The sequence below is a fragment of the Strongylocentrotus purpuratus genome, unplaced genomic scaffold (assembly GCF_000002235.5).
Source record: "Strongylocentrotus purpuratus isolate Spur 01 unplaced genomic scaffold, Spur_5.0 spur5_scaffold_4, whole genome shotgun sequence".
Lineage (NCBI taxonomy): Eukaryota > Metazoa > Echinodermata > Echinoidea > Camarodonta > Strongylocentrotidae > Strongylocentrotus > Strongylocentrotus purpuratus.
In genome coordinates, this window is record NW_022145610.1 from 18,478,687 (window position 1) to 18,546,999 (window position 68,313).

At 38.8% G+C, this 68,313-nt stretch overlaps 3 protein-coding genes, 1 long non-coding RNA gene and 1 other non-coding gene across 5 annotated transcripts; 2 read left to right on the forward strand and 3 right to left on the reverse strand.

Annotated features, from left to right (window-relative positions):
* Positions 1 to 9,212: 9,212 nt before the first annotated feature.
* Positions 9,213 to 10,055, reverse strand: LOC115929267. The gene is made up of 2 exons (XR_004066409.1): positions 9,514 to 10,055; positions 9,213 to 9,476 (listed from the first exon to the last, which is right to left on the reverse strand). It is a non-coding gene; the product is annotated as an uncharacterized LOC115929267 (long non-coding RNA).
* Positions 10,056 to 11,078: 1,023 nt separating this feature from the next.
* On the reverse strand, positions 11,079 to 13,505 carry LOC115929228 (histamine N-methyltransferase-like). The gene is made up of 3 exons (XM_030997810.1): positions 13,261 to 13,505; positions 12,128 to 12,466; positions 11,079 to 11,809 (listed from the first exon to the last, which is right to left on the reverse strand). The coding sequence occupies exons 1-3, from the start codon at positions 13,487 to 13,489 to the stop codon at positions 11,355 to 11,357; spliced, it is 1,023 nt and encodes a 340-aa protein (XP_030853670.1). The 5' UTR covers positions 13,490 to 13,505; the 3' UTR covers positions 11,079 to 11,354.
* A 2,771-nt stretch (positions 13,506 to 16,276) lies between these two features.
* TRNAE-UUC lies at positions 16,277 to 16,348 on the forward strand. Its single transcript has one exon. It is a non-coding gene; the product is annotated as a tRNA-Glu (tRNA).
* A 3,724-nt stretch (positions 16,349 to 20,072) lies between these two features.
* On the forward strand, positions 20,073 to 33,255 carry LOC588758. The gene is made up of 7 exons (XM_030997452.1): positions 20,073 to 20,195; positions 21,089 to 21,287; positions 27,397 to 27,540; positions 28,080 to 28,148; positions 28,734 to 28,928; positions 30,176 to 30,322; positions 31,344 to 33,255. Exons 2-7 carry the CDS (start codon positions 21,108 to 21,110, stop codon positions 31,503 to 31,505), a joined length of 897 nt encoding a protein of 298 aa, XP_030853312.1. The 5' UTR covers positions 20,073 to 20,195; positions 21,089 to 21,107; the 3' UTR covers positions 31,506 to 33,255.
* A 3,832-nt stretch (positions 33,256 to 37,087) lies between these two features.
* LOC100891560 (MAM and LDL-receptor class A domain-containing protein 1) lies at positions 37,088 to 59,135 on the reverse strand. Its single transcript, XM_030997063.1, has 21 exons — positions 59,040 to 59,135; positions 55,990 to 56,136; positions 55,089 to 55,351; positions 54,256 to 54,472; positions 52,973 to 53,131; positions 51,802 to 51,905; positions 50,182 to 50,346; positions 49,217 to 49,337; positions 48,489 to 48,602; positions 47,631 to 47,774; positions 45,786 to 46,048; positions 44,791 to 45,007; positions 44,032 to 44,193; positions 43,298 to 43,398; positions 42,323 to 42,487; positions 41,170 to 41,305; positions 40,227 to 40,358; positions 39,426 to 39,437; positions 38,055 to 38,160; positions 37,560 to 37,614; positions 37,088 to 37,183 (listed from the first exon to the last, which is right to left on the reverse strand). Exons 3-21 carry the CDS (start codon positions 55,275 to 55,277, stop codon positions 37,136 to 37,138), a joined length of 2,610 nt encoding a protein of 869 aa, XP_030852923.1. The 5' UTR covers positions 55,278 to 55,351; positions 55,990 to 56,136; positions 59,040 to 59,135; the 3' UTR covers positions 37,088 to 37,135.
* Between the last annotated feature and the right edge of the window lie 9,178 nt (positions 59,136 to 68,313).

The following is a 68,313-nucleotide window of genomic DNA, read 5'->3' on the forward strand; positions in this document are numbered from 1 at the left end:
CAAAGTCAGTGTAACAAAAGAATATCAACTACAACTACAACAACAAATACATGTCATATACGGTCAATAAAATATATAGTTTCGAGATTTGTAGGTAAAAATGTACTGGATTATATAGTTTTGAAAAGTTACAGGTACACTGACTAGTTTTCAAATCTTCATTATATCATATAAGGGCCTTTTTAAACGGAGTCTTTTTTTACATTAATTATCGCTTTTGTAAATGATTTTGACGGGCAGAGTGTTTTTTTAAGTGCTGCAAATTGTCGTCATCAAAGTCATCGAGTATATCATTGACCTCATTTTAATTGAATTTTCTATTTAAAAAATGTATTTGTTATCATTAAAAGGAGAGATGGGTAAAACATTTATTTCTAAATAATATTTGTTTATGTAAATTTCTACGCATGCGTTACACGTATTACACCACAATATCATAAACACTTTCGGATTAATTTCTAAGGGAGTGGTGAAAATGCCCTAGTCATAGTCTGCAGGCCAAGACCCTAATTTGACACGTTACCGCAACTCATAAAGCCATGAGCAGAGCCTATGTCTGTCAGTCTCCGACTGTGTCCGGAGCAGCTAGTACAGAGGCTGGCCAGAATGTTGTCAGCCTAGTCTTATAGTGCGGACACTACGACGCACAGCGACTGATAGGGGTTCGTGCCTGCAAACGACATTAGTCACGTGTCTATGTCTTCTTCCGACTCAGAATCAACCTGTTCTCAAAATAACCACCTAGCTGTCATTCATAACAGAGGAATCTGTCATCGGTTGTTGGTGTTGAAGATATGACTTATCATGTGGAGTCATTAGGGAGTAGGCGCAGTGCCAAAGTAATAGAGTCACGCATTGAATACGTCCCGACATCGATGAAGTGTATCTAAATAAGCTGAGGACAATAAATATTTTGTGTAATCATTTCATCCTCAAAAAAACTTAGGGACATGCTGGGGTACAAAACATAAATGTAATTCCACCTGCACCGAGCCTCCCTTCTCCGACCGAATAAACGTCTTGTCTGAACGCCAGTAGGTCAGAAAAGTAAGATATTCGTTTTATAAAAGGTCATTTTCACGTAGAGATGAATTTACCTGGTATAATAACTGATGCAGAGTCGTTTTCAAACAGTGTCAAATGCAAACCTTTTTGTCTGACTGGCTCTTTTTAAAATTTGTATTAATGACATAACACTCACTTTAATTTGCTACATGGCTCTTTCCATGTCACTTTTTTATTCTTCACATGATAAATATTCTAAAACTATCTGTTCTTTTTTGTGACAGTTTTCCCACTCATCAGTATTCTCCCTTTCCCTTTTCTTTCTGGATATTTACAGGGTCAATGGTCTGTTTTTTCAGTCTGTCTGTCTGTCCTTCTCTTACAAAACAGATTTACAGCGTGAGTCCTAAATGAATAGATGGAGAATGTGTGTCGAAAATAATTATATAAATTCATGAAAAGGATTAATTAAAAAAAGAGAAAAATAACGAGAGATGGAGAGAAAGAGAGAGAGAGAGAGAGAGTGATAGAGAGCGAGAGAGAGAGAGAGAGAGAGAGAGAGGGGGGAGAGCTAAAGGTTGAAAACATTAGGAAATCTCATGACTACTCAATAATCCATGCCAATTAGATTTGGCAGTACTAAAGACAGGCAGGATATTCGATGTGACATTGCTTTAAGTTTTTAAGTCAATTGTAAATTATACTCTACCCGATATGTTTCGCGCATGTATCTCCTACTTTGGTGGCATTTGCACTTTATAATCATTTTATCCGTCAGCAATCAAATAAACAGATGATTTTTATTGTCATGACTGTACCAAACCCACTCTAGAAACCGCTGGTCTATTATACAAACATTTTGATTTGTATAAAATCTGATTTCCAAAATGAAGAGTAAAAGTCATTTGCGCATGGGCAAATTTTCGAAAGGAGAGCTGACGCCCAATGCCAGAATACCAACCATCTTATTATTCGTAATCAAAATACACAAGGGAAGATAAACGAACAATTCGTGCACCTTGGTGCCTGGATATGAGCATATTCGAATATATCGTTCTCCGGAATAATCCCGTTTTTTAAGTTTGCGAGTGAACGAAGTGAGCGAGCCAAAAAAAAAAGTTGTTAAGTTAAAAATATAATTTTGTTCCCTTAACACCATGTAAGATGTAACATTATATATTCAGATACATCGCTGCCGAATATGTACTGTCGTAAAATTATATTTAGCCTGTAACATTTTTGCCACTATAGAAGAAATTCTAATTATGTTCTTTTCTCTCGTCACGCGTTTGCTACTTTTTGCTCCGATCCGCTATTGACTACTCTCTCTCTCTAAAAAAAAAGTAAGTGATCACGGACGTCACTGCTCTGGAGAGTGAAAATGTAGTGAAAATAGAGTGAACATTCACTCTTTTCTTCTTAGAGAGCACTCAAAAATCAGTCGATATTCACTACTATAAACAAGTGATCCCTGACGTCACTCCCAAGAAAATGAAAATAGAGTGAAAATTCACTTTGTTTTTTAGAGAGAGTAGATTGTGTGTCCAATCACACCAACGTGTGTGTCAGAATGACTTTTCTAACTCAATAAACCGTGACACTGGGGCCCCTCCTCTCAACATTATTTTATTTCTTCCCGATTTTCCATAACTTTAAAAAAAAATGCGAAGCTATTTCTAGTTTTGATAATTACATTTGTTTATATATGGACGAATTAAATTAATGTGATATGATGAAGAAAATCCGTTGGACAATCTTAAATGTCAGTCTCGTAAATTTTGACGCATAATGCAATATCTATTTCTGAAACCACGAGAAGTAACATTAATACCTCCCATCGAATGCGGTAACTATAGATTCGTACTTTGTTTGATGGGGGAAAAGGGGAATTGAATATATTACGCATAATCAACAAACTTAATAAAAGGTCTCACGAAACTATCAGTGTGACATTTTGGAAAGAAACTCAGCACATTGTTTTTTTTTAGATAAGAAAGTTACATAAAAGACGAATAAGGAAAGATTCAGTGCTACGCTTTTAAAATCCTCTGTGACCTGCTCACTACTTTTCCAATTGCAGCATCCTTTCTTGTCATTTCATTTACACATTTTTTTTGGTGATAGTAATACATGTATGTACAGCGCCATGAGCGTCAGAGCCTGGCGGATACCGGCGCTATATAAATATCCATATTATTATTATTATTATTATTTTTCATCCCTCATTATTTGTAGCGTCAACATCAAGAACTAAAACTTGTTTGTTGTTATTCTGTCAATCCGCATGTCCATAATATCTGTAAAGCGCTTATGCCTGGATTACATTTGCCCCCGCCCCCCTCCCCCACTCAGTGTTATTTAGGGTACGCATAAGCTCGTTCCTTCTTTTTGAAAGCACCCCCTATCTGAGGACTGCCAACATTTCCGAACCCCCCTTTCGCGGGCTTTTTGCGGGCTTTTCCTGCCTTGGAGACCCCCCTAATTCAGGAAAAATGCTCAATGTACCCCCTAAATTCGGAATAACTCCTCAGAAGTCCAAAAAGATAAATCTCCGGGTGAAAAGTCAAATAAACCCCTTTTTTTTTACAATTCTCGGGCCGGACTTTGTCGCACGAAAAGTACCCCTTTACCGGACATTTTGGCAACACGCATGCGGTCATTCCGACCCCTGAGTGGGGGGCCGGGCATTTGCCCCGGGCGCCGTACCATTAATTAGTCTACGATTTTTCGTAGACATCGTAGGAGGCTACGGGCTACGATGTTTGTGTTTACATTATCTACGAGCATCGTGCCATTTATTGTATTGGCCCTCGGGGGCAGGCCGGGGCACATCCGTACAGAGGCTGCTCGGAGATTGTACGGAAATCGTGCAATTTGCATGCATTAGCCGTGCAGTCTCCGCAGCCTCCGCACGGAAATCATACGGAGCCCGTGCAGCTTCCGTGCAAAGGTTACGCGGAGAAGGCGCGGTGACCGTACAGCAACCTTGCGATAGCTGTGCAATTGCCGTGCGAATGCCCCATGAGTCTACAATCTCCGTACGATTTTCTTTGCCCCCCATGTTCACCGAAAAATCGTACGTTTGCTGCACAATCAGTGCGAGGCCTCCGGGCGATGCCCGTGCGGGGATTGTGCAATGCCACCTACGACATGTATACGGGCTACGGGCTTACGATTTTTTCAAATTTGTTTAACTTCTCGCGAAACAAAATCGTAAAGGCTGCGGAGCCCGTGAATCCGTACGAAAATCTCACGGCCGCCTCCTGCCACTGCACAGAGGCCGCACGGAAAAGGGGATACGAGCAGGATACGGGCTCCGTAGACTAATCGCAGGCCAAATGTAATCCAGGCATTAGAGACTGTATTTCGTATTAATCGCCTATGTAAATCCACATTATTATTTTTATTCTTAACTTTTCGATTAATTATTATTATTGTTATTATCCTATTGTAGATTTTACCATCATCTGGCGGAATGATAATCCAAAGCTCTTTGGAAGCACATGGAAACATTGTTGAATATGTGATGTACCATAACCGAGTAGGATTTGCAATATCATTAAAAAATGAATACGGTGTATAAAACGAACTATAGCCCCAAATGTCATAATCCTCATCAGTCTCCCAGTCCTGAAAAGGAAGTGAAAAGCCTTTAAAATTACCCTCATGATTAAATTTATGCTTGGGCTCGAGGCCAAGGAATGGTTATGAATAAAGGTGCCCCTTTATAGTCATTATACATTATTTCACAGGAACCCCTAATAATATTACACCCCTCCCCACTCCCCAACTCCCCTAAGGCTATTATACATTCACCCGCCGTTTCCCTTATTCGATTTTGTCTGCCCGTCTAATAAGTAATTTTAGCCATAGTTGTATCGACGCCGGTGTAATCTGTAGAGTGGCTGCAGTAGGATAAATAAAAAGACAAAATAATGGCAACAATAACAAAGATGATTGAAAAAACGGTGGCAGAAAGTGCAGATTTAAAAAGTTTGTTAGCTAGGCAGGAAGCATCGCCCCTTACCTAAGAATATTGAATTGCTCCAATTTGTTCTACTTGAAATCATAGTCTTCTGAGTCGGAAGACCTCAGCGAAGCTTCAAAGATAGGAAGGGTCGCTCGACCTCTCAGGCTCTCACATCAATATGGCATTTATCGACATGACTGTATGTAATATCCACCCGAAGGCAATTCAAGAAACATCAATTAGGTGGTACAGATTTTTAAAATAATGAAAAAAGAACAGATTAAGCAGTAGGACTATATTATGTTTGTGATTAATAGAAACAGGCCTGTTCAACAAAGTGCATTTATAGTGAACGAAGTCGCCCATCGAAAATAAGAATTTAAAAGATAGACGTCGAAGACAGTTTCATTTTGTTTTTTATGCATTTCCACTGCATGGGTCTGTACAGTCCTGAGAGATCTTGGTCTTGTTCTTCAACGGGAAGGTGTGGCCTTTCGGTCTAGATCAAGAGAGGTTGCTGAAAGGGTAACGGGTTATTAAGAGACATGACATGCATGCATCAACACAGGGGAAACTACAACCTGGTCCATGCATGCAGGACGATGCTGACATTTTGGCGATCTCTCTCTCTTTTTTCCACAGGAAAAGGGAGAGGAGAAATGGGAAAAAGGAATGACCTTTTGCACTGGCAAAGAATAATAGGATAAGAGGACATATAGTGGACATATGGCCACCACGTGAGTGTCTCTCTTTTGACACGTTAAGAATCTTTCGCATGTGGTAAATGTATAGGTTGTCCTCACGGTTTCACACACTGCAAATAATTTATATACTATACATGGACCTGCAAACTGTGAAGTGTACCATCGACTTAACACACTAAAATGGTTTGCCTCAGTTTTTATTCAGAAAACTAATTGCATTATGACATGTGTTAGGTCCATGGCTGTGCGCCATAATGCTCCTGCGACAATAATATTGCTTCTCGGTCCTATACTAACCGAATTCCTAACTTAAACCCTGGACCCAATTAACGCTATACCTAACCATGGACCTAACCCTGACCATGGACCTAACCTGAATCCCAATTGCAATCCTAACCCTAACCCCATACAAACCAAAATAAAGCCTGATAAAATTTGTCACAGAAGCAAGTGTCAGCTCACGCTTAAAATCCTTTGGGCTAAGATACAATCAAAGACAAAACGAGCTATTTCTCAAAACGGGGTTCGATCTGCAGGAGCGATGGCTTCGTGGTTCTGGTACATCAGAACCGAGTGATCAGACGCGGATCCAGGATTTCTTAGGGGGGACCCCACTTCTTCTTTTTTTGGTCCCCCCCCCCCCAAAAAAAAAAATCGCAATGACTCAACCAGCCGCTGAATAAGCGGGGGGGGGTAGGAGGGCACTTTTTTGGTCTCGCGTACGCGCCTGCTCGTCTGAATACAGTTTTCTCCCTCCCGCGCGAAGCGCGGAAGCTTTTACGTTTCATTAAATCATTAGAGAAAGAAGACGATTCGTTGTACCGTTTTTTCTCTTAATCCTCGTCTAAATTCAGTTGCCCCACCTCCTGCGCGAAGCGCGGATGCTTTTACGTTTCATTAAATCATTAGAGAGAGAAGACGATTCGTTGTACCGTTTTTTACTTTTAATCCTCGTCTAAATTCTTTTCCCCCCCCCTCCTTTGCGCGCGAAGCGCGGATCCTTTTACGTTTCATTAAATCATTAGAGAGAGAAGACGATTCGTTGTACCGTTCTCGACTCTTAATCCTCGTCTGAATTCAGTTTCCCCCCCCCCCTCCCATCCTCGCGCGCGAAGTGCAGAAGCGTTTTACGTTTCATTAAATCATTAGAGAAAGAAGACGATTCGTTGTACCGTTCTCGACTTTTAATCCTTATCTAAATTCAGTTACCCCACCTCCTGCGCGAAGCGCGGAAGCTTTTACCTTTCATTAAATTATTAGAGAAAGAAGATGATTCGTTGTACCGTTTTCGACCCTTAATCCTTGTCTGAATTCAGTTTTCCCTTCCCCCTCCCGCGCAAAGCGCGGATACTTTTACGTTTCATTAAATCATTAGAGAGAGAAGACGATTCGTTGTACCGTTCTCGAGTCTTAATCCTCGTCTGAATTCAGTTTCCCCCCCCCCTCCCATCCTCGCGTCTTCTCTTTATTTAGCGGGGCGGGGGGAGGCAAGGGCATTTTGTCTCACCCCCACCCAGATACACAACTTGTTGGCGGAAAAATTGCGACTAATATCCCCTTCTTTCTATTTCCTTCCTTCTCTCTTATTTTGTTGGTTGGGGGAGGGGGTAGGCGACAGCCTGGGAGGCGAGGCTCTTTCGCCCCCCCCCCGATCACTTCTTCCTCCTTTTCTTTTCTTCCTCTTCTTTTTTTTCCCTTTCTCTCCTCTCTCCCTTCTTTTCCTTCTCTCTCTCTCTCTCTTTTTCCCTCCTTTTTTTCCCTTCTTTTTTTTTTTCCTTCTTTTTTTCCCTTCTTTTTTTTTCCTCCTTTTTTTTTTCCTTTTTTTTACCCCTCCTTTTTTTTTCCTTCTTTTTTTTTTCCCAGGGGAGGGGGGGGGGGCCGGGCCCCCCGGGCCCCACCTGGATCCGCCACTGCGCGTGATCACAGGTTCAAACCGAAGTCAGTGAGAGCTAGTAATAATATCCGTTAAGATAATCAATCTTCGGATGAGGCAAATGTTGCTTCTTTCTTGCACATCAAGTAAAATTGATACTTGCGCCCCAAAATTTCAGGGATTCTTTGCGTGAGTTTGGGGCTGCATTACTCTGAACAAGAATTGCCTTTGCACGCGAACAATACGGTCAAGCCATGAAAACTACATGGGCTGCTAACACCTCTCGAACAAGGTTTTGTAAATTCCAGACAGTATGTTATGTAACTATACCGGTTTAGAAAGGTCGTAAGTTCATTCTGAATCTATCTGTAGTCCACGTTTCCGTCGTTTGCGATATGCTTTCCCATTTCTGTATAATATACTTGTTAGAGTATTATGGGTATTTCGTAAAATTCCTTATCGTTTATAAAAATCGTTTTTCAGACAGAGATTCTATCAAAAAAGGAAAGAAGACAGATAAAAAAGAAAACGAGAAAGAGAAGGATAAAAATAAAGATATGGAATCGGAAGAAAGTAAATTTATGTTTTAGAAAGAAGAAAGGAATTAAAAAGAGACAAAACTTCATAAAAAGATACAGAAATATAATATCATTAAGGAGAATGAGGAAAGAGAACGGTAATAAGAAATATATAGTTCAAGAAGAAAGAAGAGAAAGAGGAAGAGATAGAGAGAAATATACGTGAGTGAGATGTGAGAGATATAGTGAGATAGATAGACCTACCAAGGAGAGGGAGGGGGGGGGTTCGTGATTATGTTATGAAATCACAGATCCCAGAAAGCGAATCGAATGAACTTGTGACCTTCTTGCAGTCACTATCATGGTTGGGTCACTTTGAAACCCAGCAGCACCCCGTCCCACTCAAGTTCAATTCACAGGTAGGAGGGTTTAATGCCACATCTTTCTTGCATGCCCAAGTTCGACACATGGAGAGAATTATCAAATAATCTGCCCCAACCCAGTGTCACAGACATGACCGCGAGACGGCAAATGTAAAGCACGATAGGGTGAATTTTAAATGCCCTTTGTAGCAGTGTAAAACGCGATTGATATTATTCGAGTAATTATTGTCTGATGATTATGTGTATGACGTAGAAAAGTAGGTGTTAAAATACAAGCATCATTATTGCGAGGTCGTCAATATGTTCTAAAAAATTTGGGCAGTACTTTGCGAGAGAGCGGATCGACGGAACGGGGGGAGGGGGGGGGTGAGAGGTAGCTGGCCTATTAACACTGGAGAAAAATGTGGGGTATTAACCAAAAAGATAAAGCATTTCAATATACCATTGAGTAAAATTTAAGCAGAATGTACCATTCTGCACAGAATTCATGTAGAAATACAGACACATACAAGTATAGATACAAGCTTTGACCGAAAATCCAGACATTTACTTGACGGTTTGCTTTTTAATTATGGTTCTGATCAAGATATTTTGGCAGGGGAAAACGTGCCCCTGTTCCCCGCCTAGCTGTTAACGTCCTTGGTTTAGAAATGTATTATTTTTGGAACATCAAGGTTCGACGGTTAAGTATATCGAATCACATGTTTTCAATAATCATGGCGCTGGATTGATCAAGAAAATCAGATTTCATCAGTGGCGTTTTGTGTGGATTTTGTATCAATTTATTGTAAATCTTCAATAAAGGAACATAGTATAAACATAAAAGAATTGCACAATCACAGACATATTATAATAAGAAAGTCCAGATCATGGCTCATAAATGCCGAAGCAGGACATACAATACAAAACGTATAAAACATAGAGATGTTATGAAATATGATTGCCTAGATATTTAACAGTAGTTATTGTGTTCATGCCAACTAGTTTCGTTTCAGATTAAGTGTAAGCCACTAATGCATGCACCTTATATCCCCGTCACACCTCCACGCTGACCCTTAACCGATCGCTAGTTAGCCATTCGGGATGTTTTATTTTAATTAAAGTTTTTATTGATCAAAATCAAGGACTAATCACAATGAAAAAGATATGCTGACGATATCTCAGGCAGGTGGCAATGTCTGTTGTCTGTCTTCTCAAAGTAAATGGATCAGTGTGTTATGACAAATTTTCAGTTTATAGATTCGTGAGCTAAGCTCGAATTCGCATAATGGAATTGCCTGAGGAACACAACTGTACCCCTCCCCCCCCCCTCCCAAATTTGTACCTGAGCAGGGTAGGGTACCATCCTACAACTAAAACATTTTCACAAATGAGGGCGATCTTCCACCAAATTTTGCAGTCTCCGTCTTTGACCCCTTATAGTTTTTAGTTTGGCTCAACTATACGCCAACTGACCTATATACATGTACGTGTATGAACAATAATTATGTACAATAGTGGCGGATCCAGGTAGGGGCCGAATCGGCCGCGAACCCCACCTTTTGGCAGCCCATTAACAAAAAGGGAGGGAGAGAGAGCGACGGAAGAAAGAGAAAAAATGGGCAAAAGGGAGGAAGAAAGAGAGAGAGAGACAGAGAGAGAGAGAGAGTGCGAGAGGGGAAAAAAGGGGGGAGGTAGGGAGAAAAAGTGATATGATATTAGAGAGAAAGAGAGATTAATTCTAACGAAATGAAATGATACGTGCTGCGTGAATTTCTATCGCTAGTGACGGCCATTTTGAAGGTTCTACATTGTTAAAAACTTGAGGGCGTCCGTGGGGGGGGGGGGGCTCTTCCCCTGCAACTCAAAAATGATCTATGGCGGGCCCTAGACACCCCTATTCGCCAGACAACCCTTTTTTTACTATGTTATAATTGTCCTTAAGAGAGAGTCTGTGAGTGTGTGATGGTTGATTTCCAACGAAATAAACAAAATTATAGGAGCAGTACAAATTTCAAGGAATGGCTTATAATTTCTATAGCTCAAGACGGCTATCTTGAATATTCTGAATTGTTAAAACTCGAGGCAATCCGGGGGTTCCGCCCATGGACCCCACACAATGGCCTCCCCCCCCCCCCCCCCCCCCGCCTCGTCTTTTGGAAAATCCCGGATCCGCCGCCGCACAATATATACATAGTCAATCTTTATCCAGGGAGTCTAATTTGAGCATAATTAGTAAATCACCATTTGCATGTTTATTATTTCACTTAGTTCTCCAGTGAGCTGCCGACCCACATACATGTTGTATTTCTAACAAGGTACATGTACATGACAGAAACACATTATTTAATTGGTGGTAACACGTTCACTAAGCCCATACACAAGGAAGGAAATGAGTAGATAAGACGTAATGCAATCGTCTTTACTTTTCAGTTCATTATGAATACTAAACATAAACTTAACATTTCTCTAATTACTCTTCCTTTCTCGAAAGGCCTATATTTCACAATTACGCATTGTCGTGACAATTTGATAGAATTACACAATACTGATACTATTAATTTCCTTTCAAATCTTTTAAATATAATTTTTGTGAGAATAAGACCAATAGAATATGTTATATACCTCACTTAAGTAATCCAGCAATCTGATTGGTCGAAATTGCATTCATAAACTTTAACTGTTCCCGAAAAATAGAATATGCTGTTTATGTTTTCACTTTAGTGTGGTACAGTGAGTACCCAGGCCTAGCTCCCCCATGCAGTCAAATTAAGAAATGTCACGTGTAAATTTTTTCAGGTATAGCCCTTCTGATCGACAACACTTGCAGACGCTTCGTTCTCTCGTCATTCAATATTATTGTACTCGCTTTTTGCCTGGTAGAACTATCCTTTGACAAACCCTTTTGTGCTGTACAGTCAGTCACATTTTCATAGCACTTTTCTGTAAAGCTCCATCTGTATCCTGGCGAAACACAATGACTGATTGCGCGTCCCTGATAAAAAGCAACTTCTTCTGCGTCTTATACTCCCCTCCGACAACCCCTTCTCTTGCCTCGTCCGTTGTCTCATCAGGAACAGACGATGGGCAGATGGCTCGCAGGAACCCTAGAACCTTGTCACATATCTCGGGTGGTGCATTGTCCCTGAATCGAACAGTGTTGGTTAAGAAATCCAGGACTTTATTCCCATCCTCGGACTCCGGATTGAAACAAGAGCTCGCCTCGGTGCGGGTATTGACTGTGTGCGAGGTGTAGGCGAGTCCGAGTTGTTCGAGAGCTTTCGTGATGTCTTTGCTGGATAACTTCGTGGTGGATGGCGTTTTCTGTCCCACGAGGAAAGGAAAGTTATCCAACATTCGGTATAAAATGTGATCATCTGCCAAAAGTGCAAAAAACAGAAACAAAAACAAAAACAAATGACTCATCTCGAGACGTAATATATAGTTATCATATATTATGTTCATCATGGCCCAAATAATATAGATATAACAGAATTTAAGAAAGTTATATCCATTTCAAACGGTGAAAGATTCATAATAGAGCCCCCAGTAAATGTGCAACGGCCATTGCCGATTGGACTTTCGTTTTAACTATTGTCTTTACCGACAAATCCACTGGATGGAGAAAGAAAGCTTGGCGCAAAAGAAACTTTACCAATGGCTCCCTCCCAATAGGTCACATGACCATAACTCACCCGTCATCATAATGATGAGCATTGCTCCTCCTTCTTCAAGCATCTCATACATATCCCAAATGGTACCATTCAAATCATCCGAATAATACAAGCTCTGGATCGCGTGGATGAAGTGAAATTTTGGGCGCGAATCGCCGGTTGACGCCTTTTTTGTTTCCGCGCAAAATTCCTGGATGGTCGTCTGCTTAAACTGAGTTTTGACCCCTTGAAGGTTGGCCTCTTTCTCTTGGAGGAGAGCTGTATACCTGGTGATTGCTTCTGTTGAAGGTTCGATGACAGTGTTAGTGATGGACGGAAACCTGGATGATAGCCGCTCTAGAAGACAGACATCAATCTCACCTGAAAGACAACAACGGTTTAGGAGAAGCGAACTACATAGGAGGCATCCAATTTTCATGCGAAGGAATTAAACGTGCAGAAATCCAGATGTATCAAAATAAGGATAACAAAAATAGCATGAAAAAGGCGTGTAAACATCCAGTAACATTTAGAGTGGGAAAATAAAAATCCGTTCATTTTAAATCTGAGTACATCTGTTTGTCAATTAGAGGATTTTTTCGGAATGATTCGAAGCAATAATTGCAGGCGAATCTTAGAGAAGGTGTCGGGTGGGGACCGCCCGTTAAAAACGGAATGCATTTTATCAGACCTGCTTGTCAGACAATTTTGAAAAACCTGCATGTGGCATCATGTGCCCCGTACAAAATCTTGCACCGTCTGGAAGATCTAGTTTATTATCAAATGCCCCATCTTCTTCTTACGAACCCCTATTATCTAGAGACAAAATACTTTAGTATTTCTATTTTATTTATTGTGGGTTTTTTTTTCTTCTTCTGTTTGTTTGGGTGTTTTGTTTTAGGTGTGCTTTTGCTATTGTAATAATTCATTTTCTTTTAGTTTTTTTCAATTGATCATAAATATTGTATGATTCAAATAGTCTTATTTTTAAAAGATATAATTATTTTTTTTATTTGATATTAGACATGTATGTACAATTTTTAATTGTTGTATTATTATACTTATGTTTTTATACTGTCATTGTATTATGAAGGGCTTTCTTGAAAAGCAGATCCACCGGCTTCCAGTGGAACTGTTAAAAGAAATCATGAATAAATAAATAAATAAATAAATACCTCCTCCACTCCCAATCCCGAGGATCCTGAACTCCTCAGCTCCTTGAAAGGATCCATGGAGCTTGTCCACTGCTGTCGGAATGAAGACATCGTCTGCCCATTTCTGATAAGTCTTGAGTTTTTGGCCAGAGAATCCCGCGTAAACTCGGTAAGCCTCCGCGTAGTAATCAAGATCAGATACCAAGGGTTTCATCTCAAGGGTTCTCATCTTCTCTCCAGACATCTCCATGGCAACAACTTGGTGAACTTAGAGACGGCAGCTGATTGATGAAAGAGATTTTACAGCAAGTGGAAATGAAATGAAATCGAAGTATTCAGTGCATTGATTTGTAACAAACGTAAACATAGAGGATTAAAGAACGTTAAAGAGATATGAATCAGAGGGGTGGAGGCATACTAATGATGTCAATAAAACAGAGAGAGAGAGAGAAAGAGGGGGGGGGGGGCGCGAAGGATCAGGATCAAAGTTGTTTAACTGAACGAGATTTTGGCGGCCGAATTTGTATTTGGTCGAGTTTACGGTTAACTCCGCCTCACGTAAAAAGACATCACAAGAATCGTATACAATAATTATGTCGACTATAGATCTACCTATACATGCTATATACTTACATTTTTATTTTTGCCGACTGCTCTTTGGTGTTTCGTAATCCTTGATGTAAGTCAGTCAACAGTGCATAAAACAGCTGTAATGCACTATATAGCATATCTGTGTGTGTACATGAATGCTATACCGTCTCCCCACTGCGGATGTTTTCTGAAAGCCAGCATGATCAAAGGTTAAATCGTGTTGTAAAAGTAAATAAAAGGTACATTATCTGCAATGGTTAGTCTGGCTTACAGACGAGCTATTATACCACTGCCATTGGCAAGATGGTGTCTATATTGTATAGTGACCCAAACATTGTGGAGCGTGTGTGCAGCGCTTTGTAACTGCAAGGAAAAGGCGCTATATCAAATATCTTGTGGATTGGATTGGATTGTAGGCCCGTATAAGTGCTATCTGAATTCTATTTCCCTCTATCATAATTATTATTATATCCTGCATCAAAAATTTGTTGGCTTTTGATTGGTTGAGAGCTCGTCACATGACCAGAAATATTTGACCTATTTTTAGAAAGTACTATATGAGAGTACTATTTTGGTTTACTATTTGGGAGTTGAAAAAAAATGTGAATTTTTTTTTTTAATTGAATCAATTTTTTTTTTCAAATCTTAATTTAATGAAAATAAAATATTTTAAATCTTCTTAGATAAAAATTGACATTTTTTTTGTTCTAAATTTTTTTTCCCAAAAAGTTTTTTTTTTTTTTTTTTTTTTTTTTTAAATAAATTTTTGATGCAGGATATAAAACAAATATACCATGCCTTCTATTCGAGGTACTGGTTAAACTATGGGCCTCGGTGACTCCAAAAGTACCATTTGCTTCGGGGCTGCGCCCCTCAGCAAATAGTACTATTGGAGTCACCTCTTGCGCATAGTTTTAACCAGAACCTCTCAAGGCACTGTATATTTGTATATTACATCATGATATTTTTGGTTAAGTAAAATGCTAAAATATGACATAATTGTAATGCTATTTTAAATTAAATATTTACAGATGATCAGGCCTAGATCCGCATATGGGCTGTTTACAAAAAAAAGAAGTTTAAAGGTACTATGTCCCATTTGCAGGCCAAAAAATGAAAAAGTTAAATTCCAACTGCATTTGAAAGATAATACTAATTTAGAACTTCCCTAAAAAAGGTGGGGCTTGAAAATGTCTTCAAGTGAGAAAATAATGACTATTTGTTGTCAAATCGACTTTAGGGCTATAGAGCCCAAAAGTAATAGTCTTGATTTTCAGACAATTTTACCGAATGGTCATATGTTTTATGCTGCGCAAAGATTCAATCAGTTTAATCTTGGCAATCACAAGAAGTGGGTTATTGATGTAGACAAATACCCATGTACCCTTTACAACTCTTTTCATGTATGTTATTACTAAAGAAGAAAAAAAAGCCAGTCAGTCACTTAAGTGTCTGACAGTGAAGTCTAGCAAATAAACGGGTTTCCTTGCATAATTTGAATATGAGGACACTGCTAATGTTTAAATTTCACAGATAGGACATACATGACATATTCATAATTCCTGCAAAGTTCTACAGCATTTGAGGTTGGCTGCAAAAGGGACATAGTACCTTTAAGACGGATTAGTGTTCTTGTTGTTTTTGTATGTTTTTTGTTTTTTTTAGAAATGAATTTTATTAAAAGCACAATCATGATATTTGTGTAGTAAAATGCGACAGTATGAACATTATGAATGATTTTCTTTTAGAGGGGTATGGGAGGGCAGTGGCGGATCCAGGGGGCCCGGGGGCCCGCCCCCCCCCCCCCCCCTTGAGAAAAAAAATCATGTAAAATCACGCGATTTTTACTTTTTTGGGGGGTTGGGCCCCCCAAAATAGGGGGGGGGGTGCAAATTTTAAAATTTTCGAGGACCAAAAAAAAAAAAAAATGTGCTCACTCCCCCCCCCCCCCCCCCCCCCCCCCCCCCCCCCCCCCCCCCCCCCCCCCCCCCACTGAGCGACTTTTCGGTTGAGTTGTTTTTTCTTGGGACTCAAAAAAAAAAAAAAAAAAAAAAGTGTCCGCTTATTTACACAGTATTTAGCGCCGAATCAACACCCCCCTCCCCAGGCGCAAGGGGGAGGGGGGTGTTGATTCGGCGCTAAATACTGTCTCGCGAATTTGGAAGAACAAAAATTAGTGCTCCTCCGGCTTGATAGGCTAATTTGTATGTGCATATTTGAGCTCAGTCTATTACACTTCCATACGCTAATGATATATTCCGGGAGAGAAGAGTATATAATTGCACATCTATCACAAAAATCCTACATTTTGATAAATGATGCAATATGAAACAAGGCACAACGGTTGCTCTAGTATGGATCCGCGTCATAGCTCGATCAGTAGGGTATATTCAACACCCTTCTTTATTAAATAAAGTTGGATGTTGAGCCCCTCTCGACATGGTAATCCCGTGTGGTCTAGTGGTTAGGATTCGTGGTTTTCACCCACGCGGCCCGGGTTCGATTCCCGGCACGGGAGACCTTCATTATTTTGGGGTCCCACAGTATAAAATCAGCCTGATAAATATTGTACTATATTAATGTGCCTACATAATAATGTGCATGTCCTGAATAAAGTAACGGCCTTCATATGAATTATTTAGACATAGGCTCATCAGTACCAACATTTTTTTCTAATATGATACACATGTACTTTGTTCCATTGGTTTTGGTGGTACAGTGCCGGGGTACAGTGTAGGTTGAAAATCAACCGTCCTTAATTATTGTTCTCTCTTTCACTATTTTTGTTTATCTCTGCCTTTGATTTGATTTGATTGATTTATTTATTTATTTATTTATTTATTTATTTTCCATCCCATTAGGGCACGTTCCCATTGACCAATGTAGCTACCTTGGTCCAGCTATATCGGAGGTCAGTAGTTCAGTACAGTGGCGGATCTGGGGGGGGGGGGGGGCTTGTGCCCTCCCCTGGCAAAAAAAAAAAAAAAAAATCTTTTTTTAAGAGTGCAATTAATATTTGCAATATATTGATATGAGAAAGATTGAAAGAAAACATAGTTAATTTAAAAACAGTGCTGGCAATTTTAAGTCACATCAACATCAATATAAGAGTTGCGATTGATACAAATCAATCGCAGGTCCTCCTATCAACAATAATAATAATAATATTTAAATTTTATATGTCTCTAAGCGCTTTACAATACTTATACCCCGATCAATCGCAAGTTTGCAGTCTCCTTAAAGGTAATGCAAAGTTTTGGAAAATTTTTAAAATTGGATTGATAGTAATTCTTTGAATTGTTGATTTATTTGGATGCCCCTGTGGATGTATTATAAGCACTAAAAAAAATTAGCCCCTTAAACACTTCTGCTTTTGAGAAATTGAATAATCAAAAATTTACCGGTGCTCCCGGCCGGTAAATTTCAAATATTTCAAATAGCGCCGAGAGGCCATTCCATGGTATAAAGCTGCGACCATGACAATTTAAGAATAATTTATATGCAGTTCTGATATTTAAATTTCCAAACGGCAATAGCAAATTGGTCGATTGTAGTAAAAAAAAAAAAAAAAAAAAAAAAAATTGTTTTAAAGCTAAAGTAATATCAGTCTTGAGAGGGCGCTATATAACATAACGAGTTTATTATTTACAATTTCATCACTTTAGGCTCGATTTCAACCGCGACAACGACCATTGAATATTGTAAAATCGCATATGCTTCTAATATGTTCATTTGAATCAAATTCATGACCTCATACCAAAACTTTGTAATACCTTTAAAGGTATAATACAAAGTTTTGGTATGGGATCGTTGTCGCGGTCGAATCGACTTTAACTTATGAAATTGTTAACTTGCACTCTATGTTGTATAGCTCCCTCTCAAGGTAAAGATATTAATTAAGCTATAGGCGTTGTGGCGTGCGCCTGTAATCCAGCTAACAGTGGAAGTTACAAACTGATTCAGCCGAGGACGCAGGTTCGAAACTGAGTCACGTCTTTCGGATGGTGACGTTAAAGGTCGGTCCCCAGACGTAAATAATCATATCTGATTGATACACGTCTGTAAAAACCAAATACACACACACACACACATATAAAACAATGTTTCTTGACTAAAATCGACCGATTAGCTATTACCGTTCGAAAATTATATACCACAACTACACTGTTGGTCATAATGGTGGAATAATTATTTTTACCCCAGTTTAGGGAAGGATTTTAAAAAATTATTTAGTTCTAATAGATCTAGATAATGGCATACATTCTCAGATTCTATTGAATATTAATTTGCGAGTGTTTGTTTTGCGTGACTGCTAAATCATAATACTATGCTAATCAGCTAGGGAACTTACGTCCTTAAATCATAATTGACAGTAATGAGGATTAATGCCTCACAAAAGGGCACTAATATAGCTGATCGACACGATTTTTATCCTGGGGCCTCACAGTATTACGAGGCCATTGCTTAGCCCCTGAATCATGACTGTACGCAGTGTTTGCTAGGGTACGCGGCCCCTTCCACAAATCCCCCAAAACGAAGAAAATGCAATAAATTTTCAAAAATTCATTGCATTTTCCCCCGGCCCCCAACAGGAAAAATTCTTCTGTGTGGCCATGCCTTGAACCCTAATGCATGACCCTGCAGAAGAATTTTTCCTGTTGGGGGCCGGGGGAAAATGCAATGAATTTTTGAAAAATTATTGCATTTTTTTCGTTTTGGGGGATTTGTGGAAGGGGCCGCGTACCCTAGCAAACACTGCGTACAGTCATGATTCAGGGGCTAAGCAATGGCCTCGTTACTGTGAGGCCCCAGGATAAAAATCGTGTCGATTAGCTATATACTAGTGCCCTTTTGTGAGGCATTAATCCTCATTACTGTCAATTATGACTTAAGGACGTAGGTCCCTTAGCTGATTAGCATAGTCAAGCGCGTAGCCAGGATTTCATTTTAGGGGGGGCGGTAGTGAGCACGCGAAGCGTGCGAATCACTTAAAGAGCGCGCGAAGCGCGCTCCCTAGGGGGGTGGGTGCAGGGAGGGGGGGAGTTTCCCCCCTCCCGCGCGAAGCGCGGAAGCTTTGAAAGAAGACGATTCGTTGTACCTCTCTCGACTCATAATCCTTGTCTGAAATCAGTCCCTCCCCTCTCTCGCGCGAAGCTTTGACGTTTCATTAAATTATTAGAGAAAGAAGACGATTCGTTGTACCTCTCTCGACTCTTAATCCTTATCTGTATTCAGTCCCTCCCCTCTCTCACGCGAAGCTTTGATGTTTCATTAAATTATTATAGAAAGAAGACGATTCGTTGTACCTTTCTCGACTCTTAATCCTTGTCTGAATTCTGCCCCCCCCCCCCCTCTTGCGCGAAGCTTTGATGTTTCATTAAATTATTAGAGAAAGAAGACGATTCGTTGTACCTTTCCCGACTCATATTTCTTAATTTGAACTCAGTCCCCCTTCCCGCGCGAAGCGCGGAAGCTTTGACGATTCGTTGTACCGTTCTCGACTCCTTTTCCCTTTTTCTTCCTACATCCTCTTTCTTTTTTTCTTCTCTTTCTCTCTCTTTTTTTTTTTTGGCCGGCGTTTTTTTTTGGGGGGGGGGGCGACCGCCCCCACCGCCCCCCCCTGGCTACGTAGCACACATATGATTAAGCAGTCACGCAAAACAAACACTCGCAAATTAGTATTTAATAAAATCTGAGAATGTATGCCATTATCTAGATCTATTAGAAATAAATAATTTTTACAAATCCTTCCCTAAACTGGGGTAAAAATAAATATTCCACCATTATGACCAACAGTGTACATATTCTGAGATTTTCATGGTCGCAGCTACCATTGTATTGCCGTAGGAGCTATTTGAAATTTATCAAAATTTACCGGGAGCACCGGTAAATCTTTATATTCAATTTTTCTCGAAAGCAGAAGTGTTTTAGGGGCTAAAGATTCTAGTGTTTTTAATACATCCACAGGGGCATCCAAATATATCAAAATTTTCCAAAACTTTGTAATACCTTTAATAAGCTTTGCCTCTAGTTTGCAATCAAGGATAAGATACCTAAATTTTCTACACCAAAAAAGTATACATTTGGTTTATTTGGGTAAATATGTCAAAAGTATGATTTATTTGATATAATTTATGCATTATCTTGATTTTTCTGATTTAAGTTGAATGAATCATGATTTTTAAGTATACCTTTCAATATTTCATTTGTAAATTACAATAAAAATACTACTGCGACTTAAATTAGACCATATTTGGAGCGTGGGGACGCATTCAAAGTTTCGTAACACCAGCCAGAGAATCGATAAAACCTGTCTTTGTCGAGCTTTCTGTAACCATAGCATTGTATTTCTCGTAAGAATTCTGGTGAGTTTGGTCATGTTTACCCAGTTTTATGCAGATAAAATTATTAGATAAATCCGGGAACTTGTCAGATTAAACTAGCAACAAGAGTGCTAATCTGTAAGTGTAATTTGTAAGCTGTATTATTGTACGGGTGCCTCTCCGCCATGCCATGGAGGCCAAGCGACAGGCCAGGCCCAGGGGCGCGGCGATGCTGTGACTGAGCTTTTGCTCGCGCTCGGAGCAGTGCAGTGCAGTGCGGCAATTATTACATCCAAAGCCTTTGAGTTTGACTGTCACTGTGTGCTGATGACTCTATGTTAGTCAGTTAGGCTTTCTTATTTATGTCTTTTGCGGTCATTAAGGCAAGCTTAGTTTGAAGTTTAATTTTTATGTCAAAGAATCTAGATTTCAAAAGTCGGGTTGTTAAAACTTAAATTTGAAGTCACCATTTTTATTGCAAGTCACACTCAATAATAGTACTCGCACAGTCTCACTTGACTCTCAGCTCATGCTGTCACTGTTACAGTAACACTGCACTGTAGTGTAACAGATTCTACATTTATAAACTAGATCTAAATAATGATTAGATTCTTCTAAGTTCTACCTCTTGAAGTTCTAGATTGACTGTGCCTAACGCATCATATGATCATGCATTTTGAAATGTAGATTTCTATTATTAGTCTAGAGTCTAGTCTAGATCTACATTGTTTAAATGCAATAGCCTTCATAAACATACTTTTTAGACTCTTTATACTTGTTATAACTGTTAGCACATTTGCATTCGTCAGGTCACAAAACTGAAAAGGATCTTTGAGTGTTTAGCTAAAGAAGATCTTGGAATATTGTTGGATAAATGACTGAGATCTGCCTCTTTTGAAACGTGTATTCCTCATTGTTGTTCCCCACTTCCCCAGCACTCAAAATCAAATAAAGATGGCTGTGGATATTGCATCTATCGACACCCCTGTCCTGGTGGGCGTTAGCCTCCTGGTTCTGGCTTTCCTGATTGGTTGTTCTAGAGGGCGTGACACCTGGCTCTTCGTGGACTTCCTGGCTACCGCTGCGTTTGGTCTGGCCTGGTACTTCGTCCCTGATGTCATCTTGGGATTCCAGGTAAGTTTCTGTGATGATGATGATGGTGGTGGTAAGTAGTGGTGATGATGATGGCAGAGGTGATGAGGAGGAGGAGGTGATGATGATGATGGTGGCATTGGTATTGGTAGTAGGGGTGATGATGATGATGGTGGTGGTGATAGTAGTGGTGATGAGGAGAGGAGGATGATGATGGTGGCACTGGTAGTAGTGGTGATGATTTTGATGGTGGTGGTGGTGGTAGTGGTAGTAGTGGTGATGAAGACGGATGATGATGAGCAGGAGGTGATGATGATGGTGGCACTGGTAGTAGTGGTGAAGATGACAGAGATGATGATGATGGTGGCACTGGTAGTAGTGGTGAAGATGATGATGAGGAGGAGGTGATAATGATGATGATGGTGGTGGTAGTAGTTGTGAAGATGATGATAAGGAGGAGATGATAATGATGATGATGATGGTGGTGGTAGTAGTGGTGAAGATGACAGATGATGATGATGATGAGGAGGAGGTGATGAAGATCATGGTGATTGCGCTGGTGATGAAGACAAAGATGATGAGGAGGTGAGGATAACTGGTGGTGGTGATGATGATAGTGATAATGAGGAGGTGATGATGATGTTGATGATGGTGGTGATGGTGATAAATAGATGATGATGATATTGATGATAGTGATGATAATGATAAATATACAATGAAGGTGATGCAGAAGAAGACAATGATGATGGTGAGGAGAATGAAGATGAAGAGGAGGAGGATGGTAACTGGTAATGGAAATGATTAATCAAAAAAGTATTATTATGATAATTAAGATTTTCAGGTAAATTATTTTCATTCTCTTGAGACCATATTGGGAAAGAGAATTTGAAAATGTAGTACTAAAATGGGATAATTGTATATTTCAAATGATAATAATAATAAATAATATTTAAGATTTATATAGCGCTGGTATACAAGTACAGTTTCTAAGCGCTTTACAAAACAAGTGAAATGAAAAGTACGGTTAAACTAAATATGTAATAAGGATCAACAAGAAACGTGAAATGAACAATGCGCTTAATTTGGACGAATTACTTAACTAACAATGTATAACAATAACATGATAATGAAAAATGAAAATGTAAATACAATGATTAAGTATCATTAATGAAACTGCAATAATTATGTACATTAGACAATAAATAGATTACAAGAAGATAGGACATGTGGTTATAAATACGGTATGATGATGGACAATTACTTCGTGTTGAATAGATAGGTCTTAAGTCTACGTTTAAAAGTGTCAAGAGTTGGGGATTCACGGACAGAGACAGGGAGATTATTCCAGAGTTTAGGAGCACATACAGAGAAGGCACGATCTCCATAGCGGGTGTGAGTTCGAGGACCAGATGATAGTTGAAGATGAACAGATGATGATGAGCGGAGCCTGATGGAGGAGGTTTGCACCTTCGGTGAAATGAGTCCATTGATGTATACTGGAGCAAGTCCATTACGGGCCTTGTAGGTGAGAAGCAGTACCTTGAATTGGATGCGCTGTGGAATGGGGAGCCAGTGAAGAGAACGAAGAATAGGTGTTATGTGTTCGTACTTTCTTGTGCGTGTGAGGAGACGGGCTGCAGTGTTCTGGATGTGTTGGAGTTTGGTCAGATGTGAGCTGGGTAGATTTATCAACAGGCTATTACAGTAATCAATGTGTGATGTCACAAATGCATTTATTAGGCGCCCAGTAGAACTTTGGTCTAGGTACTTTCGGAGTTTTCCGATCCGGTAAATTCCAAACGAAGCGGCTCTGCATGATTTCTGAACATGTTGCTTCATGGTAAGTTTGTCATCCACTGCGACTCCGAGATTAATAGACGATTTTGATGGATTGATTGTATTGCAGTCGACTTCGAAATCTGGCAGCTCACTGGCTTTTCGAAATGCTGACGTCACATGCATGAGTTCTGTCTTGGCACCATTAAGCATGAGGTTGTTTAATATCACGAGCCCAGACTTTCACATCTGCGATGCACTGCTCCAGTCTCACCACCCCACTGGCGATTTCACTTTGCTTCAGTATCAGATACATTTGTGTGTCGTCGGCATACATCATGTGTTCAACACCCTGATGGGACCTTATGACGTCACTGAGGGGACCAGAGTAGAGTATAAAGTCCAACGGTCCCACAACGGATCCTTGTGGTACTCCCCAAGTTAGTGGAAATGCTTCGGACTGGATACCATTGAGAACGATGACCTGAGATCGATTTTCCAAGTAGGACGCAAGCCACTGCAGGACGACTCCCTCAAATCCATATTTATTACAGAAACGTTGTATCATCATGCTATGATCGATCGTGTCGAACGCAGACGAGAAGTCTAGCAGAATAAGAATAGCTTCAAGTCCTTTGTCAATGGCTAACAAGAGATCGTTGGCAACCTTCAAGAGGGCTGTTTCAGTCGAATGGAACTGACGGTATGCGGATTGCATGACAGGATATAAACCATTGTCTTCTAAGTGTGTCCTGAGCTGAGCAGCTACAATCCTCTCTAGAGTCTTGGCGATGAAAGGAAGATTCGCGATCGGTCTGTAGTTTTTAAACTCATTTCGATCCAAAGATGTTTTTTTCAAGAGAGGAGTGACGTGTGATGTCTTGTACGCTGTAGGTACCTCTCCAGAAGACAGGGAAAGATTAACAAGTTCAGTTACAAATGGTATAAGCTCATTAATACAATCTTTCATGAGCCAAGTTGGTATTGGGTCAAGTCGGCACGATTTAGAAGAACTCTCACGGATCACCTTTTGCACCTCCAATTCTGATACAGGTTCAAAAGAAGAGAGTTTGTGCGTCGTCACTCCATCCTCACAATCTGATGAGCGGCTAGTAATTCCCTGAAGGTTGGTGACGATGTCCTGAATCTTGTTGTAGAAAAATTGTCCAAAATCATTAGCCAGATTTATGTCTGACTAATGATTTTGGACAATAGTCCGGTAGAAGATGCTGTGACTTTGGGCGGGAAAGCGTCTGAACAAGCTGGAAAAGATGCTTGGTGTCACACTGCGCAATCTCGTCGGTCAAGTAACGAGATTTTGATTGAGATAAGACTGCATTGTAGGATTTACATTCCTCTTTGAACAGTTGACGATCAACTTCCAGACCAGAACTTTTCAATTTACGTTCAGCACGCCGTTTAGATCGTTTTGCCTCACGAACTTCATTGGTGTACCAGGGAGCTTTTGGTCTGATTGTGACAAGTATTGATCGCTCAGGCGCATGCTTGTCAAGTAGCTCCTTTAGTACGATGTTGTATTGTTCTGCCATGTCAGATGCATCTTTGGCTGTAGGAAGTGTAAGCAATGAGGTTTGAAAGTCATTCCTAAGCTGAACCACATCAATGTCCCGAAGTTTCCGACAAGTTATCCGCTTCTTGGAAGTTGCTGGACTTACAAAATTGAGCGTAGTCAGGACTGCCGAGTGATCGGAAGGAAGTCCTGGTACGACGTCCATGGCCACAATAGGATGATCAACCTTTCTGGAAATCAAGAGATCTAAGGTATGACCGGCTCGATGAGTTGCACCTTTTACATGCTGCTGAAGATCAAATGTGTCTAACATATCGAGGAATTTCCTAGCATCTCTGTCAGTTTCGTCGTCAACATGGATGTTGAAATCTCCCATGAGCACAAGCTGACGCTGATCGATTGTTACAGATTCTAACAGTGTCGGAAAATCTGCCACAAAATTGTCATACGTCAGTTTGTTTGTAGACGATGGGGGAGGCCTATAAATGGCAAATGTCCTAAAAACCACAGAAGGAGAGACGCGGACCAGAATATCCATGTGCTCAAAAGATGAGAATTTTGTAGAGCAGTCTCTAGTGATTTTCAAAGAGCGATATATGATGCATATACCACCACCCCGACTCTGGCGGTGTTCATGTACCACATGAAAGTCAGGCAAAGTCGCTACAACGTCTGCAATAATAGGATCATCATAAAGACCTCCCCTCAGCCATGATTCGGTCACAATCAGAAGATCTAAGTCGTTGCTTATGATCAAGTCACAAATCATTGTCGTTTTGTTGTTCATGGAGCGTGCATTCCAGTGTCCAATTCTGAGACGAGCCTGACCAGATCGAGATCCATTAGCAGTACACCTAGGCGTTTGCTACCTAGCCTCTAATGTTAATCATTTGAAATGTTTCACATGTATTTATCCTCTCTATTATCACATTAATGAGTTTGAAACACACTTCTGGTCAAAAATGGTAGAAGAACCTTCTGCATGAAAAGGATTATAGTCCTTTACTGAATAGGGATTCTAGCTTTACATTGTTACATTTCTTCGCTCCAGTAATCTCAAGGCAGCAGACAGCAAGAAAATGTGTAAAATAGAGTTTGAAACGCACTTCTGGTCAAAAATTGGTAAAAGAACCATTTGCATGAAAAGGATTAATCCTTTACTGAATAGGGATTCTAGCTTTACATTGTTACCTTTCTTTGCTTCAGTGATCTCAAGGCAGCAGACAGCAAGAAATTGTGTATATAATACAAGGTCCACAGGAGTTTTTTTTAGAAGCTTTAACTAGATCTAGATCAAATCAGGAATTTGTAAAGCAAATTATGGGCATTATATGAGAAAGATTGAATGAAAACATATTAAATTTTAAGAACAATGCTGGTGATTAAAGTCAGATCAACATCAACATAAGAGTTGCGATTGATACAAATCAATCGCAAGTCCTCCAAAGATATAGTCCAATCAATTGCAAGTTTGCAGTCTCCTTATCTATCGCAAATAAGTTACGATGAATGAGCGGTTTGCCTCTAGTTTGCAATCAAGGGTAAGAAACTTAAAATTTCTACACAAAAAAAGTATACATATTGTCCTTGTTTTCACGAAGTGACGGTAGTGAGGAAAATCGTAACGCAAAGTGAATGCAATTTTTTTTTCACTACCGTCACTTCGTGAAAACAGCGACGATATGGTTTATTTAGGTAAAATGTCTAAAGTATGATTTAATTGACCTGATCTAGTTAGAACTTCTAAAAAACACTCCTGTGGATCTTTTACAATTTACACAATTTCTTGCTGTCTTGAGATCACTGGAGCGGAGAAATGTAACAATATAAAGCTAGAATCCCTATTCAGTAAACGATTAATCCTTTTCATGCTAGATATAACTCAAACTCTCTCCAATTTTATACAACAAAAGTTTGTCTTGGGAACCACTTCTTTCTTTACAGATGAGGTGCAGGGGGAGAGCCTTTGCCGGGAATCTGGGGGGGGGGGAGGGGGTGACTGCCAATGCCCACATTTCATGAAACATCACAGAGGAACTCCAAATCCTTAGTACTTTCTCCACTACTAAATGTCCAATCACTTTTGTCAAATTAATATACCGAGATACTGGCCAAAATTAGAGGGAAAAGATCTTTTAAAAAATCACCTTTTTGGTTTAAATTTATATTCCACACACTACATAACTCATTTTAACACCGAGCTTAACTCATGTTGGTATCAAAAAAGTAGATAAGTTAATTTTCTTTTATATGACACCATATTTATGGTGGTAATATATTATTCACAAAATACTATTTTTCGTCAAAAGGGCCTCTTTTTTGGACGCCCCCTCTAATTTAGGGGTGTTCGCTACAAATTTTAAAAAAACAACTCTGAATTATTGTGTATCATGATAAAAAATCTTTCGAATGAACAAAGTGTGCTTTGTTTGTGTGGTAGTGGCAGGCAACTCAAAAACTAAGCATGGTATTTGACTTTGGCCCTCCGCTTATAGTTATACTTGCTTAATTGTCTAGAGTGCTTAGAGAATTCTTATTTGATATCATTATTATTTTTGTTTTGTTTTCATTACCTACCTGGCTACCTGGCTGCCACTGTCAGTTGCTGGCGATTGGCGACCACATCTGCTTTTTCATTATTATTATTATTATTATAATGATCATTATTATTATAATGATCATTATTATTATAATGATCATTATTATTATCATTATTATTGTTATTGTTACTATTGTCAATATTAGTATAATCATTATCATCATCATCAGCATCATCATCATCATCAGCATCATCATCATCATCATCATCATAATAATTATAATAATATTCTCATACCCTTTCAGATCAATGTCACACCAGACGGCACACATCTTACTTACTCTCGAGCCTTTGCTGCCTGTATGATCGGTGATGCTGTAACACGCTATTTCTGCCGCTCATCCAAGGATGCTTCCACCCTCGTCTATCTTCTCTTTTCACGTATAGTTGTGAGTTTTCATCCTATTTCTTGGCTCTAAGAGTGGTAAAAATAAACAGCAAGCCAGCAACCACAATAAAGTCAAGTTTTAGATTTATGACAACTTGTCTTGCTAGCAGTAATCTGGCAGGAAATAACTGCTCATGTGTGACTGTAATGAAGGAAGAAGAGGTGGAAAAGAAGAAGAAGGAATACAGGAAAGGAGGAGGAAGAGGAGGAGGAAGAGGAGGAGGGGGAGGGGGAGAGGGATGAGGAATGAGGAGGGGGAGGGGGAGGGGAAAGAGGAGGAGGAGGAGGAGGAGGAGGAGGAGGAGGAGGAGGAGGAGGAGGAGGAGGAGGAGGAGGAGGAGGAGGAGGAGGAGGAAGAAGAGGACGAGGGGGAGTGGGAGAGGAAGGAGGAGAAGGAGGAGGAGAAAAGAAAAGAAAGAGGAGGAGGAGAAGAAGAATTGTAAAGATGGTGATTTTTGTAGTCAAAAAAACAATTTAGATTGTGCCATTTAGTAATAAGCCTTTACAAAACTCTCCTAAGCTTATCTTTTCTCTCAACAGGGCTGTACAATTCTGATCGTTTCCATGGTGTACATTCAATACTTTGGTGGAAATACTTGGACTCAAAACGTAAGTATCTTTTAATTTTATGAAAGAATTCATTGATAAAGATTAAGTGTTGCCTTTCGCAAATGCTGCAGTTCTGACATGACTATTTATATTGTAGGAAATAGATCAATCAAATAATAATGCCTAGTTCTTGTAGCACACTTCCACATCCTCATCATTGTCGCTCTCTGTTTCCAGCCAGTTGCCCTATTGAAGGCACTGAAGCTCCAAGGAATTATTTCCTACTCATTTACATTGTACCTCGCCTGGGTTGAGTGTGGCAAATGAAGATCAATGGTATGTGAGTTTGGGAAATACTTGTTACTATGAAGTATATTAAAGCCCATGTGCACTAGTTTGGCCAGGGGGATTAGACCTCCCTGCAAGGTCACTGACAGGTGGTTACTTCATCAAATCAGCTCTCAGTTAACATAACAAAAAGGGGATCATGAGGGACTAACGGTCACCGCTTAGGCATTGTTTGCTATATAGGGCGCAAGTAGCTATAAGTAGTGCAGTGGGGCTTTAAAGCATAGTTACCAATTTCAAGCACATCCATCCTAATCAGTATGATCATATATGGCCCATTTGCTATTCCTTCTGCAGCATATCTTCTTTGGCATGGTTGGAAACATGCTATGGATGATGGGAAGTGTAATCTACTACTACCAGTCCCGCTACTCCGGTGGCCACGCCCAGCTGGAAAGCCGCCTCAACATGCACCTTCGCTTCGACGGATTCCTGGTGCTGGTGATCGGCCTTACGATTTTTGGCTTCCCTGATTTGTTCTTGAAAATCCAGGTAATTATGTCCTTTCTTTTCCTTTTCAACCAAGCAAATTTTGGATCATTGCTCCATTTGGTAAATACAGTCGAACCTGTCTATAGCGACCGCTCAAGGGAAACATAAAAAGTGGTCTTTGTAGACAGGTTCCTTTAGTACTTTCAATGAGAAACTATTTTCAAGGGAAACAAAAAATGTGGTCTTTGTAGACAGGTGGTCACTAAAGCAGGTTTGACTGTATCTCACACTAGCCAACAAATCTTGACCAAACACTGTTCCTAACCCTAAACTCTAACCTAACCTGAAACCTAATACACAATCCAAGCTATCATTCTACATCTTTGAAATAAGGAAAGTTTGCCGTGGTTAATGTGGGATCACTCTTCATATTGGACTAGCAGGATAGTTTTTCTTTCCTTCAAAGTTAAGATTTGCATACCGGTAATCAAATGGATACAAAATGTGATTATTGCTTCCTTGGAGACTAGGTTTGAAAATTTCAAATGTTATTCTTGATATATGTTTTTTTTTTATAAGTATCAAAGTAAACTTTACACTGGACACCTCTTCCAGTTACCTGGGAAATAATACTGTCAGTGCTTTGGTTGGTAATGTTGTAACTAATAATAATATGTTCATTTTATATAGTGCAGCTATTTTATGAATATACTCTACTGCACTAAATACAAAGTATCATATTATCACCCCTCCTTTATAGCTGAGCCGCCGTTATAAGGCGCTAAAGCATTCAAGGAATTCCTTCCTACTTGGTACCCATTTACTTCACCTGGGTGGAGGGTGGCAAATGTAGATTAATGTCTTGCCAAAGGACATAAGTGCCATGACACAACTTGAACAGCGAACCGTGGGATCAAAAGTCTGGTGAGGTACCGGTATTCATTAAACCATGCAACCTCTACAAGGCACTTTATGTATTAAAGGTATAGACCAGTTTTGGAAACGACCCCCCCCCCCCCCCCCCCCTTTCAAAAAATGAAATGGAAGCTCGTATTACCAATCATGGGAAACAATATGTTTTGACTATTACGTGATGATACAAATTTTACTGCGAAACCACCTACTAATTGATATATTTGGTAAATTATCATATCAATCCGGCTTGGATAAGTATCGCGGATGCACTTTAACATTGAATATTTGGGCATATATTTCTGCTTTTTTGTGAATTTAGGCAATATTTAAACAATATTAAATGGATATTTTGTACCCAAAACCCTTGAACCGCAATATATTAATCTTTGCAGACCACCCTAGAGTCATACGATGGAGCTCATCTTCACATGGCAAGATCAACCGGAGCTCTCCTGATTGGCTCGTCTATCTTGAGCTTCATGGCTCCGGGATTCCTCTTTGACTGGGACAAGAGGGCCATCTTTGTCGGACGTATTGTGGTGAGTAATCTTTCAAATACAATTGTATTACATTTGATTGTGAATAGAACATCAATGGTTAAAGGTAATACAAAGTTTTGGGAAATTTTGAAAATTGGGTGGATAGTGATTCTTTACCATTTTCATATATTTGGATGCCCCTGTGGATGCATTATAAGCGTTAGAAAAATTAGCCCCTAAAACACTTCCGCTTTCTAGAAAAATTGAATATAACAATTTACCGGTGCTCCCGGTAAATTTTGATAAATTTCAAATAGCGCCTACGGCCGTACAATGTTAGCTGCAACCATGAAAATCTCAGAGTAGTAGTTGAGATATATAATTTCCAAACGGGAATAGCTTATCGGTTGATTTAAGTCAAGATACATTGTTTTATAGCTTAATTATATATCTTTACCTTGAGAGGGAGCTATACAACATACAGAGTTTATTATTTACAATTTCAAAACTGTAGACTCGTTCTCAACCGCTTCCAATATGTTCATTTGAACCAAATTCATAACCCCATACCAAAACTTTGTATTACCTTTAAAGAATGATTAAAAATTGTAGCATACTGACTTGGTTTAAACCATAATTTCCCATTTCCGTGACAATTTTTTAAGTTCTTAGCATTCAATACCTGGTCATTTTAGTGTTCGTTTTCCCTTCTTACTACTTAATAAAAACAGGAGAATGAAAATAGTCTCTTAAAGTGAGTGTAGCATGACGAGCCTGACTCGGGGGCCAATCGGGTATAATACGACTACAGACGACGCGACCGCAGTATTCACGTGCGTTCAACATACGCGAAGCTGTAGCGTGAGGAGAACTTTGATCTGTTTCGCTATCGCTAGCGCGCACTGACCGTTGATCAAGTCCGTTCGATCAAGTGCATTTGTCCAAAAGAAGTTGTCGATGGGGTTAACCAGTATTTGCCATGCTACACCCCCTTTAAGGAAAAGATAATATTTCTGGACAATCACAGTTGATTTTTCTCTTTGTACTCATCATCTTCTTTTTTTCTCCTTCTTTTTAACAGAAACTATTTCTGACCGTGCTGGCCGTTCTGTATGCTGCCGCCAAGTACGATGCCTGGGGAGGCAACCTCCATCTCTACTTCCTCATGGAAAGCATTGTGGCATTGAATGCGTTGCTAGGTTACTACGCCCCTCATGAGACGGAACGCTACAAGAGCAATTAAGAGGATGGTCAAAGATTACAGTCTTTAAAGAGAAGGTTGAGTTCTGGGAAGAGGTGAAAATAATTTGAGAGCATTTCCATTGTTATTGTGCAAGTGTGGAAGAACATCACAGGAAAAAGTTCCCTGAAATGCATGGCTCTTCAAATGCCTTCATATTCTGAATATGACAGGAAACAGCTTAAAAATGTGGGCCCTTATTTTTATGCTACATGTTTGTGTGGTCCCATACACATCTTTCTGTGTATAATGCTTGTTACTTTTACCAAGACTAGGCCAAATTTATATAAATTTGATGATTCCAGAACCTTGCAGTACACACCATTACTTATGTGCTACTTATGTGATCAATTCCACACTGTTTCTTTCATAATGCAATCGCTGGACCAGAACTCAACTTTATCTTTAATCACTAAGGTGGATTAAATGGAGCCTGATTTAACTGGTAAGCATAATTCAATCGGTCGTTGAGGCATGTCTCTCGACATAGCCACAATGTTATGTAGCTACGGCAGTTAAGTTGCATGCGATGCCATGTGCATCAGGTAGAGTTAGGGTAAAGGGTTAGGGTTGTGGCTGTTTTTGGAAATGTGCCTTTACGACTGGTTAAATAATGCCTACCAATTTTCACTTGGTTCACTGATTTACAAAGCGCCATGTGTCATCTTCTCTTTGCTGTTAACATTGTGGACATTCTGTAACAAAATGAAGAAAAAATAGTCATGAATTGGACATTGAATTCATGCTGACAAGATTTTTGTTTATTCATTTAGTTAAATAACCATGGCGATTTTAATAATGGGACAAAGAGGTTGACTTATAGCACTCTGTAATTCGGTAGACTCTCTCTACTCACTAACATGGGATTGAAACCCCCTGCCACAGACGAGAATCTCCAGCCATTTTGGTTCTCCTGATAAAAACATGAGAACTTTATACAAATGACACAATCTTTGAGTGGTATAAAGTACATCCGGTGTCTTTTAACATCAAATTGTTAATTCATTTTCACTGTTTCTTGTTGACTTTTTTTCCGTGGAAATTCATCAAAAATTATTTTCAAAAAGAATATCTGAAGTGAGTCTGGGAAAGGAGACTATATATGAAAATGCACAACCTCCTTGCGTACCGGAAGAAGTGATGCAGTTGGAGATTCTCGCCTGTGACACTGGAATAAAGCTAGTATGCTTTTATGAATACTGTCCAATGTGCTTGCAACGGTCAGAAATAAGCATTCCACAGCTTGGATGTCTTCACCTGTACAACATTATAAAGTCAGGGAACTAATATTGAAATATATATTACAAGACTGTCTAGTTTCATACAGATATGTTTTTGACTGTCCTTGAGTGAATATCAAGTACAGCCGGACCTCATTCTGACGGAACACCGTTTTTACAAACTCTCTTTATATGAAGGTAATTTCACTGATCACATTCCTTTGTATTCCATTGGCTTTATTACCTCAAAGATAACAATCTTTCAGTATAAGAATATTTCTTTGGTTTTAGGAGTTTCTTACAACGAGGTACTGCTGTATACAAACAGATTGTTTGTTGATGATCTCAATTGTTAGCAGAGTTGTTAAAGAACCAAATCGCGTCTGACAGGTATGACATAAAGGCTTTATAGGTTTGCAGACAGTCAATAATAAGGTTGTATAACTGTTGTATGGAATCAATTGAATCGAAGAGTCGAATGTTACCAAATGTCACAGTCTGCACCTCAAAGAGGGGCTATTTGCATTGATGAGTGAAGGTGACAAGCTCTACTTGTTAAGAAATGGGATGGCAGGTTTACCTGGACCGTGGGAACATACATAATGATGCGATTCTATGGACGCTTCACGTTACTTCCATTTTCGACAAAGTATTATCTTAATGTTTAGAAACGGTCTTCCTAAAGAGTAAGTAGGAATTCTAATTTTATTTTGAAAAGATAATGTTGGGAGAGTAAGTCTTGCGATTATGCTTGAAAATTCTTGGAAGACATGAATTTATTTAAGGATTAATATATGATAATGATGATGAAGAGTAACAATATGTATTGTAAATTAAGGCACCCAGGTTCATTGAAAGTTACTAGACACATATATAATAGCACGTAAGGTACATGTTTCATCTGTTAAGAGCCAGAAGGACGTTAATTCTGTGTGAGAGTATATGGGTTAACGCTCTTCTGTCTCCATACAAACAATGAAGCGCTTTCGCAAAGACGACAGGAGAATTACGGCAATACAGCTCCTCCGTCGTGTTGAGGGAACGAACGCTATCATTGCCGCGTACAGTCGTGAAAAGATTCTTGTTCGCGCATGCGCAGATTATTTTTTCGCTTGCATTACCGTCATCTTTGTCTTCCGTTGTTTTTGCTAAAGTGCCCTAATATCATTTAAGGTAACATACTTTTCAAGAAGAGGTGATAGATTTCAGGGTTATGTTATAAGAGGCAATAGATGGCTTGATTTCGTGTGCTGTATCTCTCACTTTATAGACACATGGGGAAAAATCCCCCACACCCTTCCCCCCCCCCCCCCAAAAAAAAAAAGAGAACAGGGTATTTGCAGTTTGGCTTGAGTTTGATTTATCATGAATCCTTTTGAGAAATAGCACGTTTTCGGTTGAGGTGTGTACCAAATCATGATAAGTCATTATTTTATGAAGAGATCTGAATCTTGTGCTTTACCGTTTTCGATGTTGTAGTGAGGAGAGATTTTGAATTCAATTCCCTTTCCATTCAAAGCAATCCACTAAAATACTTTTTTTTTTCTATGCTATTTAGTATGAAAGATGATGATGTATATATTTTTGTTTCAGAGGAACCAGATATTTTCTTACTCTTGCTTGGTAATATATAAATCAATGCAGCAATTGTTATTGGTGTTTACCCAAGGGGAAAATATTCTTCTCTTGACCCCTCATACATGCTGTATTATGTATATACAGTCAAACCTGTCTATAGCGACCACCCAAGGGGAAACACAAAAAGTGGCCTTTGTAGACAGGTGGTCTTTGTAGATATGTTCCTTTAGAACATGTTTCAATGAGAAACCCTTTTCAAGAGAAACAAATCATGTGGTCTTTGTAGACAGGTGGTCACTAAAGCAGGTCTGACTGTATTCTTCTTTCTAGAGTTGTTACATTTTGTCCTGATCATGATGCAGTCCTGACCAGTTGATGTGGGATTCAAAGATTAAATAATAGATTTGCAAGAAGGGCGCAACTACCAGTGGCAATGCATGGCTCTTACAGCCTTCTTGCGTGTAGCCGACAAAGTTATTGTTCACTCAGTCTAATATCTATAGAAAACCCCACCATGCTAATATGTCACGATTGCTGTGATGCAAAGAAACTGGAAATGTGTCAACTCTAATTACTCTACGCATATTTGTAATTTTGTAATCGTTTATTTAAATTCCTTTTTCTGTAGATGTATGTATTCATTACTTGGTCATAGACTATTTATCATTTTGTATACCGGTATGTGTATATGCTTTGTATTTGCACGATTTTGCTAACGTATTTAGTTTATATTTGAAGGGCATTGTATACAAATGAGAGGCTGGGTTGCAGTAATGTATTGCTGATGTATGATGTCTATGTGCTTTGTATTTGGGACCCTAATTAATATGCAATATCCAACTAAATATATCTTATATGGATATTTCTTATATTAATATTAGTCGAAAACCTAGTTTTTAGGTAGACAACTTCTGATTTTCTAAGCTTTAGATTTCAAGGTATCACAGTGCTGTTACTCCTCTGACAGACCCTAAAGTAGCATATAATTGATATTATTGTAATCTATGGCTTATAAACTTTCCACCGATACATAATTCATCTATTACATTTTTCACTTCCGGACAGGGTCTTTAATCTTTCAATGTTACTATCATTTGTATTATTAAATGTCAAGCTTTTGAGTGATGCTTGGTGTTTTGATTGAAAAGAGCCTTTCTTTCAAACATGGTTGTCTATAAAGAACAAACCTTGTGCATTCTTTCAGTACTCCCATAACACCTTGAGACTTTAGTATATTTCTCAGGATAATCACTTTCCATTTGTATTGCCTTTCTGCAGGGCATTTATGCATTTCGTTTCTCTGTACCCAGGAGGGGGAACATGTCCATATTTAAACGCCCTCATGATTAAAAAATACATCCATTTGAGAGCCAGAAGGGTGTTAACTCTGTAAAATGATACAAGTAAACGACCTTCTGGCTCCGAACAGATGCCTTGCTCTTTGTTATGAAGGAGAATTTGGAAATATGAAACTAATTCATCAAAGGGTGAATGCTCTTTTGTATAGAGTTGCAAAATAATTTATAAACACAAACACTTTTTGGTGTTTAATCCTCCCTATGTAACAATCACCAGAAGTGCCGTCATGATTATCAGTTTGTAATATTTTAAACCCTTTTTTGTTTTTCGTTCCTGTGACAATGTTAAATGTACAAAAACGATTTTCAGTCTAAATATGTCTGCAATACCCACTTCTGTATGTTAATTTTGTTACTTCTTCTTGTGCTTTAATTTGGTTTCTCTGCGAAATACAGATGTTTGCTTTTCCATAAATTTGACTCATGTTTCTTACTTTTGTGCCATTTTGTGTTTGTTTATCAGAGTAGTGATTAAAATGAGTATGATTTTGTGATATATTATTGAGGAAAATTCAATGGTAACACTTTCAATGTTAATGGTGGATTTTTATATTCAATGATGCTCGCTATCAGATTGTCTGTTGCAGTTGCTTTACATCGACAACAAAAAAGATGAAGACAAATTTAGACTTTATTTTTTCTTTCAGTCCGGTCTTTAATCACATCAAAATCAAACTGAAAGAAGTCAACACATGCAAATTGATATACAGACAACAATAAAATATGCAGTTACATGTATGTACATGTCAACGATTGATGGCAATAAGGTGGAGAAATTGAGAAAAGTGCTCATTTATCTTACCAAAAGATGAAACAACAAAAATTGCATTTTACAATATGCTTTTTAAATGACAAAAGATCAAACATAATTTTTAACTAACAGACCTATATATATTACAAATTTACAATGGACTAAGAAGATACTTGATTAGAAGACAAAATGTCGTAATATTTGGCTCAAACTAATACAGCAGTGACTTATTTTAGTTATGATGTAATATGATGTCATTTGGGTCACGAGTAGTCTAATTGTCAGAAGAATATATTTTAATCAATTTGTTATCTACTCTTAATATTTCAATAAACTTGTTATCGACTCTTAGTAGTTTCAGTAACGTTGTAAGATGCTCCCTTGTGAGTCGCGATGAAGTCTAAACTCGAGAATAATAGACAATAATATTACAAGTTCAATTCATTAAAAAGTTTATTATTACATGCGAATACAGATGTTAATATACAAAAACATTGTAAGATAAACCCATCGCGGGTAAAAAAAACCGATTTGCGGAAATTATCACAAATGAAGAGATTGAAAACGTCAAGTATAAGGAAATAAGTAAAGAACAAGAAAAGAAAATCAGTTATTACTAGTATAATTAAACACTGTAAACTGACATAATAAGCAAACAATAATTGTTTATCTGTTGTTTTTAAGTTTAAGACCTGCTTGTGATGAGTCCAACGACTATAGTATAATTTAAGCCTCCGCCTCTTGTGTTTCCAAGCTGGAAGTACCCACTGTATTCTGTGGATCAGAAAATGACGAAAAACACTATCTATATACTTTCCAAAAATTAATCTAAAGCAAATTCAACAGCCTTGTGCTTATAACCTATTGAACTGTGTGAACATGACAATGGCAAGTTACATAATCCTAACATGATTAATAAAGGACGGAGTTGATTTTTCGAAAATAATTGCGATCGTGTTCAAAACATTTAAAAAATCTCAGAAAGCAGATTAATTTCTATTTTTTTGTATTCTTCTTTCTTTTCCCTTCTTTTTTGAAGGTGTCTTGAAATAAAAGGGGGTATGGGGAGAGAACGGGGAATGAGAAGGAAAGTTAGAGAGAGAGAGAGAGAGAGAGAGACCTACTGAGTAGCAATAAAAAAAACACTTACATGTTCATATGAAGGGTTGGACATACCAGGCGTCATTTCATTGCTGATAAGCTTTCTGTAAATAAGACAAAATAAATATATCGATTTACATGTAGTTGGGTAACGAGGGCGATTAATTGAAGTTTTGTCTGTTGTTGTATAATAGTGGTGAAAATAGGGTATGCTATTAAGCAGAGGTAGATTAACATGTTGGATTGATAACTGGAAATAGTGGAGAAACAGCTCTTTAAACAAGTTGCAAATGGTTATACATGGGGGAACACATCGAAAGAAAAAGAAGACATCATTTACCAAATTTTATTCAGTACCTCGAAATATAAACAAAATGAGAGACCATTTTTAATTGACAATTAATTGCTTAACTGGACAATTGGAGATGGACTTTTAAGAATATGTGTGACAGTAACAAATTTCGTGTGAAAAAACATCCTGTTTTCTTTCACATGAAATCGTATTGAATTGTTAATTAAACTGCAGATTTCTATAGTGACTTACTGATTTTTCTTTGAGTAAATCATGACGTAATAGAATATACCGCCAGCCGCGGCAGCTAGGAACAGAAGACCGAACGTTACGCTGAGACCAATAACCATGGCTGAATCTGTAATATAAAATAAAATGTTAGTTGAATTCCCGGCCCCCCCCCCCCCCCCCCCCCCACTCAGAGGTCGGAATGACCGCATGCGTGTTGCCAAAATGTCCGGTAAAGGGGTACTTTTCGTGCGACAAAGTCCGGCCCGATAATTGTAAAAAATTGGGTGTATTTGACTTTTCACCCGGAGATTTCTTTAAAAAGGGGGTGTTTTTTCTTTTCTTTCTCTCATCTCTTTGGACTCCTGAGAAATTATTCCGAATTTAGGGGGGTACATAGAGCATTTTTCCTGATTTAGGGGGGTCTCCAAGGCAGGAAAAGCCCGCGAAAGGGGGGTTCGAAAATGTTGGCAGTCCTCAGATAGGGGATGCTTTCAAAAAGAGGGAACAAGCATTATGCGTACCCTAAATAACACTGAGTGGGGGGGGGGGGGGGGGAGGGCGGGGTTGGATTGAAGTGATCATACAATCATAAACATTAGGGGCACAATTTCGCCATGGGGGCTGACTTCTCGCGCCCAAACATCAACTTTCAAGTTTCTAACGTTTGCGAACGAGAAAGCAAAACAATCCGCAATATTTTTTGTGAAAATTTAATGCGACGTCGTCATCGGAATGAAATAGATAATTTCGAATTTCTCAAAAGCCCCACCCCAAACCCACCTTATATATACACGTTAGTTCCCATTCGATACAACACAAGATTAATCAGATCATTTATGAGTAAAAATAAACTAAACGTCAAAGAGGGTAGTAAACGAATTTATGATCAATTGTATAAACCTCATGACGTCATTGTTGGTGAAAGTAGAAAATATTTAATATTGTACACCGATATTATCATGAATATAAAGAAACTGAATTATTCATATACATATAAAAGAGTAAAATGTCGCACGTCTGAATTATCATTTGTTAATGTTTTATATAGATCATATAGTTTTACGTTAGATAGGAGATACAATTATGGCGACAATGCTTTCCATGCATGTGCTCCTCGACTCTGGAATGAGCTTCGACGTTTCATCCGATTAGGACCTTCGCTGGATGTCTTCCGAAAATGTCTAAAAACTCTCCTCTTTGACCATGATCAATAATAGATTCTTTGATAACTTTTTATGTAAAGTACTGTGAAACAACAGTTAGTTTGAAAGAGCGCTATAGAAATGACTTTATTGTATTGTATTGTATTGTAATTACAAATGCTTCAAAAAGGCTTTTACAATTTTACGTTCTAGGTGCCCTTTTGAAGTGAAAAAATATAAATATACTTACTACCCGATGTAGCTGCAATGGGGAAACAAAATGAAAAGAATTGGTTAAATTTCATTCACATATAATATATATTAAAAACAAAATGGCATCATTTTGGTAACGAAATCAACTACGCAATATACATGCAGACAAGTTGATTGTTTGTACAATTTTGATTCGGTGGTTTATAATATATACTCTTTTAGTAATTTTAAAAGAAATTGGTCGAGATACAGAACCATCAATCATTGAAGCAAAGGAAAAGTCCGGATGTGGGACTACACAATGACACCCCCCCCCCCCTACTCCGAGCTTTGACCAACACTCGTTGGTCAATGTAGGTCTATTAAATTTGTTTAAACATTGGCAGGCTGAGAAGATTCTTTTAATTTTCAATGGCGCGTAGTTTCGGATGTCGCAAATAATATGTACTTTTTGCAGTACATCGCTTTGTCACTGACAACGTCACATCAAAGAGAAGAATAAGAAGGTACCTAACGCGATTATCTCCACGTATGCCGAATTATCGTGGTTCTGACTGAAGTTCAGTTTCCAAGAGGCAAGCAGAGGCAAGAAGATGTGATAGACGATAGGCATATGCCTAATCGCCGTGAGTCGCAGCAAAAAAAAAAGAAGAGAAGAAATCGTCTTAAGACAACTGTGAAGTGTTCGCAGTCTATTCGTGGTCTGTTCGTGCTCTGTTCATGGTCTAGCTGTTCATGACCAGTTCGTTGTCTGTTCTTTAGTTTGTTAGCGGTATGTCCGTAAAGTGTTCTTATAGTCTTTTCGTGGTATGTTCATAATGATATGCATAATACTTACGACAAGATGCCTCGTCTTGCGAATCTGGACAGTCACTTCTTCCATCACACAACCAGCTTTGATCAATACACGAACCATCTGCTGTACATGTAAACTTCCCTTGTAGACAAGAAGGCAGAGTGGGCAGATTACCTGTCAAAGATAGGTGAGAAATAGTTTAGTAAAAACAAAAAATACTGTACACTCTTCGTAAGATTTTTACGTCAAATGCTCTGTCTACTATAATGGCTCCGTACTTAATTCTTTACAATAATTTAATTCCAAATTTCAGCCCCAACGCAACAATCTCCTTATCCATGACTCTACTGAACCTAACTTAAACCCTAAATGCAACTATAATTCCATCCCTAAATCTTTGACGAATGAATCCTGAAGCGATTGTAGCCAGTGCAAATATCTGGGCCTTGTTTCATGAAATGTATTGCCAATAACAAGTTGCAATAAGCGTTATAAGCTACTAAAATCGTGGCATTTGATTGGGTGAGAGCAAATCTGTCATAGAATTTAATAATTTTGTATTGTTAATAAGTTTTATGAAATAGGCCCCTGGTCACCAAAGTAAAAACGGAGACAGACGTAAGGAGAAAAGAAAGACACAGACAGACAGACAGAAGCATGCATATAGAAACATAGAGGGAGAGAGAGAAAGAAAGAGAGAGGGGGAGATGAGTTAAGGAGGGAGGGGATGATAGAGAGGGGTGGGATGGAGGAGGGGGGGGAGAGAGGGAGAGAATTAGAGAGAGAGAGAGAGAGAGAGAAAGAGGGAGAGATGAGTAGGAGGGAATAGAGAGAGGGGGAGGGAGGGAGGATAGAGAGAGACAGAGAGAGACATAGAGAGAGACATAGAGAGAGATACAGAGAGAGAGAGAGAGAGATAGAGAGGGGTAGAAAGAAAGAAAGAAAGAAAGAGAGAGGTATAGATGTGGGGATAGTTAACTCTTACGCTTTGGTGTCGTAATTTCTTCAGTTGGGCTGACCGGTAGACCAGCGCTTGAACGAAGACAATCCGGTGTAAAGCTGACATCGTCCAAACCTATATCACTCTCAGCTGTAAAGCCGACAACTACTTCAAATATTACCTAGATAGGGAGAGAGAAAAGGTGATTACAAGTTCATGTGAGTAGCTAGGCATACCTTACTGTATCATTAGATCAGGCGCGTACGCAAATTTTTTTCCAAGGGGGGGGGGGGGGGGGGGGGGGGGGGGGTTAACATTTATAAATCGGGCCGAAAATTTCGCAACGACTCAGCCAGCCGCTGAATAAGCGGGGGGGGGGGGGGGGGGGGGGGGGGGGGGTAAGAGGACACTTTTTTTTTTTTTTGGTATCGAAATTTGAAAATTTGACATTTTGCTCCGCCGGGGGGGTAAGGTCATCTTTTAGAGGTCAGCCATGGGATTTTTTTTATTTTTTTTTTGAAAAAAAAAAAAAAAAAAAAATCCAAAAGGGGGGGTTTTAGGGAAATTTAGGGGGGGTTTACACAAAAAAAAAAAAATACCACAAAAAAATACCCCCCCCCCCCTGTGTACGCGCCTGGATTAGATGATTCGAGACATAACGATTCTTTAAAAGTAAAGGACGTGAAATATGGAGGATAGATTAAGGTAGAAAAGGAAATAACAAGACATGCTTTTTTCATCCTGCAGTAAATTTATATTTGTTGTCTTTGCTTTTAATTTATAGTCTACAATGCATGCTTTCATGATGTCGTTTCAGATTCACGTGGTTGCAATAAGCCAATAAATGATGTTCTACGCAGGGGCTTTGTCGACTGTTTGCGAAAATTCAATTAAGGAAAAGAAACATAATAAACCAATAAACAAACACGACAAAAGAATAGAAAAGAGAAATTCTCCATTTGTTTTGATTCCCGGCAAACATCTAAATATTTCTTATTTGGCAAGAAGAATTACAGCTTTTCTGAGATAAACTTTGAAAAGCGGTACCCCCCCCCCCCCCCCCCACGTAATATATAGCAATGCCCGGTCTTTATTATACTCGGATATTTCTTAGCCACCAGAATGTCAGCAAAAATATTGTTGCAATGTCGGGCAAAATACAATAAAACCGGGTACTGTCAGTAACTGTTGGGCTTACTTGGAAATCATTTGATACTTTGAGCTGTAGATTGGCGTAATTCCACTGTTCTCCGAGTGATTTGTCTTTGCTCCAGAGCTTCTCCAGAGGACCATTGATTGCTTGTCTGGTGTACACATTGAGTGTGCCGATACCCTGGCCTTCCATGTGGTAGAAAAATCGGATCTATAAAATTAAGAAAAGGGAGATAAACAGAAGCAAAAACTTTATTTTGAGGAGCAACATGTTTCAGATTTTCTACTTAAACAGTTAAAGTTTTAGTTTCAAGAAGGAAGATCTACAAATATGTGTCTGATTCGCTTTGGAAAGTTTTGAAGAATTAAAGATTCAGAAACTGATTCAGTTTTGATGGAAGAAGTAGTATATAGAAAATGTGCTTCTTATTTGATTTGAGCTCAGAAACAAATCCCATAACGGAAAAAAACAATATATAAAATAAAAATAGGTATATGTTATAATTTGTAATGACTATTGTTTCAGCCTACATCAACATCCTATCAATATACACCTACACCTGTACATTTCAATAACATTTACACTGATGAATTTTATTCAATTTCGTTCGAGTTACTCTCCTCAGGCAAACAAGAAACCACCGTGCTGTTGTAATGGTGTCCTTCATTATGATTTGTGTGCCGGTAAAACTTGTTTCCAACTCTATCAGATAGTATACATACTCGTATATGGGATTTGAATCACGAAGCTTTGGTATAGAAACCCCGTGTAAGGATCATTTCGACATCCGTTCGACATCCTAATCAATGGCACAATTATTTAAATAAATAAAATATTTCTGTCGAAAATAATACCGCTAGTGGTATTCGTTTGTCTCGCAATGTATGGTCAACAAGGGATCTAAAAGATCACGACGTTTCGTGCGCCGCTGCAACACTTCGTCAGGTGATAAACTATTTGTGGTTCGTAATTCATGGCATTGATTGCCAGCCATACAATCTATTTTGGATGAAGGCATACCACGCAGCTGCCCGTTGTCGTAGCCGCGATAGCATAGGTAGCCAGTCTGGCTCTTTCCCCGTTCTTCCGTCTCTGGCTAGACTCTGTATAGTAGTACCAACCTAATTAATATAAATTAGAAAAAACAAATTATGATAAATGTCAGGCAACAGAGCCATAGTGTATAGTATGTGTCTACGTTTGCTGCACATAGAAGGTAGCTGAATGTCTTTTTGGTACTCTTGAATACCTTTCTTTTATATCTGCATGAGGACTCCATTTTACATTTCTGTCGGCAATTTTTTTTAAATGTAAGACTCCATGAAATTTCGAGAGTGCCAGAAACGATTCTTTTTATGCATGTTGTAGTGAAACATTAAGGATATAATCACTTTATGAATGAAAAACAACGGGCTTTTTTAACCAAACATTTCTTTAACGTTCTACGATCTCCCACTCATTTAAAAATAGGTTGTTGATTTTATTTTTTCATTTCTTTTAGGGTGTGACCAGGACTGTCAGGAGGAGGAGGGGGGGGGGGCAAGATTTTAATATACCGTTATTTCCCCCTTCTCCTTTTTAATTCGTATGTCAAATTTCCTGTCAGTTCTCCCAGACTCTCTCAGGGAAATGAAGGGGGGGGGGGGGGTCATATGAATTTTCCGCCTGAAATCATTTCTTCTTACATGTGATCTTTGTTCATGGTAATGGGGGGGGGGGGGGAAGTGCCTCCCATTTGGCCCCTAGATATTTACCATCTTCATTGCCTTTAGTGTGGTCAAACTGCGGTCCCGTTCTCCTCCAGTTGTCCGGGGTACCACCTTGTTGCCAAGTCCAGTCAAACTCATCCGTTTTTAGCTGCTCCAATTCATCACACATGCCCTGTTCAAAATCACATTGAATGTAGCCCTGGGACTCTGCGAAATAGAGGTAAATAGATAGAGAGAGACAGAATTAAAGACAGAAAGACAGACAGATAAAAAGAGAAAGAAATAGAGAGAGAGAGAGAGAGAGAGAAGGAAGGTAGAGAGAGGGACATAGCAAATCAGACAGCCAGATAGATGGCGACAGAGACAGAGAGAAGTATGACAAGATATTGAATGTTTAAGAAAATGTTTTGTTGACTTCCAATGAGCAGCGCAATTAAAAGAATCTTGGATAGATTAAGAGAGGTAAAGACTGACAACAATTCTGAGGTTAAGGGAGATATCGAGAGAGGGAAATAGAGGGAAAAGAGAAAGAGAGAGAGAGAGAGAGAGAGAGATAGTGGTGGGATGAAGGAAACAAAAGAATCTAGCACTAATAGGCGTCGCTAGCGCATTTTGAATTTGGTTATCTGAAAAACTTTCCGGGAAGCCTAATAAATGAACAAAATTAGTCATCACCAACCTTTATGATTTGCCATCAAGGATTTACTACTCAAATTTGCCAAATAATTTGCCAAGGGGAGAGGGGGTGGTGTCATATCCCGCTATACCCGTCTCCCGACGCCCCTGAATCTACTGTTGTCCTACCACAATTAGTTTCATCGGTCATGTCACAGCAATCCAGCTCCATGTCGCAGTGTTGGTCAGCCGGGTAGCACTCCCGGGTGCCACACTGCATCATATCCGAGGGACAGGTGCCGATATCCACCTGCTCAGTGAAAGCACAGTCCGTGAAGAATAGATCATCCACGGCGAAACCGCTCTCAATAGGAACCTGGAGTTTGTCCTCTGATTCTATCACTACCTATGCAGGTATATATGAAAATCAACTTGGTTTGTTTGGTTTACCGGACTGCTAAGAAAACATGTGTAATTGTGTATGCTTGATAGTAAACAACCAGGGGACCGACGGCTTTAAGTCCTCTCCGATGTACTTGGTATGCCATACCAAAGGGCACTAACGCATCCAATTGTTTTCGGACCCAGGACCTGCCGGTTACGAGACCATTGCTCAACCACTTAGCTATCTCAAGGTGAGAGCGCACAAATTTATTTTCAATTTGGGGTAAATGAGAAGCAAATGAAATGTTCTAAGATTGAGAGTAATATTTTATCTCACTTGGAAGAAAGTACAACTACAGCTGCAGCTGTATCAAAGATCACAGGAATCGAGGAGAGAAATATTTGGGGGGGGGGAATAGTGGGGGATGGGGTGGGGGTGTGGGGGCTAAATATACGAACGAGCATAATGCGGTGTCATATTGCCAGTTTAAATTTGTTTAATCGCTCCTGAAATACTATTTCATTTCAAGAGAAGCAATTTTCCTCCACTTTCATGGACTTAGATATTCCTTGAATTCCACGATTACGTTTTGTCTGATTGTACTCTCTCTGAAAATTTAGTTTATAAGTCATTAATTTCTTGAACAATGTAATATATATATACTTTTGATTGTTTTGACAAACTGATGTAAAGCGCTGAGAAACATTTGTATTAAACGTTATCATAGAAATATAATATATTTTTACATGCACTTATTATTATTATTTTGATATAACAATAGCAGAATACTTCTCCTTACCTGAAAGTTTGCTGAACAGGTACGGATTTGCGAATCCCAGAAGTACCATACATTGTACTGCAATGCGTTGTCTAAAACTTTGGTCACATGATCCTCGCCAGTGTCATCCACAAGTTTTACTTCCAGGTCACCGTATTCCGGTCCGAACATGTAGAACCACATGTTGAAGTGACAACCCCTGGGCGCCAGTTTGTACTGGGGACTGATCAGCCTGGCTTTCTGCCCCGTTCTGGAGGTAGACCCGTCCACATAGATATACCGACCTGGTTGGTGGTCAATTTAAGACACCATGAATATATACACTTTATAAACAAGTCATCATCACTATCATCATCATCATCATCATCATCATCATCACCATCGTCATCATCATCATCATCATCATTATCATCATCATTATCATCATCATCATCATCATCACTATCATCATCATCGTCATCATCGTCATCATCATCATCATCACTATCATCATCATCATCATCATTATCATCATCATTATCATCATTATCATCATTAATAACAACGATGTCATTGTCTTCAATATATGCGATGAGCATCAACTTTACAATGAATATTACTAATTAAAAAATCCTCATCATCATGTTTATCATCGGAATCATCGTCACCGCCGTCATCACTGCCATCAGTATTGTAGTATTTATGATCTCATCAATGTCATCACCACGTTCATCAGCATCATCGTCACTTATAATAATAATAATAATAATAATAGTGGGTTCTTGTATAGCGCTCATGTCAGTCAGATTTGACTCTTCCGACGCTCCCGATTATTACCCTGGCTTTAGCACGGCTGTCATACGGCGCTCTAGCATTTCAAGGAATAAATTCCTACCAGGTACCCATTTACTTTACCTGGGTGGAGTGTGGCAAATGTAGATCAATGTCTTGCCAAAGGACATTAGTGCGGCAGCGGGACTCGAACCGCGGACCGACGGTCCGGCGACGTAACCACTCGACCACAACACCTCTACATAGCAGCATAGTTTCGACACCACCAATAATATCGTCATGAGCATATCCTAGACATCATCATCGCAGACATTTTCATGCGTATTGACATTGTATAAATACATAACATAACCATCATAATCATAACGACATCGTCATCATTACCATCGACTTCATCACTGTTATCATTAGTAACACTGTCATCATCATCATTATCATCATCATCAAAATCATCATGGTCGTCATTACCATCATCATCACCGTCATCACTTTGATAAGTAACATTATCATGACGAACAGATCATCATCATCATCATCATCATCATCATCATCATCAACACAGTTATCATCGTCCTCGTCATCATCATCACCATTATCATCATCACTTGCATCGTCATCATCATCACCGTCGTAGTCATCATCTTCATCATCATCATCATCATCATCATCATCATTATCATCATCATCATCATCATTATCATAATCATCATCATCATCATCACCATTATCATCATCACTTGCATCGTCATCATCATCACCGTCGTAGTCATCATCTTCATCATCATTATCATCATCATCATCATCATCATCATCATCATCATCATCGTCATCACTTTGATTGATAACATTATCTTGACAAACACATCATCATCGTCATCACCATCACAATTATCATCGTCGTCATCATCACCATCCTCATCATCACTTGAATCATCTCATCATTGTCGTCCTCGTCATCATCAATCACCATCACATTCACCGTCATTATATACTTTTTAGGTAACATTATCATGATGAACACGACATCATAATAATCATCACAATCATCCTCATCCAGGATCATCATAAGTCTTCCATGTCACCATGGTTACGTACCCTGTGCAGTTTCTGTAGTATGGTCTGTGGCTGGTCCTTTGTAACCTCCAGGGACCGTCCTAGATGTGTAGACGGACCAGTCGATGTCATCCGTATCATCCTGAAGCCATGAACATAGATCTCTCTCGAAGTCACAGCTATCAGCTATACATCAGTCGTGAAAAAGATGGTTTAATGATAATAATGATAACAACAACAACAGCTATAATAATGACAACTACATGATAACAACAACAACAATAGTGATTATAACCATTTTTTTTTTTTTTTGAATATTTTTTTTTAGTATTATTCTTTTTATTATTTTTTTTTTAATAAATTAAATAAATAGAATAATAATAATTATAATGATAATGTAAGATTTGTAAGATTTGTCATATTCCCCCTAGGATTAACATCGAATTCTACGACATTTTGACATGCATAGACCTCCTAAGTACCCGAACTAACATAGCAATTGCAGAGGTATTATGATTATTGTTCGTTCTTCTTCAAACAGAATGAGAATTGCTTGAATTTTTGACATAATGTTCTTCTGGTAAAATAAGATTTGTCGTACATATTAATATCCTTTGAGATTTGGTAATGAACAGATGCTACGCTGGTGTGCTTTGAATGGGGTTTAGGGCGTCAGAACAAATTTACTCGACAAGGTGGCCGAAAATTGCGGACTGGGGTTCTGGGTAACTTTTCAACGAGCAAATAAAAGAAAGAACAGGGAAAATATAGTCACCACTAAATTTTCGGACGAAGCTAACAAAAAAAGTAGAATTTCTGCCAACAATTGCAATGTATTTGACATGAATCTTGAGTGAGAAAATATTTGTTAAAGTAAAAATGGAAAGGGAGAAATCTTACGGCAGTCCTTTTCATCCTCGTTATCGTCTTCACAGTCTTGTTTAAAGTCACAATACTTGGCCCGGTCGATACAAGTATTACCATTGCATGGAAGCTCTTCTGGGATACAAAATACTAAGATGTTGAAGAAAAAAGAGAAGAAAGAGATACAAATCAACTTTAATACAAATTGATCAAAATGAACTGGATATTGTCGTACATATAGCTAAGAGTTGTACTCTTTAACCACCCTCCGTAATATTTTGTTTAATTGTATAGCCCTCTTAAAATTCGTAGTTGTGAATAAATTATTTATTTATTAATGACAATAATGTATTGTAAAGTTCATATATCCATCTTTAGAAATGCTCATCTACAAAATAACGTTAATGAAATACTACAAAGGAAATCAACATTATATGAAGTCAATTGTAGCTAACAACTGCTCTATTTGTACCCCTTAAAATTTGATGTGTTTTTGTTGGTGTGTTTCGTATAAAGTCAAGAATGAAAGGTGGACTGGTTGATTTAGGGCCTTTGCTGAATGCTTTTAGGTGTATACTTTATTACCGTAACGTCACATTCTCAACAATCAAAAGTCGAGATAATTAATTTCCCCGTACTTAAACAAATTACAAAAACTTGGTAAGGGTATGAATAATTTAGTTGTTAGGACATATTGCATAAAATTGACATTTGACCCCACTAGCCGTGTTGCCCCCTCCCCTGGCCCCGCCTCAGTTATTTACCTCCATCCGGAGTTGAAACCTCTGGTAGACTATCTGTCCTCGTACAGTCTGGTGTGAAGCTGATATCATCTAAGCCTATATCGCTCTCGGCAGTGAAACCCATCACACCTTCAAATACAACCTAAAATGTAAACGCAACCATATCAGAAACATCCGGGATATAATCTTCGTTGGGTCTAGATAGTTAATTTGTGTGTGAAGTATTATCTATTTTCTGTAAACTGTAATTAGTTTATGATGACTTTGACTTTCTGCTGTCTGGAAACTAATTTTGATATCAAAGATGTCTCCGATTGCAAATTGTCGTTACCATGTTATTCATTGTGATTGTTTTTATATTGGAAACACATGTGTTTGTGCATGTTGAATGAACACTTCATAATTTAATATTATCGAATCATTTAAATTGATTAAACCCAAACCATGTCACATCCACATGGTTTCATTCGAATCAAATTAAATCAAATCAAACCAAAGAAAAACACATTTAGATCAAATCAAATCGATTTTTTAAATCAAATCAACTCAAATCAAATGAAATCACATCGAATCTAATGCGATAAACTAGAAATGAAATTCACTTAACCATATCAGCAATACCTGTTATCACATTATATCATATCGTATCGAATCATATCATCATATCATATCATAACATAATCACATATCATTTCGTACCAGATCATATCATATCATAATTATCATAACAGATAATTTCGTAAAATATAATAACATATCATATATCAAATCAAATCAAATCAAATCAATTCAAATCGAATCGAATCGAATCAAATCAAATCATATTAAATCAAATCAAATCGAATCAAATCAAATCGTATCACATCATCTCATGTAATATCACATCACGTCAGATCATATCACACCATTATCATACCATATCATATAATATCATACCAAATCAATTCATATCAAATCTTGTCATATTATAATCATATGAAGCTGACCTGGAAGTCATTCTGTTCATATAGCTCTTGGCTCCAGTAGTTCCACTGTTCACCTAACTGCTTATCCTCAGACCAAAGAAGAGTTAAAGGTCCATTGATGGCTGTCCTGGTGTAGACATTTAAAGTCCCGATTCCCTGGCCCTCCATGTGGTAGAAAAATCGAACCTATTGATGATGTGAAAGGTAATACAAAGTTTTGGTATGGGGTCATGAATTCGGTTCAAATAAACATATTGGAAGCATATGCGATGAAGCAATATTCAATAATCGTTGTCGCAGGTGAAATCGAGTCTAAAGTGATGAAATTGTAAATAATAAACTCTAAATGTTATATAGCTCCCTCTCAAGACTGATATTACTTTCGCTTTAAAACAATGTTTCTTGACTACAATCGACTAATTTGCTATTTCCGTTTGGAAATTATATATCAAAACTGTATATTCCGAGATTTTCATGGTCGCAGCTACCATGGAATGGCCTAAGCTATTTTAAATATTAGAAATTTACCGGGAGCACCGCTAAATTTTTTATTATTCAATTTGCTCGACAGCAGAAGTGTTTTAGGGGCTTAATGTTATAGTGCTTATAAAACATCCACAGGGGCGTCCAAATATATCAACATTTTAAAGAATAATGCTATCCATCCCATTTTCAAAATTTCCCAAAACTTTGCATTACCGGTTAAGGTTTGGAAAATGGATTATCTGTTAGTTAACATTTAACATGTTTAATGTTTAATATAATGTCTCGTTACTCCGGCCCTCCATACATGCAGAGAAGAATGCAATCAATTCATGGTGGTTTGGAGAATGGACATGTGTTTTACAATTAAAGACCCGATTACCTGACCCTTCATATGGTAGAAAAATTGGATCTCTTTATTGGTTTTAATATATTTGGAGAATGAACGTATCTTGGTTAACATTTAAAGACCCGATTCTCCGCCCCTCCATGTTGACATGGTAGAAGAAACAGTTCTATTCACAATGTTACGGTTGGAGAATTGATATCGGTTAAAGAAGACTCATTTAAACAAAGTTGTATCGGCATTGGGGTAAATCTGATTTAAAGTGTAACTGGAAGCAATTTAACCATAGTTAAATAAACATTCGATAAAATATTATATTCCCGCATCAAAAACGGAATTTGTAGGTGTTTGCAGGAAGTTGGAAAAAATTACCCCACATTTTTCGAGAACAAAAAATTAAATTTCTGACAACTCGAGATTGAAAATAATTCCCATTACGTACACCATTACTAATTGTTTTATCTTAAAGGATTTTTTCTTCAAACTTCGAAGTACAAGATTATTAAGTATATATCCTCGTTTTTATTACCCTCCCCCCCCCCCCCCCCCCCCCCCTCTTGCGCAACGGTATATCTCAGATAATCTAACACACTCTCTCTCTCTCTCTGCAACATACATGTATCAATATTCTCTTATTTACAAAAAACAAATAAATCATATAATCATGACATGGAATAAATAGCATAAACTAATTGGCTAAGAAAATCTTCAATCACAAATGTAATAATTTTGCAAAGAATGTAATAATAATGATTATTCCCCTTGTAGTCTAAATATTTCTTCAGTGAAAGTATATCAAACGAAATACTTACGGAACATTGTTTACCAGATGTTATGCCAACGATTGGATAACTGACTATGATAGCTCTGTCTCCATTTCTTCTCCTGTCACTAGACTCGGTGTAAATGTACCAGCCTAGAGTGATAGAATAATGGAAATACAGGTTGATATATTACTTTGTTTGTTTGTTTGTTTTACTTGACTGCTGAGAAAGCACGCTTAAACGTAAGCAACCAGGAAACCGACTGCTTTAGGTCCTCTCTGAAGGACTTGGTTTTGAGGAGTAATGCCTTACCAAAGGGCACTGGCGCATTGACTTGGTTTCGAACCCGGGACCTCATGGGTATGAGACCACTGCTCTACCACTGAGCCTTCGCGCCTCCTTAGGTAATCAACGTCTATTGACATCTATTTTATAAGAATGTGACAGAATGCTATTGGGTTTTGTAAAAGCAATGGATCAAATGAAATATGACATACTTGTCACTTTTAGGGATGTCATATAGTCTGGTGGTTTGAACACTTGGTGGGAGGAGCACCGGCACGGCACTCAAATTAAAGGTCCTTCGGTGAGGCATTATTCTACATAATTTGGTACCATAAGGAGCGAGAAAAGACCATGGTATAGGATGACGAAATGATGGCGAATGCCATTATCAGAGCCATCTATACACAGAGTTTGGCCAACCCGGTTCGAGTTGGACACAATATGGCTAATACTGCTTTGTTGGGCAAGCAAAAAACAAAAGAATATACGCCATGTTGTGATCTAGTGAAACCAAGTTGGCCAAACTCTAGTTGTAACATGCCCTCACGCTGAGGATAAGGTGGGAATACTCCCAGGGCGTGGAGATGGTACACATATTGTGTGCGTGAATGAACTGAATACCAATGTCATAATGTTTATTTTTGTAAAAGCGCTTCGGAACGTTTTATCGTTTTTTAAAAGCAAAACAAACGTTCAATTTATTTTACGTGTCCAATCAAATTTTATAACGTGAATCTCTTCATTGTCGATGAAAGCATTCTATTATCAAAAATACTATACTGTGCGGAAAAGGGTCCTATCGGCTTCACAGTATCAGTCAGGAAGATGATATTATATATATATATACCATGTATACTCTTTATTTTAAATGCTCTTTTTATATTTTTCAACCTTGCACATATTAAAGTTGTAACTAATGGAACTAGACTCGTACCTTCTGTAGTGCCTGTGGTATGGTCGTACTGTGGGCCGGTCCTTCGCCAGTTGTCCGGCGTACCGCCTTGTTGCCATGTCCAGTCAAACTCATCATTCACAAGCTGCTCCCAGTCACAGATACCATTCTCAAAGTCACATTGAGAGTACCCCTGCTGATCTGAAATACATAGTCTCATTTTCATTATTTACATTATCACTGTATCACTGTAGATCTAGATGTGTCGTGGTCGAGTGGATAAGTCATCGAAAGATCCGCGGTTCGACTCCCGCCGCGGCACTAACGTCCTTTGGCAAGACATTAATCTGCATTTGCCACACTCAATCCAGGTGATGTAAATGGGTACTTGGCAGGAATTGGCAGTTATATTTGTAAAGCGCTTAGAGTCATTTGTATTAAGCGCTATATAAAAATTAAATATTATTATTATCATTATTATTAATATAAATTCCTTGAAATTGAAATGCCAGAGCGTCGTAATGGCAGCACAGCTAAATCCGGGGTAATAATTTCCAAGTTTGTCAAGGCGCCTTGTATTGAGCATCCCTTAGGGGTGGATATGTGCGCATTATAAATGTTGTTATTATTATTATTTTTATATAGGAGGGGTCTACAGATAAACTTTTAATGAAATAAATTCGGTTACATATAATCGATTTTAGGATCATCCGCTCTCAGAGAGATAAGTTGACATTGGTAGTTGGTACAGAAAAAAATAGTGACAAGTTTTCAAACCAAATCAAATCCCAGTTATTGAGGAAAATAATCTCCTGCTTCAGGGGTGGCTATCTTTAAGTCCTTCTTTAAAGCCACATTGCACTACTACTAGCATCCTCTGTGTAGCAAACAATGCCCAAGCGGTGACCGTTGGTCCCCAATGGTGCCCCTTTTCTTACGTTAATTGAGAGCTGATTTGATGAGATAACCACCTGCCAGTGACCATGCAGGAAGGTATAATACCTTCTGGCTAAACTAGTGCAGACAGGCTTTAAAGATAAAACATTTGAGATTGGGTGAGTGTACCTTTTCCAGAACATCTCTGCTCGTTCGCTAAGCTTCCTCTCATAATTATCGCCATTCATGAGAAATCCACCCCTCCCCCCGCCCATCTATCTACAAACAACTGGGGGTGTTTCTCAAAACTTGTCATCAGTGACAAATGACAGTTTTTGTTATGAGCTACTGAAATCCTTGCTTCTGATTGGTTATCAACAGATTCGTCACTGATTTTTGTCATTTGTCATTGAAAAAAGGCTTTGTGAAACGGGACCCTAGTCCCTTACCACAATTAGATTCGTCAGTCAGATCGCAGCAATCCAGCTCCATGTCACAGTGTCGCTCTATCAGGTAGCATTCCCCTGTGTCGCACTGCCTGTAGCCTGAGGCACACTGGCCAACGGCTACCTGGTCCGGGAATTCACAGTCTGTAAAGGATACATCATCCAGCGCAAAACCACTCTCGACAGGAACCTGGAGTTTGTCTTCTGATTCTATCACAACCTGAAGGGTGAAAATAAAGGGGGTGGACAGGATAAGTGTGGGGGGGAGACAAATATATTTAAAAAGGCTGTTGCACGTTGCATATTATTCTCGAAAATGGTTATATTACATTATCTTACTCAAAATTTCGTTACGGTTGAAGAAGCAGCTGACTTGTTTACTGATTTGGTTCAAATTGTAGGAAAATCACCCGTGTAGCCCACCCATGGATGTCTAGCAAACCACATCGGTCGTATACCCTAGTATTAAACACAAATATGACACACCCACTTTTGCCACGCCCACCTGTGAACTTCCCTGATCCATCTTTCAACGACATAACCTGTGGATTTCGTTCAAATATTGTAGGAAAATCATCTGCTTAGCTCTGGAATCACCTATATATCTAGCAAACCACATCGGTCGTATACCCTATTTTAAACATAAATATGACACACCCACTTTTGCCACGCCCACCTATGAACTTCCCTGATCCATCTGTCAAGGGCATAACCTGTGGAAACACTGGCAGTTCTCTCATTACCAACTATATGCCCTGACCCATGCCACGCCCATTTTATGCCACGCCCATCCACCATTCAGGTAACACCCCACCCACTATTATGGTTTTACTCACTTGAAAGTTCCTGGTACAGGGTGGAATCTGAGACTGCCAGAAGTACCACTTGTAGTACTGCAACGCATTATCTTGAACTTTGGTCACGTGATTCTCACCACTGTCATCCAAAAGTTTGACTTCCAGGTCGCCGTATTCCGGTCCGAACATGTAGAACCACATGTTGAAGGTACAACTCCTTGGTGCCATCTTGTAAACGGGGCTTATCAGTCTAGCCTTATCTTTGATTCCTGACGTTGTCCCGTCGACGAACAAGTAGTGACCTGGTTCCAAAGAGCATTTTGTAACTAATTAATATCATGCATTGGCCTTTAGCTAGATCGTATCTGTTGTACTTTAATCATATGAATAGAAAAAAACATCTATAGATAGACCCTCTATCTAGCTCATGTCTCTATGGCATTCCGATACGAGTATATTCCAAACAACAAGTGTGAATATACAATGTTCAAACTTTGTAATATTCATCGAAAGTTTCTTACAAAATTGATGACGGATCATATTTATTTCTTAATTCTTTTCATATTAATCGTCTATTCGAGAATTTTTTTCTATATTCAATAAGAAAATAATTGTCTGTCTGTCTCTCCCTTCACCGCCTCTCTCTCTCCCTTTCTCTCACTCTCTCTTCTCTCTTCTCTTTATTTGTCTCTTTCCCTCACTTTTCATTCTCTCAATTTCTCTGTCTTTTTCCCAGTCTTTTGTTTCTTACCATCGTCAGCATCACCATTCTGCTTTGACAATTAAATTAATCTTAACGATATCTATGTAAATAGATTATGTAAAAATAAAGTTGCTGTCGTTCAAATTCACTTGATTATAATTGATATCAATAAAATATCGTCACAGCAGATACCAATGTAATCTTTCTTTAACCTATCGAATCACCCACTGACTTTACCTGCTGACGTTTCTGTGGTATGGTCTGTAACTGGTCCTTTATAATCATGGTATATGGTGTTGACGTCAAACCAGGTCCAGTCAATATCATCGCTCTGGTCCTGGGTCCAGGAACACAGGTCTGACGTCTCAAAGCCACAATCAACAGCTGCATTTACGAAGCAAAATAATGATTAAAACAAAAAAGATTATTATACCGTAGCTAGATTGGTCAAGTGTGACGTCATCAAAAAACTATTTTGTTTAAAATTTTCAAATTTGAACTTCATTTCCGAAAGAGCATAACAAAATAATGTCTAGATGTTGAAACTAATTGAATATGTTAAGTATTAGCTGAGATATGTCTATTCGAATGAATTTATGTCAATAGGAAATCACTGTTATTTTGCTATGGTTCATAACAATCAACATTAGATATTTAATAGGCTTTCAATATATGGACATTATTTTTGATGCCCTTTTCGGAAAATGGAGTTAAAATTGGGAAATTCTCAAAATAGATTGTTATGATGTTACAGCTTCTGTACACTATTATCCCAATGTGTGACAAAAGTGAAGCTATTAAAGGGGGCATGGTAAGCCCCCCCCCCCCCCTCCTCATCGAATGGCCAAACAAAAAAGGGAAGAAAAAATACGGAAGGTGGGAGAAAGAGATAGTAGAAAGTTCATAAAAGGAGAGCGGAGAAGGAACGTTAACAAAAGACAATGTGACCCATTCCGGCTTCCTTTGCTGCTCAATTGCCGTGTTGCCTTGCTTTCTCCCCCAGTGCCCCCATGAGACCCGCCCCCACCCCCCTTCAATTGCTGGACCCACACTATGCCACTGATTATGTTAATTGAACAAATCAGCGAATTTATTGAAGTCTTACTCTCGCGAGTTCAAGCAATATTTGAATAAATGAAATTAAAACTGTCACATCTCTTTAAGTGACCACTTCTCCTCAAAGATCTATAATACAGTATAGTGGTCACTAATGTATAACCTCACACACTAAGAAATAAAGGTACAATTATGCCTCAAAAGAAGCACCCTCGATAAACCATAGCACATCCTCTGCCGAATGCGCGTTTAGGTGGATGCAAATCTGCACCCCAATTGATAGGTATTGCACTACATGTAATTTCTTAATAAGATAACCTGTCTATATGGGTCAATTATAAGTAATGTCTCATGAATGTGGGAATATATGTTGTAGAACTTATATAAAGGTCGCTTGTTCATAAAAGCTACTGTTCCTTTTCCGGTAGGTGGCCTTTGTAGACATGTTTAACACTAAATGAATTCGTCATCCTAATTCAATAATGTATCTGACTCATTGCATCCTAAGAGGAATTGTTGCTAAAGAGCTTATAGACTTCGGTGGAAAGCGCTTTATAAGCAACGTTTATTATTATTATTATTTATCATATATTATTTCATCGGCCTACTGTCAGGACTCCATATTCACCGTAATCCTAAATATACATGATAACTATGAGAGGTATACGAATATCTCTTTATGTTCTGCTGTCACAACTATGCGATTATTATATTCAATAACATAATCCTCCACCAGGGAAACTGTTTACGATAGTTAATTTATACCAATGTTTAGAGCATGAGTCAATTAGCATTCTCAATTTATTTTTCAAAATTGTCAAATGCTACTATAATGCTGTCTTCCTTTTGTTTTTCAAGCCTTGTGCTTGAACCACTCGACTTCGACACTTTTTTGGTTTAGCCTCTATTGAAACAGGATCGCCATGTATTTCATTACCACAAAACTAAACGTATCCGTATAATGAGAATGACTCTATAATATATGCGATCAATTATTTCGGCAAAGGTATGTTTTTATCAAAGCTTCACTGCACTATGTATAGCTACTTGCGCCCTATATATAGCAATCAATGCCTAATCGGTGACCATTGGTCCCCCATGAGCCTCTTTTTCTTATGTTAATTGAGAGCGTATTTAATGAGATAACCATCTGTCAGTGACCATGCAGGGAGGTCTAATCCCTCCTGGCCAAACTAGAGTGGTGGGGATTTAAGATTTGGTATCTATTGGAAATATAATCCCGCTGATTTGTTTTCAATATCTTGAGCTTCTGTTTCTAGAGCGATCAAAGGCCAAGAAGTTGGTGATTTACATTTTACAAAGATAATCTAATCTAAGCAAGCTATTAGCAAAATCTGATAACCACTCAGTTGAAGTGCTGTTTTCATATATCTTCTCCTCAACTGATAAAATTCGCAAATTAATTTTAAAATAAACATATGGTACCTCGTCGGCTTCGTCGCTGAATCCGCCCACCTCGTAAAGTAATGCTATCATTAATTTTATCCAATTACAAAAATAGATTGTTTAAAAATATGTTTCAATTTCCATTCATTTTAATACACAATTTTACTGCCCAATGGAACTTTGCTTTACTGGCATTTGATATTTAACTTTACAAACACACATGTTTTATGACATAACAAAATTTAAACATTATTAATTGTTTTGAATTCAATTGATTAAGATCATCACAAGAAAATACAAAGACATTCCTTGATTAATAAATAAAGACCAGCCGATGACAGAACTACAACAGTTGTTGCTTTTAATTATTTGTATTGTGCTCGGCATTTCTTGTCAAATAATAATCGAATTGAATGGTTTTAATAGCAATATTCAATGTTTTTAAGTGAATGGTATAGAGATACTCGTGTTATAGAGGATTGACGAGCGCTAAAAAGGGAATAGTCAACCATTTTATTCTCATATAATCACATTGGCATAAACAGGGGCAATACAAGTAATCAATATACAGTTAAAAAATAGAGTTAAATTCAAATGTTGGGTTTACATGTATCATCAGTGTACAAGTAAATACAAAAGAATGATCGAAACGAGAAATGTTGAATAAACAGGCAAAGTGGAATTTCGAATCATAGTTGAAACAAACGAACAAAACTTAATCACAGGAAAACACAGAACTACAGCAATTAATCAAATGAATGTGAAATGTTTTTATAAGATTGTCTTTGATATTAAATCATGGAAATAACTGGAATGAAACGTACGGCATGTCAATTCATCGGATCCGTCTGTACAGTCTGCCTTGAAGTCACAAACTAGGTCGTCATCTATAAGTGGTCCGCTGGTACATTGAAATGCATCACCTGTAGGAGTATTCAAATTTGAAATCGAATCCTAGCATAATCATGAAAATAAAACAACAAACAAACCAACAAAAATTAAGCATGATAATCATACATACTTTAAAGATAAAACATTTTCCCCCTTCTTATTCTGCTTGTTTGTCTTTATTTCCTTAATAATATGCTCAATCATAAATACGTATTAAACCATGGATAATCAATTTCATTTGCATTTCAATAACACCACTTCTATGCGGTCCTAATCATACGCGTTTCATTGTTCATGAGCAGAGGATGAGAAGACCAAAATAAAAACACAATATGTTAACAATGTCTGGTGACCCATTCTATCCTGTAAGAGTGAAACTATTGATCCAGTTTACCATGAAGCAGAAATAAAAGCATCTTTTACCTGAATTCAATTGGAGGATTACTATGGCAACCAAAAAGAGCGGAGCCGAATTCGCCATTATCATCGTCAGCTTTGCAAAACAGATGAATAGTTCACAAAATGTCACTGATAATGACGATGTGCTCTGTGCTATAGTTGTTTGCAATAAATGAATAATGTATATTGATAATTTCGGTAAGCACTAAAATGCAATCAGCTCTTTCTGTGTGTGATTTGAGGTAGGCAAGACGGACAAAGTTTTGTTTGTTTGTTATCGTTTTAGCACCCTGTTGACCCTGTTGATCATCATTTTATCTGATTTGTAGACACCGATACATGATATCAACTGAAGTAGTACAAAGTTTGTGGATGAAATCTATCTCCTTGATTAATATTATTAAATGGGAAGTCCACACTGACATTGAATTGGCTTAAATGGAAGTAGAACAATAAAAGGTACAGGTCCATGAAAGTTTGAGCAAATTCCAAACAAAAAGAAGAAAGTTTTGAATTTTGAAGTTGCGATCAATAAAATGAATATAATTATAGAAAATTAGTTTCTATCCAACCTTTTATGGAAATTATCTATTTCGTCACATAACTATATATGCAAATAAAAGTTCATGAAATTTTATGTACAGAGAAAACAGAAAAGGAGCTCGAAAGATACGTCACAGGGTTGTCAATTTGTGTTTGAAATTCATAGCTTTCTTATTTTTAATCGAAATGTGCTCACATGTACATTTCAACTTCTATTAAAACCAACTTAATATCAGCGTGTACTTGCCTTTTAATCAGCAGCTTTAATTTGAAAGGCGACGGAAAGAAAGATTCTGTGACTACTTTGTACCACGTACTTGAAATGTCACGATCTGGAATGTCAGCATCGGATAACTACCCCTAGAACCAGGCGCGTACGCAGGATTTTTTTCGAGGGGGGTTGGGGGGGGGGGGGTTTAAAATTTGAAAATCACGCCGAAAATTTCGCAACGACTCAGCCAACCGCTGAATAAGTGGGGGGGGGGGGGGTAACAGGACGGGAGGGGGGTAAGGTCGGCTTTTTGGGGTCACCCATTATCTTTCTTTTTTTTAAATTAAAAAACGGGGTTTTTTTTTCCTCCAAAGCACACACAACAAAAAAGTTAAAGGGTTAACCCCAACCCCCCTGCTTACTCGCCTGCCTAGAACAAATACCCTCTATATAGACTATAACCCCCGGATATATCATCGGGCAATAATACAGCCCAAGTGGCGTAGTTCTGGATACGTTGTGCGCACAAAGACAAAAATCATGGTATATGTTTGCCTTTGATTCATGTTTGTTTTTGTTTTCTTTTCTTGGGAAAATAACACTGTTTTATTTTAAGAAGTATTTTTCGTGTTGTCCATTTGTTAAAAGTGATATGGCTATCGCCGCTATCATGGGTAACTTCATAAGACCAAATTAGTGTTCATTTTATTATAACAACCGTGATCTAGCATGATAAGAGGATGACATCTTTAAGAAGTCACAAGTTCTTCGAAAGGTATATATGGATTATAAATATACGGCGTAGAAACATCAAAAGTAAGAACATTGAGTTTTAACTTTACTCCACTTTCCCTTCCAACAGTTACTTTTGAGAATAATTTACCGCAAGATATCTAGTAAGTCTTTAAATACAATTTGTGTGTTTTCTTCAAGATCGCCTTTTACAATATTCAAGGCTTCTTGAGTTGAATATCAACGCATCAAAAGCATTTCTGAGAAAGAGCAGTATGAGCAAATATCGTAAAATCTAAGTGAAATCGCACCTCTTTGCTTGTTTGTGTGAACAAATTCTGCGTTTAACAACGTAATACCAAACAATTGAATATTGTAGACAAATTATATCAAAACATTTTCAGACACTAACAAATTACTTTTAAACACAAGTCATATAGTATACAAATATGGGAAATTAACATTTTACAACTAACAGGATTTGTGAACACAGGAGACCACCATCATGAGCGATTTGCTTGTTTTCGATGGCGGCCTATTCTCCGAAGAACCTTGACATTTTCCCCAAATAAATAGTTTAATTTGGCATCTGAGATTGATAGAAGAATGGGACAAAGGAACTATATAGGGATGAAGATAACGGTAGGAATGAGATGAAAAGAGAATGCTGTTTTTTTTCAACGGGATAGGGAAAAAGTGAATGCATAAAATCAAAGAATATGCTTTATATAGGCATATCATCTTCCTCTGTTTCCAGTATCTTTGGACGGAAAACATATATAAACTGAAGTGTATCAAATTGTTCGTTCTGAAATAAGAAGAATGCAATCGTGAATGAGCGACCAACAATCTTTTCTTCTTCGTAGAAATCATCGACTTTTTAAAGAATTGATATTCAGTTAAAATTATTATAATGTTTTGTAAAAAATCGTGGATAATTTTTAGTATTTGAAAAAGAGCATTTTGTTTACTCAAAGATAATTATTGTTCAGGTAATAATGGCTAGAACTCACTATTAACCAAGACTTATTATCTTCCAATTTGAGGAAAAGCCTTTTGTGGTAATATAAGTTGTCAATAATTGTCTAATATGTACTTGCGATCTCAGCCTTCTTAGTCTGATAATTACGACGTGTAAAAATTCGTGTCCTAATCTTAATATCCACCTTCAATATATCAGCAGTATCTTTCTTTATCACGTACTTGACATATTTGCCATTTAGTCTAGCTTCATTTTTTTCCATAAGTGTTTTAAACAAACTTTGAATTTTTAACCCCAAAAAGCATTGGTAAGTTAAGGGGGAGGGCCACCTTGCTTGTCAATCCTCCTCCTCTCTCGCAGGTATGTTTACATTTAGCAAATCATATTTTATATATTCAGGAAAATAAAACTGGTTTGATTTTCCTGAATATTTGTCTCGTTAAACACACCGTACAGTCCTTGCCTCTTCGACTTGGTTTTGTGAAGAAAAAGAAAAAGTTTTGTTTTTTTCAAGATCAGTGAAGCATCAAACAACTTTTAAGACCTCTTGTAGCTTGACAGTCACAAACGATTCTAATTTGTTGTGGTAAGTAGAAATTTAATGCAGTTAGATATTGGATTGAGAGTCTCTAATCCGAATTGCGGGCCTAGGTCTAACGACCAGGAGCTCAGGCCCGCGCCCGCCGAGATCCGGGGTAGTCGGACCGTGCTGTACGCTGGAGCTCGCGGGGCGCGTTATTTTTTTATGCGGCACAGATTGGGGCTTTTTTTTTAAAGGGGTCTTGATTTACAGACTAATACTGGTCGTGTGCGTACTGTACTAGACAGTATAAGTAGTAGAGGTCTGTTTTAAATAGTGTTACATGTAATCCACTACCGCATGGAAAATCATTACATCAACAATTAAAATCAAATTGGAAATCTGAAGAGGAGGCAGCACGTCAATAAGGAGAACATCACAATAATTAGTCAATAAAACTAAACTAACTTAAACGAAGAGGAATGTTATCTAAACACATAGTTCGCGATGGATACAAACTTCTTCGCAGCGCTGATGCGCTAGCGAACAACATGACTAGTCTCACGTACGTGCAGACACTATTCAGAAGGGAAAGAACGTACTTCCCATAGGTTTAACACGCGCCATGCCCCAATCTGTGCCGCATAAAAAAATAACGCTCGCGGGGCTGGGGCTGGGGCTGGGGGTTTAATCTGGCCGGGAAATCAAAAACAGTTTTTATTTCTACAAACGATGAAAACATGAGCTTATTTTGTGTCCGTAGAGTAACATTAGGGGATCTCTTTGTCGAGGTCTAGATTGAAAGTGATAAGCAGTAAATTTAACTGAAGTTACTTTTATTTTCAAACCAGCTAATGTTAATTTTGTTTGGACTTTGCCAAACTCTTTGCACTATCGTGCCAGGGGTCAAATGAAAAATAGCTATATTTATAGGCTTTCATCGAAAGGGTGCGGTGCGGTGCGGCGCGGTGTGGTGTGCTCAACGCACCCATTCGATAAAAGAGGGGGGCCTTTTCTCGAAAGGGTGCGTTGAGAGCGGAGTACCGTTTTAACACACACTTTCGATGAAAGCGGGGGGGCTTTTCTCGAAAGGGTGCGTCGACTAGTCTTTCGCATCAGTCGTTTAAAATGAGGATCTCGGACAGAAGGTAATAGTTGCCAATTTAAGTATATCGAAAATGTATTAAATAAAATGGAATGGTCTTGATTACAGAGTGGTCTTTTTCGTTATTACTATGTTGATGGGGGAGACAGAGAGAAGGAAAAAAGGGAAAGGGAAGATAAAAGGAAAGAAAGAAGAATAAGAAGAGAAGAGGGAAAGGTGGGGGCGAAGGACTCTTGCCCCCCCCCCCCCGCCAAAAAATAAAACAGAGAGAGAGAGAGAAGGGAATGGGAAAGAGAAGATAAAAGGAAAGAAAGAAGATCGAGGAAGAAGAAGAAAGAGGTAAACGGGGGCAAAGGGCTTTTGCCTCTCGATCCCCCCCCCCCCCGCCAACAAATAAATAGGAGAGAGAGAGAAGGGAAAGGGAAAGGGAAAGAGAAGATAAAAGGAAAGAAAGAAGAGGAAGAAGAAGAAAAGAGGTAAACGGGGGCAAAGGGCTTTTGCCTCTCCCCCCCCCCCCACGCCAACAAATAAATAGGAGAGAGAGAGAAGGGAAAGGGAAAGAGAAGATAAAAGGAAAGAAAGAAGAGGAAGAAGAAGAAAAGAGAGAAACGTGGGCAAAGGGCTTTTGCCTCCTCCTCCCCCCCCCCCCCCCGCCACCAAATAAATAGGAGAGAGAGAGAGAGATAGAGAGAAGGGAAAGGGAAAGAAAATATGAAAGGAAAGAAAGAAGAAGAAGAAGGAAAGAGGGAAATGGGGGAAGGGCAAAAGGCTCTTGCCTCCTCCCCCCCCCCCCCGCCAAAAAAATAAATAAGAAAGAGAGAGAGAAGGTAAAGGGAAAGAGAAGATAAAAGGAAAGAAAGATCGAAGAGGAAAAAGAAAAAAAGAGGGACACGGGGGCGAAGGGCTCTTGCCCTCCCCCCACCCCCCCCCCCCCCCCCCCACCAAAAAAAATAAATAAGAGAGAGAGAGAGAGAAGGGAAAGGGAAAGAGAATATAAAAGGAAAGAAAGAGGAATAAGAAGAAAAGAGGGAAACGGGGGCGAAGGGCGCTTGCCTCCTCCCCCCCCCCCCCGCCAACAAATAAATAGGAGAGAGAGAGAGAGAGAGAGAGAGAAGGGAAAGGAAAAGAAAATATAAAAGGAAAGAAAGAAAAAGAAGAAGGAAAGATGGATACGGGGGAAGGGCGAAAGGTTCTTACCTCCCCCCCCCCCCCCCCCCTTCCCGCCAAAAAAAATTAATAAGAGAGAGAGAGAGTGAAGGGAAAGGGAAAGAAAATATAAAAGGAAAGAAAGAAGAGGAAAAAGGAAAGATGGATACGGGGGAAGGGAGAAAGTTTCTTACCCCCCCCCCCCCTTCCCGCCAAAAAAATTAATAAGAGAGAGAGAGAGAGAAGGGAGAGGGAAAGAAAATCTAAAAGGAAAGAAAGAAGAGGATAAAGAATAAGAAAAGGGGGAAAGGGGGCGAAGGGCTCTTGCCAACAAAATAAATAAGAGAGAGAGAGAGAAGGGAAAGGGAAAGAGAAGATAAAAGGAAAGAAGAAGGAAGAAGAAGAAGAAAAGAGGGAAACGGGGGCGAAGGGCTCTTGCCCTCCCCCCCCCCCCCCCGCCAAAAATAAATAAGAGAGAGAGAAGGGAGAGGGAAAGAAAATATAAGAGGAAAGAAAGAAGAGGAATAAGAAGGAAAGAGGGAAACGGGGGAAGGTGAAGGGCTCTTGCCCCCCCCCCCGCCAACAAAATAAATAAGAGAGAGAGAGAGAGTGAAGGGAAAGGGAAAGAAAATATAAAGGAAAGAAAGAAGAGGAAAAAGAATAAGAAAAGAGGGAAACAGGGGCGAAGGGCTCTTGCCTCCTCCCTCCCCCCCCCCCCGCCAAAAAATAAATAAGAGAGAGAGAGAGAGAATCTGTTCTGATCCTGGTCCTGATCCTCAAGAGGGATATAAAGATGACCAATAAGAACGTTATCGTTCGAGAGAGAGTGTTAATTAATTTGCTTCTAGAACATTTTAGAATTAAGTCCCATCACATTGCAGTTGTGGGGAGGGACTATGATTATTACCCCCTTGGATGGCTTCCCAGAGTCTGGCTTTGAAGGTTTGGACTGCGTCGCAGGCAAAGATGCTGGGGGGGGGGGGGGGGGAAAGTAAATTCCAGGCCCGTATGGTTCTTGGAAAGAAGGTGAGTCGATATATATCCGTCTTGCATCTTATGTTGGAGAAGGAGAGGGAAAGAGAAGATAAAAGGAAAGAAAGAAGAGGAAGAGGAAGAAGAATTTGTGTTCTGCCAGTGTCACAAATAGATATATAAATATGCTCATCTGACGATAATTTGATGTATAAAACCCCTCACCTTCTTGGGGCTCCGCCCCTTGGATCCAACACCAATTTTGTGTCCTTCCAGTGTCACAAATAGATATAAAAATATGCTCATCTGACCGTTATTTATTGCCCAAAACCCCTGAGCTTCCGGGTGCTCCACCCCCTGGACACCACGCCAATTCGTGACCCCTGTGTCACAAATAAGGTATAAAATAATAATTATTTAATGGACAAAACTCCTGAGCTTCTGGGGGCTCCGCCCCCTGGACCCAACACCAAATTGTGTCCTGCCACTGTCACAAATAAGGTATAAAATTATGCTCATCCGACGTTAATTTTGATGTTTAATACCCCTGAGCTTCTGAGGGCTCCGCCCTGTGCAAAAAACGTGTAAAAAAACACGTTAATTTTTACCGTTTTTGGGAGTTACCCCCCCCCCCTGGCGTTCAAGGGGGGGGGGGGGGGTACGATATTTCAAATTTTTGAGGGCCCCCAAAAAATTAGTGCTCTTTAGTAATTTCGCGACTACTCCGGAACCGCGGCAGATATAAAGTTTTTCTTTCATGACTTTTTTCTTTCGAGTCTTACGCATCTTTTGAAACATTTTTTTGTTGAAAATCGGACGTATAATTGCGGAGTCACGTGACCTTTTGTTTTTGCATGTCAGCCCTAAAATCGCTCATTTTTGTGATTTATGTACCAAACATATGGAAATACCATTTATTCTTTTAAAAAAAGAGAAAACATTGGTTATTTGGTCTTGTTTCAAGTAAATGTGTTTGATTTTGGGTAAAAATAGTTGAATTGTGGTTAGAAATGAAATGAAATAACAAAATAATATAATACATAAATACAAATTATCAAAACAAGAGATAACATAGGGATAAACTGGCTCTTCCAACTTTGTTGTCGTATTATTATTCTAACGAATATATGAAGTGAAAAAGAACGCTCGAATATGAATTATATATGATTTATGGGTAAAAATGTGAATTCTCTGACCTTGTTTGCATAAATTACCATAAATATGCATTTTCGCGGCGATCAGCTGTGAAACGGCCGAGATCTTAGGGGACCCCCCCCCCACCCTCAAGTCCACTCCAATCACATTGAAAAAAAGTATGACTTAAATCATCTCTCTCATCATTATACCGCTATAGTATTCATGTTTTTAATATTATTTATTGTCCATTAAACAAGTTCATAGAGAAAATACTTATCTCTCTGCAACATTATAAAAGAATCTTCATTAATATGTCTTAATTTGTATTGATAGCCTTGTGGTTGCCAACAGTGGCGAAGGCAGGGGCGTCTCCAAGGGGGTGTGGGGGTGCGACACCCCCCCCCCACCTGTCAGGATATTGTCGGTAAAATTGCGCTGCCGTCGGGAAAACAGAGAAAAGGGGGAGGGGGAAAAAGAGAGTAAAAGGGAAAGAAAAGAAAAAAAGAAAAAGAAAAGAAAAAAAGAAAAGAAAGGAAAGAAAAGAGAAGAAAGAAAAGAAAGAAAGAGAAAAACGAAGAAAAAAAAGGGAGAATAGGAAAGAAAGGAGGCAAGAGCCCTTTGCCCCCGTTACCCTCTTTTCTTCTTCTTCCTCTTCTTTCTTTCCTTTTATCTTCTCTTTCCCTTTCCTTCTCTCTCTCTCTCTCTTATTTATTTTTGGCGGGGGGGGGGGAGGGAGGAGGCAAGAGCCCTTCGCCCCCGTTTCCCTCTTTTCTTTTTATTCTTCTTCCTCTTCTTTCTTTCCTTTTATATTCTCTTTCCATTTCCCTTTCCCTTCTCTCTCTCTCTCCCTTTCGCCCTTCCCCAGTTTCCCTCTTTCCTTCTTCTTCTTCTTTCTTTCCTTTTATATTTTCTTTCCCTTTCCCTTTCCCTTCTCTCTATCTCTCTCTCTCTCTCTACTATTTATTTGTTGGCGGGGGGGGGGGAGGAGGCAAAAGCCCTTTGCCCCCGTTTCCCTCTTTTCTTCTTCTTCCTCTTCTTTCTTTCCTTTTATCTTCTCTTTCCCTTTCCCTTTCCCTTCTCTCTCTCTCTGATTTATTTTTTTGGCGGGGGGGGGGGGGGGCAAGAGTCCTTCGCCCCCCCCCCCCCCCCGTTTCCCTCTTCTCCCTCTTCTTTCTTCCCTTTTATCTTCCCTTTCCCTTTCCCTTTTTTCCTTCTCTCTGTCTCCCCCATCAACATAGTAATAACGAAAGAGACCACTCTGTAATCAAGACCATTCCATTTTCGATATACTTAGATTGGCAACTATTACCTTCTGTCCGAGATCCTCATTTTAAACGACTGATGCGAAAGACTAGTCGACGCACCCTTTCGAGAAAAGCCCCCCCGCTTTCATCGAAAGTGTGTGTTAAAACGGTACTCCGCTCTCAACGCACCCTTTCGAGAAAAGGCCCCCCTCTTTT

Excerpts from the sequence above, each read along its gene's own strand:
- LOC115929228 (XM_030997810.1), bottom strand. The coding sequence starts at position 13,489 with ATGGAGATGTCTGGAGAGAAGATGAGAACCCTTGAGATGAAACCCTTG. Across the intron at positions 12,467-13,260 it reads CGGGATTGGGAGTGGAGGAG|GTGAGATTGATGTCTGTCTT; the intron begins GTATTTATTTAT and ends GTTGTCTTTCAG. Across the intron at positions 11,810-12,127 it reads GCTCATCATTATGATGACGG|ATGATCACATTTTATACCGA; the intron begins GTGAGTTATGGT and ends CACTTTTGGCAG.
- LOC100891560 (XM_030997063.1), bottom strand. The coding sequence starts at position 55,277 with ATGGCACCAAGGAGTTGTACCTTCAACATGTGGTTCTACATGTTCGGA. Across the intron at positions 47,775-48,488 it reads CGAGGATGAAAAGGACTGCC|CTGATAGCTGTGACTTCGAG; the intron begins GTAAGATTTCTC and ends ACTGATGTATAG. Across the intron at positions 45,008-45,785 it reads CCTGTTCAGCAAACTTTCAG|GTAGTGATAGAATCAGAGGA; the intron begins GTAAGGAGAAGT and ends ATACCTGCATAG.
- LOC588758 (XM_030997452.1), top strand. The coding sequence starts at position 21,108 with ATGGCTGTGGATATTGCATCTATCGACACCCCTGTCCTGGTGGGCGTT. Across the intron at positions 21,288-27,396 it reads ATGTCATCTTGGGATTCCAG|ATCAATGTCACACCAGACGG; the intron begins GTAAGTTTCTGT and ends ATACCCTTTCAG. Across the intron at positions 30,323-31,343 it reads TCTTTGTCGGACGTATTGTG|AAACTATTTCTGACCGTGCT; the intron begins GTGAGTAATCTT and ends TCTTTTTAACAG.